We start from the raw sequence: 72089 nt of genomic DNA, 5'->3' as shown, positions 1-72089 counted from the left end.
GTCTAGACCCATGTTTTGAAGGGCATAGATCATGATAGAACTATTCATAACATGATTACATGTGTCTATGGTATACTAGTATGCATATTAATGCTGTAATTACAAAATAATCAGTTTTACAAATGATAAGGATACGTTAATACTGCAGATAACTTAACATGGTACATAAGGGGTCTAAACCCAGGTATTTTCAAGGTTAAATGTCAACAAGATGCTCCTGAGTCTTGCATAGGGGCGGGACATTGGCAGTAACATTGGTACCACTCAACTTTTCTTCCCACCATTGACTTTGTATTGCGAGAGATTTTCCCTTGCTTATTTAAAGGTTTCTCACCCAGCCCACGTAAAATCTACCAACTCCTGCTGTTAACTCCCAAACATATTTTTTTATGTTATCCAATCACAGTGCAGAAATGACAGACTAGAGATCCAAATTAGTGCTGCTATAGCTGCCATTTTACATTTCCATCCATGTAACATGCGCGCTCGTGCGCTCGTATCAATTGGTAATGTCGCGCGCTCGTATCAATTGGTAACGTTGATGTTATTGAATACCTCAGTTGAAAGTTCAGTCTTCCATTCCATCTGTGTGTTGTTCTTGGTATTCATCCTCCAATCTAGCCAGGTAAGATGCTAACTATAATGTTACTCACACTCTTGACTTCAGTTTCTGCATGAAATCATAAACAGGCAGAATAACAGCTGAGCCAGCTAGCACCATGTTAGCTAACGTTAAAGCTAGCCTCATCTATGTACAGTATGTTCCTAATGTCGGTGTAACTTAAACTTTTGTTAATGCCAAACATGAGACATATCTGTTGACTTCTGTATATGAATTGAACCAGAAAGAGGCACGACAGCTGAGCTAGCTACAGTAACTTAGCACAATGTTTCATTGGCCTAGATAGCTAACGTTAGTGTGGAAGAATTTAGATGTTTTAGCTATTAGCACTTTTGATGCCACTAAACATGGTTTAGTCAGCTAAAAAGTACCCTAGTGTAGAACATGACTCAGAACCTCTGTTACCTCACTGAAAACTCAGAGCCTCCTTTCACAGGCACTTTTAACATCATTCGTGATTTCTTATTTGTCATTTAACAGTGATGGTAGACATCGACAGCAAGCATGCCCAAAAGAAAACGGAGTGTAGAACCTGCAGCCCAAAGCTCTCCTCCTACATGCATCCTTCATGTACCATCCATGTCTGATCATGGGGATTTCACGCCCCTCCGTAAAATTAAAGGATCTGCTTCAGAAAAACTGCAACTGCTTCAAAAGATCCGGGATAGACGTCTCAACCAACCGCATGACTCCCCATGTCGTATGCAATCAGTATGTGATCAGATCCCGGCAACTCTTCCTGATGACCTAGAAAGAGTAGGATATCACAGCAAGTGTTATAAGCACTTTGTCCGCCACTTTCATCGTCTGGGAGATGATACAGAACCAGGGCCATCAACCTCATCATGGCATCACTCTCCTCGTAAACCAGGAGGTTCTGCTGAACCCATCTTCCCGCCAGAGTGTATATTTTGTGAGAAAGTTGAGACCAAAGATGCTCATCGCAATACTGAGAGGCCTACAACCTTCCCATCCTTTAAAAACAAAGAAAATGCATGGGAGAAAATCGAAACACGGGCTGAGAAAATGGGTCTCTATCGACTCCATCGAAAGGTGAAAAACAAAGACCTCTTTGCATGTGAGGCCAAACACCATCCGTCATGTTTTAAAGCTTTCCGCACAGCATTCTACAACTATGAGCGTGCGATTCACAGAGCCGAAGCACCAAAGGAGCAGGCTTGCATGTCAGCCGCCCATGAAAAGGCATTCAACTCAGTACTGGAACACATTCAAACCCAGGTCATCCAGCAGAATAAAGTTCTACAGCTTTCTTCCTTGCGCTTGCTCTATGTCGAGGAACTGAAACTGAATGGATATGAGAACTCAAATTATCGGTCAGAGAAACTACTGAAACGCCTACAGAATGACCCAATCAAGGAGCATATCCACTTCACGAAGGTTGATCATGACAAATGTGATGTCATTTCTTTCTGGCTTGTGCACAGCTCAAACATAACAGTTTCCAATGCTCTCGCACGAGCATTCACACTCGGAAGCACAAACAAGAACCAAAATGTTGCCCTCCAACTTCGCCAGGGTATTCTACAGGCTTTCAGAGAGTGTAAAGACCAACCATGGCCACCAACAGCTGAAGACATGGAGCTCAATCCTGAAGACATCCTACCTCCAGACCTTGTCCGCTTTCTCAGCGTGCTAATGACTGGCAAGGAGGGCATCGAGACAGAAAAGGTGAAGCGTCTGGTCTTCTCCATTGGACAAGATCTGTGCCGTGCAGTGTCAGATGGAAAATGGAAGTTACCAAAGCACATTCTCCTCTGTGTGACTGTAAGGCACCTGTTCCGAAGCAAACAGCTCACCACAATACTACACAGGCTTGGACACTCTGAGAGCTACGATTTCGCCTTGGAGTTGGAAACTGCTCTCGCCAAGGTCCTGGATGAAGTCTCAACTTATCGTACACCACAAATTGTGACAGGAGAGGGCAACCTTGTATTCCACTGTGAGTGGGACAACTTGAATAAAACCACTACCAGTGTGCACGGCAGCAACATTGTAAACAGTGCTGGAGGAATCATGGTGCAGGAGGTCAAGCCCGGGTTCGAGAGCAGCAAGGACCGAATGCTACCTACCATCAATAGGTCACAACAGAGTGGACAAGAGGCAGCTACCAGGCTGGAGAGAACAGAGATGGCTGTGCTGATCGTGGAGGGGAAGGCCCACCAACTTGCCTCAACGAATGGCAAGGTAAAATTGAAAGCCCTTCGTGAATGGCGATTCAATTTGTAATTTTTCCTGAAAAAAAGGTGATTACCTGTGATGTTTGTCTAGATCTGAAACTGGCAGTGACTGGTGATTGAAATGCGGTGCCTTTTTGTGTTTCAGGTCGAGGTACGTGAACTCCCCACGATCTACAGCAACCAGGAAGAGACTGATACCAGGGTGGTTCTGTACCTCCATCATGCTGCTACCATCGGATACAAGAACGCTGTAGTCAGAACACCGGACACAGACATCCTCCTGATCCTGCTCCACCATGCCCACAACATCAAGCTGACGGTGTACCTGGATACAGGGTCAGGGAAGCATCGCCAACTTGTCAACGTCTCTGAGCTGGCAGAATCCCTGGGAGAGGACTACTGTGCCACTCTCCTGGGGTACTATGTGTTCAGCGGAGAAGACTGCACCAGTGCCTTCAAAGGGAAGGGAAAAGTCGGGCCCTTGAAAAAGCTGGAGAAGAATCCCAGGTTTCACAGGGCATTCGGTGAACTGGGTGACAACTGGGATGCCAACCCTGAGGTGGAGAGGCAGTTAGAAAAATTCACCTGTGTGATGTACGGCCAGAGTCGCGAGTCATCAGTGGACATTGTCCGTGCCAAGCTGCTACGAAAAATGGTGGGAGAGGACAAGACCCTCACATCCAAGTCCAAGGTTGATCTGGCTCGCCTTCCTCCATGCCAGTCTGCCCTGAAGCCGCACATCCAGCGTGTGAACCACCGCGTAGCATTGTACAAAAGAGCCGATCAACCTATCATCGAAAAGCCAAAACCTTATGAGGAGCAAGGATGGATAAGGACTGATGAAGGACTGTTGAAACCAATGTGGTCCAGTGGTCCCATCCTACCAACCTCACTGGTGGATCTTCTGAACACAGGAGAGCACGAAGAGGAGGAGGAAGAGGAAGGAGAAGAAGAGTTTGACTCTGACGATTTCGATGAAAATGATGATGACTGACTCAGTGTAGAATCACTAATGCTAATGATGTTTATCTAAAACAAGCAAGAGAAGAGTGGTCACATTGAGTGCTAGGACTATTTTGACAGTTGTAATATTTAGAAAAATAAAACTTTGTGTTAACGTCTGTGTAGACGGACCTTAATATGAGTCTATTATTTCGTAAAACTGTGATTATTTTGTAAATAAAGCACTAATTAGCATACTAGTATACCATAGACACATGTAATCATGTTATGAATAGTTCTATCATGATCTATGCCCTTCAAAACATGGGTCTAGACACCTTCATTTTTCAATTATCTGCAATATTGGCTGAGATATGTCAAAAATCGTTTTTTTGATAATGGCAGCAGTAATTTGCATAAAATGGTATGTGGGACATTTTTTCAGCTTGGGGCCATAGCTAGTCATTTTCTACACATTTTTTCCAATCTAGAAACACTGATTAGAAGTATATCTCCGGGGGGTGCAGGGGGACCTAGTCTTCCTACTAGACTAGCAGGAGTGGGATAATGGAAGATTGCGTGTATCGGAGGAGCCGAGGAGGGTGAGAGAGAGCAGAGTGATCTCGACGGAAGGGGAGAGGGTATAAAACACGACGTTCAGCGTTTGCTCATTCCAAAGAAACTGTGTCTTACCGATTGTTCCCTTTCTGCTGTAAATGGAGCTCTTGGTCAGGTTAGTCCATTTCACGAGAGGGGGGTTCATGGGGTCATCATCCAGCACTAATTCCTTTGGTATGTTCTTCAAAATCCGTCTGAATCAAGAGGACAAAACAGTGCTCGTCACGAAATCACGTTTTACTATTTCACACAACATATCATAAGTTGCATTGCCCTCCATCTTTAGAAAACAATGCAAAATTTCATCAATAGGTTGCCATGGTGACGTGGATACCTTTTGTTCTCTTTGGCTGACAAAACCTACACGGACACACCAAGTGTGTAAGTATGAACATATCCTGTATTTTTAGAATCCAGATTTTGTATGTAATAATGATAATGTATTTGCTTCTAAATTTATTGTGCACTTCAACCCGATTGGCTGATTCATTTTAAGCGTTGATTAATGATTGTGGTGATCATCCAAAGCATAAAGATAAGACAATGCCGTATTAGTCAGTTCCCTGCGCAGCATGAGATGGGGTATTGTAATCACTTGTGTGTGTGTGTGTGTGTGTGTGTGTGTGTGTGTGTGTGTGTGTGTGTGTGTGTGTGTGTCCGAGCCAAAACTCTTTTACCATTTGAGTTTTGTCATCAAATTTTCACCAAACCATTATCTATCTATAATTCCAGTAATCTCTGTCTGTCTGTACGTTTGTCTGTGACCGCTGTTTCTCGACAACCACGGGTCCGATATACTTTTAACTTGCCAGGTATATTGCTGGGGACCCGAGGATGTGCCTTTTCAAGGTTTCATATTAATCGGACAATTACTTACCGAGCTATGTCCAAAAAACGATTCAACCAATCAGAGAGCAGCGAACGATCGCGTGTGCCGAACGTGGCGGGCACACTCTGCCTCGGATGGCACATTTGAGAGCGTATTCATTTATTTCACGTTTGCAAACTATGTTGGCGTTAAACTATGTTTTACAACTAATAAAAACGAATTTGCGATTCATTCGCTTTCCTGCGCGTTTGTGCACGCGATGGCGATTTCTTTACCAAACTCCGGAAGCCGTTCGCTTTGGACCAAACCATTGCATGTAAATAGAGGGGGGGGATTGTCACCACTCGCAAGCCGTTCGCTTTGGACCAAACCATTTCATGTAAATAGAGGGGGGGGATATAATTTTAGATATAGATATAGTACGGGCATGCCCTAGTTATGATAATACGGAGAAGGCAAGTTAACAATTTGGTCAAAAGGTCAAAGGTCAACGACACGTAAAATCATCAATTTTCATCCGACTGACCTGAAAGTTTAAGAATTTGCATATTGGGTCACAGAATTCGTTCACCAATCAAAATCTAGAAGCCGATTGTTTTTCGGACTAAAAGGTCAAAGGTCAAGGTTGCATAAAAACACCAATTTTCACCCTATCGACCTAAAATTTCAGGAATTTGCATATCGGGTCACTGGATTGGTTCACCAATCAAAAGGTGGGAGTCAGTTGTTTTTTTTATTTAATAAAAAGGTTAAAGGCCAAGGTCAATGCATATGATCATCAATTTTCATTTTGCATTTTTTTAAAAACTGTTTTCATTATGTTGAACATACAGAAGAAGAAGAAGAAGAAGCGGAAGGAGAAGATGCCGAATAAATACAAACGGAGGCGGACGGGCCTTGCATTTGCACATGCTTTCTAGTTCAATTTGTGAAAGTAGCATTCATTATATAATTAAAATTATTTATGCCTCGTCGTCCCCACACCATGGCAGGATAGCCTCGAGGTACGCACACTCACCTTTAAGCTGTCAAGCCTGGGTTTGAATCCTGACCCAGCTGTAAACTGTCATCCAAGTGTTTCACAGGCAGGATGAGTCATCATCAATTTGTGTGACATACGTCGGATGGATGCGAAATGGATGTCCCGTCTGCAGCATTCGTTGGTGGACGGTAAAGATCCCACGGTGCCCTTCGCGAAGAGTCGGCGACTTATCGCCGGAATCCTGAACAAATTCCAGCTCTAATCACCCTTCTTCGAACTTGAGGCCTAACTCGCCCTGATGTCAATGCCATTCGCATCGAGCCTCCTTCCACCATCTTGAGAACATCCGTCGCCATTTTGGATGTGCGTGGGATGTTTTTAATTTTACGATTAAACCACAAAAGCGAGTTAAACTCGACTTAAATTAAACTACGAACTGTTCCAATGACAAAAATAAAGTGACCCATTTCATGACACTCCCTTAATTTAAGTTGGCCTACCACTCACCCATGGTCATCCCCCAAAGTTTCCTTCTGTATCACAGTCCTGCTCTTGTCCTGCAGGCAGTCCGTGCTGTGATCGTACTGTGCTTTGAGCACGAAATCCAGATCGTCGAGCGGGGCCTTGGGACGAACAACAAGGACACATTCATCGATCATTGGTCAGTAACACGGCCGCGATGTTATTGTCAGGTCGATGAATTTGATCTTGGCTATTTGTTCCTTGCAAAATGGAAGATTTTATATTGTTGGTCTTGTTCGTTGTTCTGTCTGTTTGTCTGTCAATCGCCGACAGGTCACAATTTTAAACCGATCGTGACGAAACCTCACCAGATGGTGGAGTTGATCATGATGAAGAAGCCAATTGATTTCGGGGACAAAGGTCATCTTGAGGTCGAATTGCTAAAATTGTCATTTTTCATCCGATTGGCTTGAAAATTAAACATCAATTGCATAGGGCATCATTGAATCGGGGAAGCAACTATTTGAGGTCAAAGGTCAACTCAAGGTCAAACTTCTAAAATCATCAATTTTCATCTTAACCCCCCCCCCCCATCCCTTACCCCTCCCCCCAAATTATTTGAACAAAAGGCTGATGGGATAGCTTCGAGGCACTCACCTCTCAGCTGTTTAGCCTAGGTTTGAATCCCGACCCAGGTAGAAACTGTCAACCTGGTGGTTCACATGCAGGGTGATTCATCAATACGTGTGCCGTCCGTTGAATGTGTGTTCAGCGTTCTGAAGGTATAACCAGGACCGAGGAAGATATCAAGCCCCACCCTGTCCCAACAAGCACTATGTGCTTTACCTCTCCTCTGCACCCAATCAGTAATTACGTACCTGGGGATCGAAGTAGTCAAACACGGCCCGGGCGCTGCTCAGGGTGTGCGTGGCGTGCAGACGCTTCCATGGTGAGTCCTCTCGAAACACGACCGCACCTTTGGGGCGTGGATACTTCTGTGGGTCCAGTCACAGTACATCCATCACACACCAATATGGTCATGTTGGTTCATACATGATACATGCATGATCCGGAATCGACAAATTAAGTTTACACTGGAAAAAGTAGCTCAAGCGTAACACGTTCATACACCTGTATGAATGAAGACCCTTGTACAGGTATAATCAATACGAAGCATGAATGAAGACCCTTGTACAGGTATAATCAATACGAAGCATGAATGAAGACCCTTGTACAGGTATAATCAATACGAAGCATGAATGAAGACCCTTGTACAGGTATAATCAATACGAAGCATGAATGAAGACCCTTGTACAGCTATAATCAATACGAAGCATGAATGAAGACCCTTGTACACGTATAATCAATACGAAGCATGAATGAAGACACTTGTACAGCTATAATCAATACGAACCATGAATGAAGACCCTTGTACACGTATAATCAATACGAAGCATGAATGAAGACCCTTGTACAGCTATAATCAATACGAAGCATGAATGAAGACCCTTGTACACGTATAATCAATACGAAGCATGAATGAAGACCCTTGTACACGTATAATCAATACGAAGCATGAATGAAGACCCTTGTACACGTATAATCAATACGAAGCATGAATGAAGACCCTTGTACACGTATAATCAATACGAAGCATGAATGAAGACCCTTGTACACGTATAATCAATACGAAGCATGAATGAAGACCCTTGTACACGTATAATCAATACGAAGCATGAATGAAGACCCTGGTACAGGTATAATCAATACGAAGCATGAATGAAGACCCTTGTACAGGTATAATCAATACGAAGCATGAATGAAGACCCTCGCACACGTATAATCAACAGGAATCTGAATGACATTATTTGAAGACCCTCGTGCAGGTCGATACAGGTATAGTCAATAAGAATCTGAGTGACGTTATTTGAAGACCCTCATGCAGGTACAGATATAATCAATAGTAATCTGAGTGACGTTATTTGAAGACCCTCATGCAGGTACAGATATAATCAATAGGAATCTCAGTGACATTATTTGAAGACCCTCGTGCAGGTAGATGCAGATATAATCAATAGGAATCTGAGTGACGTTATTTAAAGACCCTCGTGCAGGTGAAGGTACAGGTATAGTCAATAGGAATCTCAGTGACGTTATTTGAAGTCCCTCATGCAGGTACAGGCATATTGAATAGGAATCTGAGTGACGTTATTTGAAGTCCCTCGTGGAGGTAGATACAGATATAATCAATAGGAATCTGAGTGACGTTATTTAAAGACCCTCGTGCAGGTGAAGGTACAGGTATAGTCAATAGGAATCTCAGTGACGTTATTTGAAGTCCCTCATGCAGGTACAGATATAATCAATAGGAATCGGAGTGACGTTATTTGAAGTCCCTCGTGGAGGTAGATACAGATATAATCAATAGGAATCTGAGTGACATTATTTGAAGACCCTCGTGCAGGTAGATACAGATATAATCAATAGGAATCTGAGTGACATTATTTGAAGACCCTCGTGCAGGTACAGAAATAATCAATAGGAATCTCAGTGACATTATTTGAAGACCCTCGTGCAGGTAGATACAGAAATAATCAATAGGAATCTCAGTGACATTATTTGAAGACCCTCGTGCAGGTACAGAAATAATCAATAGGAATCTCAGTGACATTATTTGAAGACCCTCGTGCAGGTAGATACAGATAAAATCAATAGGAATCTCAGTGACATTATTTGAAGACCCTCGTGCAGGTAGATACAGAAATAATCAATAGGAATCTCAGTGAAATTATTTGAAGACCCTCGTGTAGGTAGATACAGTTATAGTCAATAGGAATCTCAGTGACGTTAATTGAAGACCCTCATGCAAGTAGATATAGATATAATCAATAGGAATCTGAGTGACGTTATTTGAAGTCCTTCATGCAGGTACAGGTATATTGAATAGGAATCTCAGTGACGTTATTTGAAGACCCTCGTGCAGGTGCAGGTGCAGGTACAGGTGCAGGTACAGAAATAATCAATAGGAATCTGCGTGACGTTATTTGAAGTCCGTCATGCAGGTACAGGTATATTGAATAGGAATCTCAGTGACGTTATTTGAAGACCCTCGTGCAGGTGCAGGTACAGGTACAGGTATAATCAATAGGAATCTGAGTGACGTTTTTTAATGACCCACGTGTTGTCATTGAGGATTCCGACGTCCAGAAACCTTCAGACATCCTCCGTTGTACCCTTAATTAATTAATTAATTGTTTACATCGATCTAAGTGAGAACGTTCATGTTGGAGCTTGTACTGTTATACATCAATCCGATGAAGGACAAAGACGTTAATAGACATCAATGCACTTTTACATTCATTACAAGGACATTTGTGGACAATGAAGAAACACATCTCGTTTATGGATGGGATTTGAACCTCGGTCTCGCACACGGGATTCTCAGATGGAACAGCAACAGTAACAGATCAATGAAGATCTCCATTCGGCAGTGACGTCATTATCTCACAATTAACCAATCATTAACTCGTGTCAATAATTCATTGAACCCACTCGGTCCGTTTCGTGGGAGTGAGAGAACGAAGCTCACATTTTTAGGACGTTTCTCAATGACGTCACGATCGGTGCCAACTTTCGGCAGTTCGGGGCCGCTGGGATCGACCATTGTGCAGTGATTTCTCGATGTCCTGAGCGGTTCAAGGGGACGGCCAAGCTCGCGGGAACCCCGGCCTCGCGGGAACTTCAAGCTCGCTGGAACTCCGGCCTCGCGGGAACCCCGGCCTCGCGGGAACCCGGTCTCGTGGGAACCCCGGCCTCGCTGGAACTCCGGTCTCGCGGGAACCCCGGCCTCGCTGGAACTCCGGTCTCGCGGGAACCCCGGCCTCGCTGGAACTCCGGCCTCGCGGGAACCCCGGCCTCGCGGGAACTTCAAGCTCGCGGGAACCCCGGCCTCGCGGGAACTTCAAGTTCAAGCTCGCGGGAACTCCGGTCTCGCGGGAACCCCGGTCTCGCGGGAACCCCGGCCTCGCGGGAACCCCGGCCTCGCGGGAACCCCGGCCTCGCTGGAACTCTGGTCTCGCGGGAACCCCGGCCTCGCTGGAACTCCGGTCTCGCGGGAACCCCGGCCTCGCGGGAACCCCGGCCTCGCTGGAACTCCGGTCTCGCGGGAACCCCGGCCTTGCGGGAACCCGGTCTCGCGGGAACCCCGGCCTCGCTGGAACCCCGGCCTCGCTGGAACTCCGGCCTCGCGGGAACCCCGGCCTCGCGGGAACTTCAAGCTCGCGGGAACCCCGGCCTCACGGGGATCTCCGGCCTCTCAGGAACTCCGACCTCCTTTGTTGCGACGCCGTTGCTACGTGACGGACGTTGATCGTGTTTGTTTCACAACAGCGTCACTCGGCGGGGTACTTGTCTGGGTTCGAATCCAGGACGCCCGTCCTGTCTTTTTCTTAAATATTTTTCCACGTGGAAACGTTAAAGCCGGCTGTCCTCCTGTCCTAAAGTTTTTTTTTTAAGAATCACAAATGCAGTGTGTCATTAAAATAATGTCGTTAAGTTCAATGAACCAGTTTTAGTGTTCCAACCAACGCTTGTCTCATCAGGGTGAGAATTTCGGTATACAATCATGATACAGGTATACAATCATGATACAGGTATACAATCACCAAACGATATATTGATTGGAGATTGAACACAATAAGGAGAGGGTTACTGGCAGATGGAACCCTTTGAGCGAGGAAGCTGATATTTGGACACAATGACCAAGTGATTTGGCTGTAAAAGATATTTTTGATTTATTGATTAATCAATTAATTATTTAATTATTCGATTTATTACTTAATTTTCAAAAAGTTGCAGATTTGGATGAAAGGATGGTGGTTTCGGTGTGCTATTAGCCAATTGATTAATATATTAATTATTTTTTACGATTCCTATTTATTTATTTTCATTATTAATCATTTATTTATTTTCTTTCTCATCTGGGAAATATCTCAGGCACCTTGTGAGTTGGGAAACTGATATTCGGACATGACAGTGACCAAGTAATTTGGCTATAAGGGATATTTTGATTTATTAAGTAGTCAATTAATCGATCAATTATGTAATTAATCAATGAATTGCTTCATGTTTTTTATGTTACAGATTCTGATGAAACGGTGTTGGTTTAGATATTCTATGAGCCAATTGTTGAATAATTTCATTATTTTTTACAATTATTATTTATTTACCAGTATAAAGTCCATCAAAAATGACGGGTTGGAACACTTTTTGACGGTACAGCTGCATGAGCATGCCAAAGTCTGAAGTCTGGGCCTAATGTCAGCTGTGCTTATATCTTCATTATTTATGAGACATCATACAGACGTAAATTAACACTCGTTTTACTCTGCGCGAATTGCATATCATGTGCAGCAAATTTCACCTCCCTGTGCTTTGTATTTACTGTGATTAATAAAATACCGCTTCTGTATACCGACATTGAGACTCAGTTTGCAAGCCACCGTCTACAATTCCAATGTAAAAGGCATAATTCATTCCTTTCTGCATCTCCTTCCTTTCATTGCTTGACCTCCGCCGCACCGCTCCCCCTCAAACCACCTGCCCCCCCTTATCCTGCCACCCCCTGTCTCAATTCTCCCCAATCTCCCCTACTGACCTCTCTGAACTCCTCATCGGAATGAAAACTGCCACCTGCACTCTTGACCCCATCCCCTCCAGCTTTGTCAAGGCCTCCCTTCCTGCTCTCTCTCCACTTATCATTGCAACAATAAACTCCTCCCTGTCTACAGGCATCGTCCCACCATCCCTCAAAATTGCTGCTGTTACCCCCATTCTGAAAAAACCTGGTCTAAACCCTGACACCCTAAATAACTTCAGACCCATCTCCAACCTACCCTTTCTGTCAAAGGTTTTGGAACGTGCTGTAGCCACTCAACTCAAACATCACCTCTCTGCCAATAACCTGTATGAAACATTCCAATCCGGATTCCGCTCCAACCACAGTACTGAAACTGCTCTCCTCAAAATCACCAACGACCTTCTCCTCTCCTCTGACGCTGGCAACCTCAACATTCTCATCCTCCTCGACCTCAGCGCCGCCTTTGACACCATCGATCACACCATCCTCCTCACCCGACTTGAAACCACCTTTAACATTACCGGCACTGCCCTCTCTTGGATTAAATCATACCTCTCTGACAGACGTCAGTTCATCTCCATCAATAACTGCACATCCCCCACTGCTCCCCTCCCCCAAGGTGTCCCCCAAGGTTCAGTTCTTGGCCCCCTCCTCTTCATCCTGTACCTGTCCCCCCTTGGTCACTTAATCCGCCGTCATTGTCTCCAATTCCACTGCTTCGCTGATGACATCCAGCTTTTCACCTCCACCAAGTCCATCTCCACCGCCACCCACTCTATCCTGACAAACTGCATCACTGAAATAAAATCCTGGCTTCAAATCAACTTCCTCAAACTTAACTGTGATAAATCTGAAATAATCATCATTGGCCCAAAAACGCTCACCAAGTCCACCCATAACTTTGCCCTCAACATCGACGGTTTCCCAGTATCCACCTCCCCTCACATCCGGAATCTTGGCATCATCTTTGACCAAACCCTCTCCTTCGACAAATACACTAAACAGATCACAAAGACAGCCTTCTTTCACCTGAAAAACATCGCCCGTCTCCGTCCATCCCTCTCCTCCATGGCTGCAGAAACCCTCATCCACGCCTTCATCACTTCCCGTCTGGACTACTGCAATAGCCTCCTTTATGGTTCACCCTCAACAATCACCAATAAACTCCAATACATTCAGAACTCCGCTGCCCGTCTACTCACCCATTCCCGGACCCGTGACCACATCACCCCCGTCCTTTATAAGCTTCACTGGCTCCCCATCTCCCAGAGAATCCAGTACAAAATCCTCCTCTTGACCTACAAAGCCCTCCATAACCTGGCCCCATCCTACCTGGCTGACCTCCTCTCCAGACACACTCCCACCCGCAACCTCCGCTCTACTGGTACCAACCTCCTGACCCCCCCCCCATCCGGACCAAATTTAGATCCTGGGGGGACAGGGCCTTCTCCATCGCTGCTCCCACCCTCTGGAACTCGCTACCTCACACCATCAGAGACTCCTCCTCACTCACCACATTCAAAACATCACTCAAGACCCACCTGTTCAACACTGCATTCAACATTTAACCCACAGCATCTAACCCCTGACTATCTCCTCTCCTTCTCCCTCCTTTGTGCTTTGAATATTTCCCTATTGATTCTTCTTTTTTTGCAATTGTTTTTATGTTTTGCTATGCATTATGTTTTGCACTCTGTCAAAGCGTCTTTGGGCTTCCTGAAAAGCGCTATATAAAATAAATGCATTATTATTATTATTATTATTATAATTACTCTTCTTTTGGGTCTTTGGAGTCCTTAGGGTCTTTTTTGTCCTCTGTCATTTGGGTCCTTGAGGTCTTTTGGGTCTTCAGCATCTTCTGTGTCTTTTGGTTCCTCAGCATCTTTTGGGTCATTTGAGACTTTTGAGTTCTCTAGGTATTTGAGTCATTTGATTCCTTTGGGTCCTCTGGATCCTTGGGGTATTTAAGGGTCTTTGGGGGGTATTTTGGGTCTTTGGGGTCCTTTCGGTCTTCTCGGTATTTTCTATCTTTTCAGTCTTCAGGATTTTTTGGGTCTTCTGGGTCTTTAAGGTTCTTTGGGGGTATTTTGGGTCTTGGGATCTTTTCGGTCTTTTCATTCTTCTGGGTCTTTCGATCCTTTCAGTCACCGGGGTCTTTTGGGTCCTCTGGATATTTGGGGTATTTTAGGGTCTTTTGGGTATTTTGGTTCTCAGGGGTATTTTGGGTGTTTGGGGTGCATTGGGTCTTCGGGGGTCTTCTAGGTTCTTGAGATTATTTTGGGTCCTCAGAGTCTTTTAGGTCTTTTAACTGGTGGACACAGAGGCATGTTCAAAAATTGCCCATTAAACCCCCCACTCAAATCCCCCTAAAGCACTACTCAAAGCATTTAAAACCTACCCTTCTGAAGGGGACACACACTCAGACACAAACACACATTTTGTTTTATATTGTAGATATAATTGAAACCTGACTGAATACGTCTATTAAATACATACTATTTGAATGTGAGTGCAGTACATCCATTAATTACATGCTATTGAAACATGATTACCTGGGTCTTTGGGTCATCTGGGTCTTTAAGGGTCTTTTGGGTCTTCGGGGTCTTTTGTGTTTTGGCGTCTTCTGGTTCCTGGGGGTATTTTGGGTCATTTGAGTCTTTTGGCTCATTTGAGTATTTTGGATCCTTGGGGCATTTTGGGTAATTTGAGTCTTTGGGGTCCTTGGGTCTTTCCAGTCCTCTGGGATTTGGGGGGTATTTAGGGGTATTTGGGGCATTTTTGGGTTTTTGGGATAATTGTGGTATTTGGGGTCCACTAGGACCTTGGTGTCTTCAAGGGTCTTCAGGGTCTTTTGGATATTCGGGGTCTTATGGGTCTTCCAAGTCATTGGGGTCTTCTTTGTCCTTGGGGTCTTCTGGGTATTTTGGGTCCCCAAAGTCTTTTAGTTCCTTTAATGGCTTGGCGGTTAGGGGGCTAGCTTGGGATCCTAGGATCCTCAGTTCGAATCCCGGTCGATCGCTGAATTAACCCCGGGGTGGTTGACTCAGCCTGTCATCCTTCCGAGGTCGGCAAATTGAGTACCAGCTTGCTGGATGAATGATCACGGTGTGTACCCCGATTTAGAATAGGTACACCGTATCCCTGCGCATCGTAAGAGGCGACTAAGGGTTGGCATCAGGAAGGGCATCCGGCCATAAAAACATTGCCTCAAACAGGGCCCCATGAGGTCATGGGGCCTGCAAGGCCAACCCCCACTCTAGCGGGGAAAAATGGCCTTAAAACGATCATTCATTCATTCATTCAGCCGGTGGATGGTTTTTAAGTCGTGTTCAAAGGTTGCCCATTAACCCCTTCCCTCCCCCCACTCAAATCCCTCCAAAAGCGCTACTCAAAGCCTTTAAAACCTACCCTTATGTAGGGGAACACACACACACACACACACACACACACACACACACACACACACACACACACACACACAACACACAACACACATTGTGTTTTTCTTGTAGATTTTTCATTATTAATCACTTATTTATTTTCTTTCACATTTGGACAATATCTCAGGTACCTTTTGAGTTCGGAAGCTAATATTCGGACACCACAGTAACCAAGTGATTTGGCTCTAAATTGTATTTTTGATTTATTGATTAATCAATTAATCGATTTATCAAATATTGATCCATGACAGTATCAAAGAAGAAGACGAGCATGTGGAAGGCAACGAAGAAGAAAAATAAGAAGAAGAAGATTGCCTGGTTCTTCACCTAGTCCAGAAACTATGAGAACCATCTCCACAGGATCACCTAAAGGAAATAACCAAATTAACCAAAATCTAATCGGATTGTTCTTGTCACCTTCCCAACTCATCCACCAAGTTTTGTCACAATCCCTACATTACTTTTTGAGACATCATACTATATATCGTTTTTCGCCCCATCACTCTCGTGAAGAATCACTTTTAAAAACATTTTTTAAATCTCATATCCGGATTCGGATCTTCAGCAAAGTTCAATCGATTCTTCTTTGTCACACACCCAACTTGTCCTCCAAGTTTCGTCTAAATCCATCAATCACTTTTGAGATATAGTGCTTTGTATCAGTTTTAGCCTGATCACTCAATGGTGAAGAATCACTTCGAAATTAAAAAAATTCTCATATCCGAATCCATATTCAGATCTTCAGCAAATCCGAATCGATTAGTCCTTCTCACACTCTCGACCTCTCCACCAAGTTTCGTCCAAATCCGTCGATAACTTTTTGAGATATCCTGCTATATATCGTTTTAGCCCCGTCACTCAATGGTGAAGAATCACTTCAATAATTCTCTGATCCGGATCTTCACCAAAATCTAATCATTTCGTCCTGCTCGCACTTCCAATCTCTCCACAAAATTTCCTCGGAATCCATCCACAACTTTTTGAGATATCTTCATCACATTTCTTAATCAAATGAGCAGGACTTATTCTCATTATTTAAATGAAACCTTAAGTACTGTTTAGTAAACTGTATCTAGTAGATGGACCTCTTCGTAAAGTTTTGAGACCAAACTTGATAGCTTGTGATGATTTTTCAGTGTGCACAGCCAAGGTATCGGCACACGCGCCAGGTTCTCGAGGTGCGTACTTGGACTCATCATCACTATGGACCCTGAGGCTACTCGGCCACAGATAACTCCACGGTCTGACGGGTTATTAATCGCAGTCATACGAAAGGCCATAATCTTGATGATCAAGTCCACAAGGCCTTGACCTCCTTTTTCCACGGGAAGACTCAGCAGTCCAGGACGAACCCAGTGTTTGCCACTCCAAAGGAAGTCAATTATAATCCTCTGTAGGTTTTTCCCCAAACTTTCTGGGGGTTGCACCGTGTTGAAACGATGCCACAGAATGGATGCCAGCCACAAGATTGTTGAGCACTTTTCCTGTATGAAAGTTGAACACGCAAGCCTCTCCACTTCATCAGTCTTTGCTCAAAGGCATCCACCAACCACTCCCAGTTCTTCTTTTCCACATTTTCATTTCCAAGAAACACTCCCAGGTATTTAATACCTTCAAAACTCCATTTGAGCTGAAGTGGAAGGGAAGGCAAGGGTCCACTGGTCTGACCCGTCCACAAGGCCTGGCTTTTGCCCCAATTTACGACAGCTGTTGTCGCTTTGTTAAATAACTCCAAGTTCTCTTCAATCAAACCAACGTCTTTGGCATTTTTTTTTTAACCAAAACACAAACGTCGTCCGCATCGGCCGACACTTTCACTTCATGCTCTGCCAACACTTTTAAGCCCACAATAAATTTCCGAAACACGATCGATAGCGGTTCAATACTCAAGACATGTAAAATACCAGACAGAGAGCGGCCCTGACGAATCCCCCTCTGAAAGTATCAGTTCATTATTGACTTTAAATAATGGATAAAGTTGATTGCATAACATTTTAATGTGAGCAACAAAAACACTTCCGAGACCAAACTTTTCCAGAACTATAAATAAACGCTTAAGCCAGTGGTGGCCTCCCCAGAAAAAAAATCAATTAGATCCTTTTGAATGCTGGTGATCAGAGCTTGAGGATGCTGGATTGCGATGGCCTTATGCCATACGATTGATACCTCCAGGTTGTTTATCATGGTTACCAATGCCTTATGTGACAAGACATGGACCATTCCTTTCCATTTTAATCGTTTCTGCTTCATGTTATCTCAGAAACCATGCCAGTTCTTCTGCATACAGCTTGAAGTTCCCAAATGGATGCCCAAGTATTGTTACGTTTGTGGGGGTAGATGATGGAATCCCATAGTAAAGGTAGGATTGTATAATTACAGCGTGGACTGTGGATGCATAGGAGAAATCTCGATGTATTTAAGGAGGGAAACTGTAGCTTAAGATTGTTTATGTGCCCTCACACGAGGGGTGAAGCAGTGATAATTAGTTAGGGATTAAGGTTAGTTTTCCCCATTATGTGATTTCTTTATCTGACTTTCCTTTTACGTTTTACATTTGCAAGGCTGGCGATGAAAATCTACTTTTAATGACAACAACCTTCCAATGCATGCTGACAGAACCCGAACATTGCCGATCGGACTAAGCCCAGCCTCGAAAGCACCCTAGGAAACAGGCCACGCCCCAGAGGGGCATGACAAGCCGAGAGGTTGTGGGCAGGGTGAAGTGGGAGGGACGTTGGGTGATTGGGTCTCAAGAGGAGGAAGAAGAGTGCGTCGCTTTCTCTTGGCTGGTTCTTGGTCGGTGAAGAAGGGACGATTTTGTTCTGATCATGGATGATTGTGTGCTGACTGTGTTGGGCACGTTTTGGGAAGCAAGGAGCTCTTTGCTGCGTCGGCAGTGTTTTGCACAAGGTTTTGGACGACTGCTGGGGTCTTGGAAGCAGAAGGCCGCATTGCACTTGACGGGAGAGAATCGAAAGGAGGCTGTCTAATTTGCTGGCCTCACGCTCGTAGTGCCTTCGACATGCGGCATTAGATGCCAACATTTTGGAGCACTTCCCGCACGACTGGCTACCCCAGTTTCAACAGCCACCAAGCTCCTAAAAGTACTCGTTGTGACGCCAAGTTAAGTGTCGGCTGAAGGGGTTATATTTTGATTTTATCTTTAACTTGTGTGTTTTTGAGTGTGTGAGACCGCAAAATAGGATTTAGTTTCACCTCGGCCTTCATTTTATTTCTTGATTTATTTTCATTAAAACTTATTTTTTGAATTTCCTTGTCGTGTTTACTTGTTTGTGGTTTCAGAATAAACCCATGTGTTTCGTGAGATACATACCTCACATCTCTTTCCTCTCGCACACTTCAAATATAACCACTATATATTCGGCTGGTCGCCTCAGAGTAAAACTGTCTCGGCTATTCATCCAAGGCTGGTCTTCACAGCTATGGACAGGACAGTATTTAAACCCATACATTTTCCATAACATTCCTCTTGGAAGAGTTGGGGGAACTGCGTGTGAAGACCGTTATGAGGAAAGGGTATCTGGGCACAGAGAAAGAGCTAAGCTCTTGTTACAGTTTACTCTTGCTGATGAAGCAACTTCAAATTTGGGGAAACAACGGGATAGCTCAAAAAACATCTTCCTGTTTTTTAACCACAACACACAAGTCGTCGCATACGCTGACTTAACAATTTTGAAATTGTTTGACAAGGACAACCCAGATAAGGTGGTACGAAGGAGAGCCAGTAAGGGTTCGATGGACAGTATCTCACTGAAAGGGTAAAGGATGACACAGGCTGTTATTTACTTTTAGCAGCCATGATGCATTGCTATATAAAAGTTTTATGCAAGAAATGAATTTTCTCCAAATCCTGCTCGAGTAAGAACTGCAAACAAAAATGAGTGATCCACACTGTCAAAGGCTTTCTCCTAACCCAAAACCCAAAACCCAAACCATGAGTAGTAACCCAAAACCATGAGACGCAGTTTGACCAATAGTAATCAAATCTCCAACCAAAAACAACACTGTCAGAAATGGATCGTTCAGGTATACAATACGTTTAGTCATTTACAACTAAGAAAGAGATGACCTTCTTAAGACGCATTGCAAGCACTTTTGACACAATCTTGTAGTCAGTATTTAGCAATGACACAGGCCGCCAGTTTGTAATCTGCTGCAAATCCCCTTTCTTTGGAAGAAGACATACGACAGCTCTCCTGCAGATAAGGGGCAATTGCCCCTGATCTAGGCTCTCATGAAAAGTCTCAATTAGAGCAGGACCCAGAAAATTCAAAAAAACTTTGGAGAATTCAGCAGGATGTCTGTCAAGTCCAGAGGCCTTGCCGTCTTTGAGTTGTTTTAATGCTGCAGTGAGCTCCTCAAGAGAAATGTCACATTCCAGTTGACGTTGCTGCTCTTCAGAAAGAGATGGGAGAAGTTCAATCATCTCATTTGCTGTCGTTTTAGATACAGTTCTTGGCATAAACAAGTTTGAGTAAAACTCTTGCATTCAGTATTCAATGTCACTCTGGCAAGTCAGTACACAATCGGACGAGCGTATACTCTGAATCTGCCGATAAGTGTTGGCGGCCTTCTGAATTTTGAAGAAAGCTTTGTTTGGAGTCTCGAGTTTTATTCTGCTCATCCGCAGGTGAATCCTTGCTCCAGCCACATGCTCTTTGCCCAGTTCGGCCAGAAGAGTCTTTTTTCCATCATCTGCTGATATTGGTCACTTCATATTCCATTACAATCATATGGTGATCAGAAAAGCCAGAAGGACATACACATGTTCTCTCAACCAGATTCACCATTCCTTGGTTCACGTACAATCTGTCCAGTCGGCCCATAGTTAACTGTTTTTTTGCACAGCACACCCATGTATATTTATGGGTGTTTGGATTCTGCAGTCGCCATACATCTCCAAGTTTGTATTTCTTCACAAGTTGCGCCAAGGACCTTGCACTGGGTGGATGTGGCTCAGGAGTGTTCCTGTCCAGTCGAGGGTTCAGTGTGCAGTTATAGTCTCCCCCCATACAAATTAAACTCGTCAAATCAACAGTGCTTAAATAAGCCGCTAATTTTGGAAGAAATAGAGCCCTTTCAGCACTGTGACTGGGGCAATACAAATTAATAATGCTAACCTTTTGATTTCTGCTGATAAAATCCACAGCGATGAAGAAATCCTTACAAATCTCTCTGTAGTGATTCTCAGGTGGTTGAAGGCGAGGATGCAAGATTATTGCCACCCCCGCTTTAGCTTCTTCAACGACACTGGAGAAAAAGAGGCACCCTTCCAACATTCTGCGCCACTCGTCTTCACAAGATTGGTTGGTGTATGTGTTTTGTAACCTGAAAATATCAATCTTTTCTTTCTTAAATAGTTGTAACACCTCGAGGCACCACATACAGCTGCGGCCTCCATTTATGTTGAGGGATGTTGCCTTCATTTGCTTTTTATGCCTCTGCCCCCGAAGGTGGCAGGAAGGATTATGTTTTCGGGTTGTCCATCCGTCCTTCCGTCCGTCCATACGGGCTAGACCTCGTTTGTCCCAGCAACCATATGTCCGATTGAGACGAAACTTTCAGGATAGAAGTGACACCCATGCAGAATGTTTATATGATAATTGTGATGGCATAGGTCACGTGGTATGGTAGCCATCTTGGATTAAACGCAAATAATAAAAATATATTTCTCGGAAACTACTGAATGGAAAATTTTGAAACTTGGGACATTGTCAAGTACTCCCAATGGGCCATTTCGGGCCACACGTTGACTTCGACCAGACAGGAAGTCCGTAAGCCATGCGTGGAGATTTCCATGGATATCATAGGAGGAGAGTTTGGTGAGCAGAGCGGGGTGCCAGACCATATTGAAGGCACGTGATATACTCAAGGGAGACAGCTCTAATTTCCTGTTTGACATTGAGGACCTCCATCCATTGTTGAGACAGCAGTAGCAGCATGTCCAGAGTAGAATGACCTGGTCTGAATCCAAATTATTGATCGGAGATCAAGCCATTGGAGAAGACGAAAGATTTGATATCCGAAGCAATGATGGATTGCAATACTTTGCTGATGATTGGGAGAAGGCTGGTTGGTCTGTAGTTGCAAGGATCTGTTTTTGCACCTTTTTTGTGTAAAGCGGTAATGTTTGCTGATTTCCAAGATGCTGGCAGATGACCTTGAGCAAAAAAGAGGGTGAAGAGAACAGAGAGAGGGTGAGATAGAGCGGCAGAGCAGGATTTTAGGACCCGTGGGCTGATGCCGTCAGGTCCAGTTGCAGAATCAGAGTCGAGGGTTCACAGAAACTTCTCCACCTTGTCAGGAGGAAAGGACACAGAGTCCAGGAGCAGCTGGGTACGACTGGGTACGGTGGGTACAGAGAAAGATGGGTTTGGGACACAAGATTTTGAGGCAAACACAGAGTTGAGGTATTCAGCATTTTCACGAGTGGAGTCAGCTGTGTCACCGTTTGAGGTGAGGGAGGGGATGGAGGGGGAACAAACACCAGAAACAGATTTGACCAGATGCCACCAGGATTTGGAAGAGGGATACAGGTTTGAGATTTCACTTTTCAGAGTAGATTTTGAAAGGGCGTAGACATTTATTGAAGTAAAATTTATGTCTCCATCAACAAAATCCAGCGAAGCGAAGTGACCTGGGATTATTTCCTGAAATGAGAGTTGGAGCGGGAAAAAATTTGTATTAATTAGAAAGGCAACTCCTGCTGTACGAGAGATTTAATCGCTAAAGTAGCCAGCCTTTTTCATCATTCGATTCCAGACAGCATGAGACGATGGAGTCGAGTGGGTTTCTTGTAAGAAAGCCACATCTAGTTTCCGTTGCCTTACAAGGTTGACCACTTGGAGAACCTAGACTGGCTCGCACCACCATTTATATTGAGGCTACCAAGAATAGTCATGGAGATGTAAAAGAGGGAAGGAAAGGGAAATATGCGTATCATCCTTTTAGTTCGTTTTTTGCCTTAACAATATGTTTCTTAAACCTACTGCATTGGGGTTCCGTGACATTGTGGTCACTGGGTCGGCGAATAATACACCTTGCCCTTTCAATAAACCCATGTAGATCAGAAAAATGATCTTTTATTTCAATATATCTTTTTCTAAAAGTCTGGTTCAGAAACTTGAGTATTTGCGATGGTAAGACGTTGGAATCACGATGTGGGGAATTCCTCAATGTCGTGGGATTCCTCCTCAGACATGTCAGAAGCACTATCTGGGACCCCTGGCTCTTGAGACACCAGAATACTCTGTGGTGTGCAGGTGTCATCCTGCCCTGTTTCTGAAGGAACAGGTTAGGGAGAGGTTCCACCAGTCCAGTGTGAGGGAAGGAGAGAGAGTGTGAGGGAAGGAGAGAGTGTGAGAGCGAGGGAGAGAGAGTGTGTGGGAAGGAGAGAGAGTGTGATCGAAGGAGAGAGAGTGTGAGGGAAGGAAAGAGAGTGTGAGGGAAGGAAAGGGAGAGTGTGAGGGAAGGAGAGAGGGTGTGAGAGCAAGGGAGAGAGTGTGTGCGAGCGAGGGAGAGTTAGGGATAGAGAGTGAGAGCAAGGGAAGGAGAGAGTGTGAGAGCAAGGGTGAGAGTGTGAGAGTGAGAGCGAGGGAAGGAGAGAGTGTGAGAGCGAGGGAGAGAGTGTGAGAGCAAGGGAGAGAGTGTGAGAGTGAGAGCGAGGGAAGGAGAGAATGTGAGAGCAAGGGAGAGTGTGAGAGTGAGAGCGAGGGAAGGAGAGAGTGTGAGAGCAAGGGAGAGTGTGAGAGTGAGCGAGCGAAGGAGAGAGTGTGAGAGCGTGGGATAGAGTGTGAGCATAGGAGAGAGCGTGGGAGAGAGTGTGAGAGCAAGGGAGAGAGTGTGAGAGCAAGGGAGAGAGTGTGAGAGTGAGAGCAAGGGAGAGAGTGAGAGCGAGAGAGTGAGGGAAAGAGAGAGAGAGCGAGGGAAGGAGAGAGAGCGAGGGAAGGAGAGAGTGTGAGAGCGAGGGAGAGAGTGTGAGAGTGAGAGCGAGGGAAGGAGAGAATGTGAGAGCAAGGGAGAGTGTGAGAGTGAGAGCGAGGGAAGGAGAGAGTGTGAGAGCAAGGGAGAGAGTGTGAGAGAGAGGGATAGAGTGAGAGCGAGGGAAGGAGAGAGTGTGAGAGCAAGGGAGAGAGTGTGAGAGAGAGGGATAGAGTGAGAGCGAGGGAAGGAGAGAGTGTGAGAGCAAGGGAAGGAGAGAGTGGGAGAGCAAGGGAGAGAGTGTGAGAGTGAGAGCGAGGGAAGAAGAGAATGTGATAACGAGGGAGAGAGTGTGAGAATGAGGGATAGAGACTGAGAGCGAAGGAAGGAGAGAGTGTGAGAGCAAGGGAGAGAGTGTGAGAGCGAGGGAAGGAGAGAGTGTGAGAGCAAGGGAGAATGTGAGAGTGAGAGTGAGGGATAGAGAGTGAGAACGAAGGAAGGAGAGAGTGTGAGCGCAAGGGAGAGAGTGTGAGAGCGAGGGAAGGAGAGAGTGTGAGAGCAAGGGAGAGTGTGAGAGTGAGAGCGAGGGAGAGAGTGTGAGCATAGGAGAGAGTGTGAGAGTGAGAGCGAAGGAAGGAGAGAGTGTGAGCGCAAGGGAGAGAGTGTGAGAGCGAGGGAAGGAGAGAGTGTGAGAGCAAGGGAGAGTGTGAGAGTGAGAGCGAGGGAAGGAGAGAGTGTGAGAGAGAGGGATAGAGTGAGAGGGAGGGAAGGAGAGAGTGTGAGAGCAAGGGAAGGAGAGAGTGTGAGAGCAAGGGAGAGAGTGTGAGAGTGAGAGCAAGGGAAGAAGAGAATGTGATAACGACGGAGAGAGTGTGAGAATGAGGGATAGAGACTGAGAGCGAAGGAAGGAGAGAGTGTGAGAGCAAGGGAGAGAGTGTGACAGCGGGGGAAGGAGAGAGTGTGAGAGCAAGGGAGAATGTGAGAGTGAGAGTGAGGGATAGAGAGTGAGAGCGAAGGAAGGAGAGAGTGTGAGCGCAAGGGAGAGAGTGTGAGAGCGAGGGAAGGAGAGAGTGTGAGAGCAAGGGAGAGTGTGAGAGTGAGAGCGAGGGAAGGAGAGAGTGTGAGAGTGAGAGCATGGGAGAGAGTGTGAGAGCGAAGGAAGGAGAGAGTGTGAGCGCAAGGGAGAGAGTGTGAGAGCGAGGGAAGGAGAGAGTGTGAGAGCAAGGGAAGGAGAGAGTGTGAGAGCAAGGGAGAGTGTGAGAGTGAGAGCGAGGGAAGGAGAGAGTGTGAGAGTGAGAGCGTGGGAGAGAGTGTGAGAGCGAAGGAAAGAGAGAGTGTGAGTGCAAGGGAGAGAGTGTGAGAGCGAGGGAAGGAGAGAGTGTGAGAGCAAGGGAGAGAGTGTGAGAGAGAGGGATAGAGTGTGAGAGGGAAGGTGAGAGTGTGAGAGAGAGGGATAGAGTGAGAGCGATGGAAGGAGAGGTGTGAGAGCAAGGGAAAGTGTGAGAGAGAGGGATAGAGTGTGAGAGCGAGGGAAGAAGAGAATGTGAGAGCAAGGGAGAGATTGTGAGAGTAAGGGAGAGAGTGTGAGAGCGAGGGAGAGAGTGTGAGAGTGAGAGCGGGGGAAGGAGAGAATGTGATAACGAGGGAGAGGGTGTGAGAGCAAGGGAGAGAGTGTGAGAGTGAGAGTCAGGGAGAGAGTTTGAGAGCGACAAGAGGGAAAGGGCCGGTCCATGGGGACCCATCAGCACTTGATGAATCCGGGCAGCAGGAAGAAAGGGGCAGATTTGACCCACGACTTCAGTTGGGGGGTACAACCATCACGTGTCGGTAGAAGTTGTGGTATATGGTGGTGTCGTGTGTATAAATATATAAATAATTCATAGTTGTGTGTTGTTGGTGGAGACGGTAGTCTGACAGGATGAGGATGGAGTCTGACGTGATTCTTGGGGGTTTTTTTCACTCCAACAATTCAGAAAACCAGGTCCCATGACTTTTTCTCTCATCCCAAAATCATTAGACATACGTCATGCCCAGATATTGTTGTGAATATGTGAGGAATGTGAAGGAAATAAATGCATTTTCATCAAACACTAAATTAGAAAAACAATAAATGTATTTAATTTTATAAACTTTATTAACAAATCAACAATCAGATTGTAAATACATTGTTATAATCACAAAGTAAATAATCAGAAGAGAATGAATGAACAAAACGGAATGAACAAACAATGGAATGAAAATAAAGAACGGAATGAATGAACAAAACGGAATGAACGAAATCATTAAAACGAGCAAAACCGCACGGAGTCACCAACATGTCTATAAACCCCAATCGCGGGTTTAACGGGGTCCAGGAAGTTCCCCCTGAACACGTGCAGAACCCGCGAGTCCCCAAAACACGTAAACTCTCCCTCCGCACAATCCAACAAGAACCCAAACCGTTCAGGATCCCCCAGCACGGACAGGAGGGTTCTTTGATTGTTGTGCCATGTTGAGTATTTGTTTTCATATTTCACCAAACACCAAGACTCAGGATTCCCTCCTAACATGCACTCATTCCCACCCCCTTTCCTCCCCATGGAGTTTAAACAGATTCCGATTCCCCACGAACGACTCGACCTCACCTCGACCTCCCAGTAATGACGACCCGAGGAGAAACTCTCAGAGGAAAGAACTTGTGCAAGACGATCAAACCGATGAGGATGTTTCGGGTGATGATTGTCGGTCCTGGTTCGAGTCGCCGTCCTGAGATCCTGGGAGATCTTGACCCAAGGATGTGCAGTGTTTGGGTCCAGACTCGGGGTCCGTCCATCTGTGGACACGATGCGGGGTCACAGACTTTGTTAGACACACGGACAGAAACATAAACACATTAATCTCTTTTATAACATTTGAAATATGAAATACATTATTAATTTCACCTTCTTTACGAAACACAATTCACCTTTCTTTACCTGGTTAGGAATCCCCGACCATCCTCTTGTTCCCATATAACAAAACCCTCCCCCGACCATCCTGTTGTTCCCATATAACAAAACCCTCCCCCGAACATCCGGATATTTAATTTTCGCCTTCGTTCGATTTTCTTTTAAAATAAAAATAATGACGTTTCATGGAAATTGTAACATCTTGTGAATGGGTTATGGGGAAACATAAACCTGGTGTTACCTTAACGGTCAAGGTGGCGGGTTTAACATATTAAGGTCCTGAGATTGAGCACCTGTCGTACCGTTAAAATAACACCTGGGCCCTGTTGCTGGAAGGATATCACATATTTATCCACTGGAGAGCTTCGAGCAACCGGGTCCAGGTGGGCTGATTCAACCTGTCATCCTTCCGAGGTGGACCAGGTGAGTACCAGCTTACTGGGAGTAATAAACCATTCGAGCATCCTGCGTCGGATTGGCGACCTGGCCAGTACTGCACTCCTTAGCCAATGAAATGGCGGGAAAGGAATTTTATTGTTACCTCCAACCAACGAAGGTGGACCGAGGTTATGTTTTCTCCCCTGTCTGTTTGTGTGCAGGATATCTCAGAAAGGTATGGACGGATTCGGACGAAATTCGGTGTACCGGTGGGGGAGGTGACAAGAAATAATTGATTCGATTTTGGTGAAGATCCAGATCCGGATACGAGAATTATTTTCGGGATTCTTCTTCATTGATTGGTGGTGGTTCAGATGCAGCCTGTGGCTGTTTGGCTGCATCATTTTCTGGGGACAGGACGTGCACTGATGCAATGCCCCCATTACCAGTCGGCAGGTATTCATTTTTCCCACCTTAAAAGGATGACAGCCTGTGTCAGCCCACCTGGTGTTCAACATCATGGCAGGGGCTCAAACTCAGGACCCGAATATTTAAAGCCAGCCACCTGAACCGTGAAGCCAACACCAACCTCACCATTGAATGATCGGGCGAACAATGATATACAGCACTAGACTATAGGGCATGTCGTCAAAATCCCTTCAGAAAGTGCTTTTTGTGGTCTCCACATTGGAACTACATATATTATGTCTTAAAATATAGGTATTGCATGTCTTATCAATATCCCCTTTGTTCCCACGCTCAAAAGTGGAGCATTAATTAGTAATTCTCGCCTAAAAATAATGCGTCAAACAAGTAATGTTTTTAAGGGGGTACTATGGGTCAAAAAGACCTGACTACATTCAAGAGGTATTATCTTGCCAATGTTTTGACAAATGATGCCATGTTTGGTATCAACATAATCATATAAGTGTCTAGTTTTAAGAAATACATTAATTAGCGCAAGTCAAGGTCAATCTTGTTAGTGACCCGAGGTCAAATGTCAATGACCTTAAATTTGGGCTAAGGTAAAATTAAAAATTTGCTCATAATTTTGTACACATTTACAAATATCAGATCATGCTGTAACATCACCAAGTTGTTTATAGGTTAGCAAGCTGTTATCTAATGGAGAGTGTTTTGAAAAAATATTTTGCATGTTGCCATGGCAACGGTTTGCCAAATTTTGTGATTTTTTCTTGCTGATGAACTATTCGGACTGCCATAAATTCTGAACTAAAGATATTTTCCAAAAATGCTCTCATTCGATCACAGTACATAAAACAATCAACAATTGTGCCAATTTTCAAGGATGTAGCCCACTCACAACCTAAAAAAAATTACGATCAAATCATTAATGGTCAATTTCAATTATAAAATAGGTTAAATTGGGAAAAACATAAGTTTGTGCAGCACTATAAAGGATTTAAAAAGAAACTAATTTTCTAAAGCAAATGGCTCCTTGGAAGATTTTTCCTCTGTATTTTAAAAATGAAATAACTAGATTTTCAAACCCCAAAATGCTGTACTTTCCTTTAAAAACTAATCAAAAAGTGTATGTGGCAACCTACTGAAATATATTTCTTCTCTAAATATAACTTTCTCTTTGGTATTAGTATCTCTACTGTTGAGATTTTTTTTTAATTGTCAAGTTTTGCTGCGGTTATAATTACTGCACTAACATGGACTACCAGATAAATACAGTGCACATGTTAGGCAAAAACAAAAAAATTCAAAACATTTGCTTGCCCTCCCCCAACTGACTCTTATTTTTATGTAAAGGAATACCAACCTAAATTTCAACATTCAAAACTGCACACATTTTTTTTTTTCTGTTAGAAATTGCACATTCTAAATTACATCAAAACTGATGAATTTTAAACAATCATTCACAAGGGAGGAAAAAATGATTATGATTAATGATTAAGTTGGTAGAATATATTTGGAAAGGTCTTCTATCAAGTCATGTAGCAAACATTTTGCGGGGTCTTGCAGGGTGCAGGTTGGCTCCCTAGACTCCCGTGTTATAAATCCTCCAACAGGGATATCTATGGTAGGCATCTACCTTTTGTAGGGCAGGGTTATGTCAGAATATTGAAAAAGCCCGAAGATATATGGAATCGATCTACTACATGTAAAAACAAAAGTCCCACATTTTACGATTCATGTAGACTACACAAATCACAACATTTGGGACTGACCTGACCCAATTTCATAGGCCTCCCTACGTGATTGTACATGCAATTTTCTCATTCGTGATGTATTTGTGGGCTACTTTTAAACTTACCGGATGATTGGGTGATATTCTGATGCTTCTGTTTAGCAGTTTGGGCACGTTTTTGCTTGGTAGAATCAGTGAAATACCGGTAACACACTGCGTGGCAACCCCCAGTTTCAGGGACCGGCAATGCACTTCCACATGCGCTGCAGTGTAGACCATGATCGCGGACGAAAGACCTCGCTAAATCGGCCTGGTTTCCCACCAAATCGCTCCAAATATCTACAGCACTCAAGAATGTTCTCCACATTTTTTCGGTAAATGGCACAATATCACCACCGGCACCTGGAACATGTGCATAACACCTATTTTTTACACCAAATTTGACACCAACTGATGCCATTTTCACCGATACTTTTCACCAAACAGCATCTGTTTACACACGTGACCCGCTATTCGCCGTACCGCAGCACTCTCGTACGATGTTGCTGATTGGCTCCTTTTGCTATACTAGGGCGTGCCCGTACTATATATATATCTAAAAGTATATCCCCCCCCCTCTATTTACATGCAATGGTTTGGTCCAAAGCTAACGGCTTGCGAGTACGGTGACAATCCCCCCCCCCCTCTATTTACATGAAATGGTTTGGTCCAAAGCTAACGGCTAGCGGAGTTTGGTAAAGAAATCGCCATAGCGTGCACAAATGCGCAGGAAAGCGAAAGAATCGCAAATTAGTTTTAATTAGTTTTAAAACATAGTTTAACGGCAACATAGCGGCAACATAGTTTGCCAACGTGAAATAAATGAATACGCTCTCAAATGTGCCAAAAAAAAAACAAAACGCTACCCGTACGCTCTACCCCGCCCGTACGCCCGTAAACAAAAAAAACAACACTCTTCGCTTCCGCCCTTCGCTCTGACTGAATTGGGAGAAATAATGCGCATAAGAAATCGAGAAATTATTATTTTCTCCGGAAGAAATCGAATTACGTACCGTAATGGCGCACGCGCTGGGCTCGGCTCGCTGCTCGCTCTCACATCGGCCACGCCTACGCAATAACGCGTTCTGTGATTGGATGCCGGAAGTGCAGTCCTCACTGTCCGGAAGTTCGCAAATCGCAGTTACGATGAATCGCAAATTAGTTTTAATTAGTTTTATAATTAGTTTTAAAACATAGTTTAACGGCAACATAGTTTGCCGACGGGAAATAAATGAATACGCTCTCAAATGTGCCATCCGAGGCAGAGTGTGTTCGCCACGTTCGGCACACGTGATAGCTCGCTGCTCTCTGATTGGTTGAATCGTTTTTTGGACATAGCTCGGTAACTACTAAGGCACATCCTCGGGTCCCCAGCAATATACCTGGCAAGTTTCAAGTATATCGGACCGGTAGTTGTCGAGAAACAGTGGTCACAGACATACAAACAAACAAACAAACGTACAAACAAACATACACACAGAGATTACTGGAATTATAGATAGATGAGGCCCATGTTGATATTTTCCGGACCAATCGCATAAATGAAAAATCACAGCAACGTTGATAAATGAAACGTACAATTTGATTGGATAAATATCGAGATCGTGATAATTATTTTACCGACGAAATATTAGTTATTCCAACCTAAAATTCGACAAAATGCTCCAACCGATGATTCGGGAATATGAACGATAATTCATAAAAAATATTTAACTTAATTATAAAATAAGTTTTATTTAGTCGGGAGATGGAGACCACAAGACAAGCTCTTAGGACCACATGCCCTATCGTCTACACGATGTCTCAAAAAGTTATGGACAGATTCGGACGAAACTTGGTGGATAAGTTGGGTGTGTGACAAGGAAGAGGTGATTCGATTTTGGTGAACGTTCGAATCTGGATCTGATCAGTGGGACAAAAATGGAATGAATCAGCCTGGTATACCCTCTACCAGGTGTATGCATTCTGCCAGGGGTATGCAATCTACCAGGGGTATGCAATCTACCAGGGGTATGCACTCTACCAGATGTATGCACTCTACCAGAGGTATGCAATGTAGCAGGGGTATCCCCTCTACCAGGGGTATGCACTCTCCCAGGGGTATGCACCCTACCAGGTGTATGCACTCTACCAGGGGTATGCACTCTACCAGAGGTATGCAATCTACCAGGGGTTTGCCCTCTACCAGGGGTTTGCAATCTACCAGGGGTATGCAATCTACCAGGGGTATGCACACTACCAGGGGTATTCACTCTACCAGGAGTATGCACCCTACCGGAAGTATGCCCTCTACTGGAGGTATGCACTCTCCCTGAGGTATGCCATCTACTGGAGGTATTCACTCTACCAGGGGTATTCACTCTGATGGAGGTATGCACTCTACTAGGGGTATGCCTTCCACCGGAGGTATGCACTCTACCAGAGGGTATGCTGGAGGTATGGCCTTAACCAGGATTATACATTCTGCCTAAGGAAGACACTCTCCCAGGGTTATGCACTCTACCAAAGGTATGCACTCTGCCGGTGGTATGCACTCCACCAGAGGTATGCCCACTACCGAGTGCCCTTGTATTTATTGCTGTTAATAGTGGCACTGCGTCTGCGGCACAGCCACACTTCCAGAAAATGAAGCAACCAGCAGCCAAAGGCTGGATACGAAACAACAACAGAAGTAACATCTTGTGAATGAGTTGAAGTTATCCACTCATTTCATCTGGAGCTCACCGTGAAGTTACTGAAATCTCTTGTTTGATGTCACCATAAGGGGATTCTTCTTCACATGAAGTTATTGCAGTCGCGGGATTTGGGAAGTGGGGGGGGGGGGGGCGGGGTGGATGGGATCAATTTTACACCTGAACCAATCACACTGAAGCGTGAGTGTGATTAACGAATCAGGACGTGACAGGACGCACAAGGAACAGTCGACAGAGGGGGGAAAACACCAATGGTCTAGTTGAAGGCCAATATAGAGGGAGACTTGGATAATCAATGGTTATGGGGAGGAATGTGAGGCAGGAGCGGATGCACAGGATGAACAAGGTGATCCAAGGTGTGGACAAGATGGATACAGAAGGAAACTCTAAAGAGGGGAAGATGGAAATTTGGAAGGAGGAGGAACTGGGGTGGATAACGAGGACAGGAAAGATCATGGTTTTGGATTGGGAACGATCGATTTGGGATTGAGATGGTGGTGAACAGGTGTCTTAAATACCTGGAGGGAAGAATGACATTGAAGAGAGTGTGGAAGTTGGTTTCACAGGTGGGAAAACGAGGAATGAATGATTCGAAACATGAAATGAAGAAATGCTTAGAAAACACGAAAGATGAAAAACTCTTTCTTTTTGGAAAGAATGAAATGATCTTGTCCCGTATTTATGGTGATAATGTCCCGTTTATCACTATTATGCGAGTACTATATGCAATTCGAGAAGTGTTTGCTATTTACACAATCAAAGATTCACAAGTACAGTGCTGTACTGTATATTTGTTTACCGATTATGTTGTGGCAGGCACAAGGGGCAATAATTCCGCGCACCAGTGGGTGGCGCGAGCGTCCAGGTGGGGACCGAAAGCACGTGCCCCGCCTTTCGACCGATCGGCCATGCCCGGGGACGAGGCGTGGCCTCGGCACATATATGCGGGCTCTAAGCTCGAGCCCGCCTAGTGCTGCAGTACGACCTTTGGAAAAAGACTCTTTGTTATAACAAACGCGTTGTGGCCTACCTCTCTGGCAATCGAGTCATGTGCGCGCAGCACTCACACTGGTGACCCGGATTGGTTCAGCCGTTGCTGACCACCGAACGCGCCATGGCTACCAACGCTGTCGCAGTCAAACTCCCGGAGTTTTAGGAAGCGCACGCCGACGTTTGGTTTTTGCAAGCCGAAGCTCAATTCCACCTCCGAGGCATAACGGCGGACGAGACCCGGTACTACCACGTGGTCGCCGCCCTCGGGCCTGGCACTGCCGCCCGAGTCGTGTCCATCCTTCGGCGCCCGCCAGGCGACAACAAGTACGAGGCGATCAAACGTCTCCTCATCGCCACGTTCGGCCTCACGGAGATCGAACGGGCCGACCGCCTCCTGGACCTTCCCACCCTCGGCGACACATGACCATCCGTCTGGATGGATTCCATGCTGTCCCTGCTCGGAGACCAGCCCCCGGATTTCTTATTCCGGGCGCTTTTCCTACGCCAGCTACCTGCACAGGTATGCCTCGCGCTGGCCGGTTCCAAAATAAAGGAACCACGCGCCCTGGCCGTAGAGGCCGACAAGTATTTCGCGGCCTGCGACACGCGGTCGGTGTATGGTGCTGCCGTAGTGGATCCCGGCGCGGAGGCTCTAGCGCTCCCGACTTCCCTCATGGCCGCTGCTACGCCCCATCCACTACCGCCGCTGCCACCACCACCACCGCCGGCACGGCCGCTGCGGCCGTTACCACCGCAAACCTGGTGCTACTACAATGCCAGGTTTGGCCGCCAGGCTAAAACGTGTCGCCCGCCATGCTCTTTTGACGGGTCGGGAAACGACCGGCGCTCACTTGCGGCCATGAGCGTCGGCCATTCCGGCAGCCTCCTTTTCATCACGGACACCTTGTCATGGCGCCGTTTTCTTTGCGACACAGGAGCGCAGGTGAGCGTCCTCCCCGCCTCCACGTCCGACAAGCAAACCGCGGGCCGGGGCCGCCAACGGTACACCCATCGCACATTCGGGAAGCGTTGCCTCTCACTGCCGTTCGGAGGGCAGCGCTTTCAATGGTCGTTCGTGACCGCCAGCATGCCAATGGCTCTGCTGGGCGCGGACTTCCTATGTGCGAATGGGCTGTTGGTCGACGTGAAGCGCAGATGGCTCATCCAGGCCGAAACCTTTTGCTCGCTCGCTTGTTCGCTGAGCGGCTCACCGAGCGGCTTGCCAAGCGGCTTGCTGGAAGGTTCCGTCCCGGCGAGTTTCGTTTGCACGCTTCCGGCAGCGGACGACTTTACCCGCCTCCTCACCAGTTTCCCGGCCCTCACGCGGCCCACCTTCTCAGCGGTGGCCGTTAAACACGGGGTGGAGCACCATATACCCACGGTCGGGCCGCCGGTCTATGCCCGGGCACGCAGACTCGAGCCCACGAAGCTCGCCGTGGCGAAAGTGGAGTTCGCCATGCTGGAGCGGCTGGAGATCGTACGGCGCTCCAACAGCGCTTGGGCTTCTCCTCTCCACATTGTGCCGAAGCCCGGCGGGGGATGGCGGCCATGTGGGGACTACCGCCGGCTCAATGATGCCACCACCCCCGACCGCTACCCGGTCCCGCATATCCAGGACTTTTCCGCCCGGTTGGCAAACACGACCGTGTTTTCCAAGGTGGACCTCATCCTGGGCTACCACCAGGTCCCCGTCCAATCCGACGACGTCCCGAAGACGGCTGTCATTACCCCTTTCAGCCTCTTCGAGTTCCTGAGAATGCCTTTCTGGTTGAAGAATGCGGACCAGGCGTTCCAATGGCTTATGGACAGCGTCTTGCGCGACTTACCTTTCCTGTTTGTCTACCTGGACGACATCCCCGTCGAGAGCGCGTCCCGGGAGGAGCACCTGCTCCACCTCTGCACGCTCTTCGAACGCCTGGGCCAGCATGGCCTAATCATCAACCATGCCAAGTGCCATTTCGGCGTCGCCACCATCGACGTCTTGGGGCACCGCATCACCAGGCACGGGGCCGTCCCTTTACCAGCCAAGGTGGAGGCGGTCAGGGATTTCCCGCAGCCCCACACGATCAAGGGGCTCCAGGAGTTCCTGGGCATGGTAAATTTTTACCACCGCTTCGTGCCCCCACGTCGCCCAGCTCCTCCGCCCCTTGCACGAGGCCCTCCGGGGCAAGCCGGGCAAAGGTGACATCGCCTGGTCGGAGCCGATGGCCGTGGCATTTGCGGGCACAAAGTTGGCCCTGCCGACGCCACCATGCTGGCGCACCCGGCGCCCGATGCACCGATCGCCTTCACCACCGAAGCGTCGGACTACGTGGTGGGCGCGGTGCACGAGCAGTGGTTGCGTGGTGCTTGGCAACCGCTGGCGTTTTTTAGCCGGCAGCTTCGCTCGCACGAACGCCACTATAGCACCTTCGACCGCGAGCTGCTCGGGCTCCACCTGGCGGTCCGACACTTCCGCCATCTGCTGGAGCGCCGCCCGTTCACGGCTTTCGTCGACCACAAGCCCCTTGTGTTCGCGATGGCCAAGGTCGCCGAGCCATGGTCGGCACGGCAGCAGCATCACCTCTCTACCGTGTCCGAGTACATGACGGACATCGTCACGTGGCGGGTAAAGACAACCCGGTGGCGGATTGCCTTTCCCGGTCCGTCGTGCACGTGGTCCACCTCGGGGTCGACTATGCCCGGATGGCGGAGGACCAGACCGCCGACCCCGGCATCCAGGCCTTGCGGACCGCGGTCACGGGCCTCTGCGTCACCCAGGTGCCGTTCGACGCCGCAGGCGCGGCCCTCCTATGCGATGTCTCCCTCGGCCGGCCTCGCCCCATCATGCCGGCTGGCTGGCGGCACCCAGTTTTTGACGACATCCACGGCCTGTCCCACCCGGGCACGAAGGCATCCCAGAAGCTGGTTGCGGTGAATTTCGTCTGGCATGGCCTCCGGAAGGACGTCCGCGACTGGGCCAGGACGTGCCTCGCGTGCCAGCGCGCAAAGGTCCACTGCCACACCCAGGCCCCGTTGGCCACGTTTGCGGTGCCCGAGCATCGGTTCGACCACGTACACGTCGACTTGGTGGGACCTCTGCCCCCCTCGCGGGGGTTCACCCACCTCTTCACCATGGTGGACCGCACCACACGGTGGCCGGAGGCCGTCCCATTGGCGGTGATGTCTGCGGCTGATGTGGTGCAAGCCTTCATCGCCACTTGGGTTGCCCGGTTCGGTGCCCCCTCGGACATCTCGTCCGACCGCGGCCCCCAGTTTACCTCGGAGCTCTGGGCCACAGTGACGCAAGGCCTTGGGGTGAAACTACACCGCACCACGGCCTACCACCCCCAGGCCAATGGCCTGTGCGAGTGCTTTCATCGCTCAATGAAGGCCACGCTCCGGGCCAGCCTCCACGACGGCGGCTGGGCCGACAGACTCCCCTGGGTCCTGCTGGGCCTCAGGACGGTGCCCAAGGACGACCTGCGCGCGTCCTCGGCGGAGCTGGTCTTCGGGCAACCACTGCGGGTACTGGGCGAATTTATCCCCGACTCCACGGCTCGTTGGTCCGCGACGCAACAGCGCTCCGTCCTTCAGGAGACTGCCCGGAGGTTCGCCCTGGTGCCGACGGCACACCACGGTTGCCCGCCTTCCCACGTCGCCCCGGAGCTTCGCACGGCAAAGTAGGTCTTCATCCGGCACGACGCCCAGCGGGCACCGCTACGGCGCCCGTACGACGGGCCCTTCCGCGTGCTGGAGACCGGGGACAAATTTTTCACCATCGACATCGGCGGTGCCCCGGATCGCATCTCAGTGGACCGCCTCAAGCCGCCCCACCTTGATCTGGACCACCCCCCGCAAGCAGCTCTGCCTCCGCGTCGAGGGCGCCCCCCGGCAGTCGGACCCCCGGCACCCCCCCAGCCCCGCCGTCCCGCTATCCCCGAGCCCTGCACCCATCGCCAGGGGGCGTTTCGGCCGGGTCATCCGGCTTCCCCGCAAACTCACCCTTCAGGTGTGCAGGAATTCTGGGGGGGCGCGTGTGGCGGGCACAAGGGGCAATAATTCCACGCACCAGTCGGTGGCGCGAGCGTCCAGGCGGGGACCGAAAGCACATGCCCCGCCTTTCGACCGATCGGCCATGCCCGGGGACTAGGCGTGGCCTCGGCACATATATGCGGGCTCTAAGTTCGAGCCCGCCCAGTGCTGCAGTATGAGCTTTGGAATAAAGACTCTTTGTTATAACAAACGCGTTGTGGCCTACCTCTCTGGCAATCGATTCATGTGTGCGCAGCACCCACAATGTTTTTGTTTGTTTGTCTGTCTATTATCCGTCATTTCACACCGATCTTAATGAAGGTTAACCAACTGCTAAGGCTCGTCAAAGGTTATAAGTTTATTGTTTTTGAGGTCAAAAGGTCAAGGTCACAGCAACGCCATGTTTCCTGACATAATTTTTTTCGACAACTTGGCACAGAGTCGTTGTTGAGACTTTTTGGTCTGCATCACCACATTCTACTCCATCAGCACTTTGAAATCAGTGGATTTGCTAGATCACCTTTCGTCAGCCATGTTTTCAAGCGGTCAAGGTCAAACTTATCTAAAATTACATCCGATTGACGTGAAATTTGAATAAGGTTTGCACATTGGGTCACTCAATTAGTTTTTCCAAAATCAAAACGGCGAAAACATCAAAACAGAAAAACCTGGAATGGCACTCGCTGGAGCTGGAGAACACACATCAGCAAGTTTACGTTTTGTATCCCACTGATAGGCTCGATCTGCATTCGGACCTGAACCAAAATAACATCGGGTTGTTCTTGTCACCTACACAATCCGTCCACCGAGTTTTGTCTGAATCCGTCCATAACCTTTTGAGGTATCCAGGGCCGTCTTCAGAGCAATGTCGCCCTGGGCAAAGCAACCCGCTGGGCCCCTTCCCGCCCACTTTGAGAATCATTTCGGCAAATATTGGTTGTTAATGCATTATAATTGACAACGAATTTAAACTGTACATACCTGATTACATGAGGATGGAAGATGCTCACTATTCACAATTCACAAGAGTGACAAGACAAATAGTTGGCGCTGTGAAATGCTGACGGCGCTTGCTGGAATAAATTTGAGAGAAGTGCGTGACGTCATTCAAGATTCAACAAATGGCAATCGGGATGCGCAGTGAAACTTGTTTTGTATTTTACACAGTGAATAAATGAGTGGAAATCTTAATGAAATAAGGTTAATGCATATTATACCATTTGCATAAAAAATGAAATGTAATCTGCTGCAGTCTTATTTCGTAACTTAATCCCAGGCCTTTCCAGGGAGAGGTCGAGTAATTATCCACTCTGCCCAGAGATCTCTCATGAACAATATGGCAGCATGGTGCCCCTAGAATCGTGGGGCCCCTGGGCAACTGCCCAGTGTGCCCATGCGTTAAGACGGCCTTGGAGATATCCTGCTTACAGATAGACAAACGATCAGACAGACAGCCCAACGGGTGAAAGCTTAACCTCCGTTCACCTTTGGAGGTGGAGATAACAATCAATTTAGCTGTTTTTAAATGTTAACGGTTTCCATGACATCAATTTCACCCCATTACAATCAAATGGGATTTTTGTGATTTTATTATTCCCATATCTCAAAATAGTACAGACATCTCTATCTACCATATAAACCACATTGTCAGTTTGTGTGTTTTTCCAGATGTCTGTCCCCCTTCACAAGGGTAGGTTTTAAAGGCCAATCTTTTAAAACGAATGTAATCACTATGGTCTATTTTTGAGGACAAAACAAACATGAAAACCATTTTCCATGAAATAGTAATTATGTCTCTTCTATTGGGGGTGTAGGTGGTGGCTTGCAAAACAAGCCTCAAGGGTGGTGTACAGCAGCGTTTAAAAAAAAAATCTATATAATAATACCGTAAGGATTCGACTTTGTTATCCCTTTTACGCCGCACCCAGTGACCCGATGCCCACGGCACGAATGGATTTACGATCTACGAACCGCGCTCTTTGTTTATCACGTACAGCCAGACTCGAAAAATCTGAATTAGTCGACTTTGGGGCCCAAAAGCATCCGATTAACGGCCGATACGACGCCATCTTTCGACGCCATCGTATTGGCGTCTGCTGGCCGAAGGCGATGCGAGCCGTCCGCTGATTGGACAGTCGAGTGGTGTCATTAAATAATGGGCCGTGCTTACTGCTTACTGATATTGATCTGAAACTTGCAAATGGGCATGTATTGCAAAGCAATTTTCCTTCTTATATTGTCCAAGTCTAAAATACACACCCACACACACACATAAATCAGCTGATGGTCAAATCTGCATTCCCTACAACCAGTGATTACAGGTTTAAAAAATGATTTTTTGACGTATTGACTCAACGATGTAAATAGGAAAGCATTAATTTAATTATTTCCTTCTTATTCTGTAAAAGTGGCCTCGACGGTATAGTGTGCGATTGCCCAAAGCAGGTTCTTATTTTGACAATCGTTAGTCGTACAATAAATACTTACGGAATATTAAATGGAAAAAAATGTTTCTTTCTTGAATATTTTAAAGCATTTTGTTTTTCATTCCACATGGTGTGTTTCTTCCCTCCCTCTGTGGACCGTGGACTGGAAGTGGACAACCAAGTGCCGGCTTCCGGTGGTAGTATAATCCTCTGTAGCAGTGTAGGGTTTTATGAGCCAATGATTATGGTGCGGCGCATGTCGAGTCACAGCAGGATTTTATGAAACGCCATTTGAAGTTGTGAAAAAAGTCAGAGTACCTGCTAACATGTCAAGCTACAGCAGGGCGGCGCAGGTCAGTTATAGTTAACTAGCAGAAGTACCCGGCATTGCCGGGCGGTGGAGGGGAGGGAAGGGGGAAGGAGAGGGGAGGGGAACAGGGGGGAGGGGAGGAGAGGGGGGGAGGGAAGGGGGAAGGAGAGGGGGGGAGGGAAGGGGGAAGGAGAGGGGAGGGGAACAGGGGGGAGGGGAGGGGAACAGGGGGGAGGGGAGGGGAACAGGGGGGAGGGGAGGGGAACAGGGGGGAGGGGAGGAGAGGGGGGGAGGGAAGAGAGAGGGGGGGAGGGAAGAGAGAGGGGGGGAGGGAAGAGGGAGGGAGGGGGGGCAAGGGGAGGGGGGAGGGAAGAGGGAGGGAGGGGGGCGAGGGGGAGGGGGCAAGGGGAGGGAGGAGGGTGGGGAAGGGGAGGGGGAGGGGGGGTGTGGAAGGGGTAGGACAGAAAGGAAGGGGTAGGGGGGAAAGGGAGGAGCATGGGGGAAAGGGATGGGGAAGGGGTAGGGCAGAAAGGGAGGGGGATGGGGAAGGGGTAGGGCAGAAAGGAAGGGGTAGGGGTGAAGGGAGGGGCATGGGGGCAAGGGAGGGGGAGGGGAGGGGGAGAGGAGGGGAGGGGGGAAGGGGAGAGGGTAGGGTGGAGGGAGAAGGGAGGGGGAAGGGTAGGGGGAGGGGGGAAAGGGAGGGGGAGCAGGGGGGAGGAGGGAAGGGGGAGGGGGGAGGGTGGATGGGGGAGGGGAACGGGGGGGAGGGGAGGAGAGGGGGGAGGGGAGGGGAACGGGGGGGAGGGGAGGAGAGGGGGGAGGGGAAGGGGAAGGGAACGGGGGGGGAGGAGAGGGGGGGGAGGGGAGGAGAGGGGGGGAGGGGAGGAGAGGGGGGAGGGGGAGGACAGAAAGGAAGGGGTAGGGGGGAAAGGGAGGGGAGGGGGAGGGGAGGGGGAAGGGGTAGGGCAGAAAGGAAGGGGTAGGGGGAAAGGGAGGGGCATGGGGGAAAGGGAGGGGGAGGGGAGGGGAAGGGGGAAGGGGAGAGGGTAGGGGGGAGGGGGAAGGGTAGGGCGAGGGGGAGGGGGGAGAGGGAGGGGAGGGGGAGGGGGGAAAGGGAGGGGGAGGGATATAGATGGTTACTGGCAATTGATCACATCCAGAAATGATGTAATCCACACAATTTATGTACTTTACATAACGTTAATAGGAATACATGGCCGTGTCGATGGGAATTCAGTTTGTTTGAAATAAATCACAAATATCAGATGAAAGTGACCAAAAACCTATGTGGTGTGAATGGCAATGTTCCTCGCTGAAATGTGGAAAAACTGAATTACGTGCGAACGCATAACTGTGAGATTATGGCGGCAAAGTTGGAACATCACGTGATCCTAGCAGAAGTACCCGGCATTGCCGGGTGGGGGAGGGGAGACCCGTACATTCCCAACCCGGACATTCGCCCTCTCGACTCAAGCTCGTATTCGATTCGTATTCGAAATCGAAAGGGGAAAGGGGACATCCTTCGTATTCGAAAACACGAAATATGAATTAAAATTTAATTCATATCGCACAAAATCGACACAAAACACGATCGCATAAAGGTGAAAAACCGTAATCGCTTTTCGCCCTGAATTACGTGCAAACGTGTGACGTGTGACGGGATGGAATATCACGTGATCGCTCTGAGCGAATCAGCGAGCTCTGGCACCGGCTGAGATTAGCGGGTACTTCGCTGAAATGTGCTGAGATAAATATGAATAAAAAATATGGATCTCGTCAAATATTGTCTCAGCCATGTTCGTCCCAGGCTCAATGGCCATGTCTATGCCAAATATCAAGCACGTGAGCCTCTCCGTTTCGGAGTCTATCGGTAACATTACACATACACACACACACACACACACACACACACACACACACACAAACTGTGTTTTATATATATAGATGAACGGATCAATGAGAATGTCCTTTACTGTACATACTGTACTTTACCACATCGGTTAAAAACGCTGCCGCAGGAGATCTCCGATGGTCTTTACTTTTGCTTCTGTTTTGGATTCGGTTCCCGCCTCCTGATACCTCGCAGGTGTGGACGTTAAGCCAGCTGTCTCATCTGATTGGACAGTCAAAGGCGACAGCAAGCCGTCCACTGAGTGGACAATCCAGAGCATGCATTTGTGCCGGTGTCGGCGATCGTTGTTCATATACGCACTCTTCATTCTCATCTTTCTTCCTAACTCTTACTCGGACAAGCAAATCCCCTATGCCATCCATAATGGTACACTCTATCCATACACCACATCCTCCCTTCCGTGGATGTTCCACGGGTTTCGGCTAGTAATAAATGCAAGGGGCAGAGAGGTGAAATTTGCTGCACCTGACGTGCAATGTGTGCAGAGTAAAACGAGTTTTCATTTACATCCGTAAGATGTCTAATAAATAAAAAACATACGAGTACACCTGACACTAGGCCGAGGCTTCAGACTTTGGCACGCTCACGAGGCTGCACCATTGAATAAATTGTTCCTACCCATCATTTTTGACGAGCTTTTTACGAATGTATATATCAGAGAGTACGCTGGTACTTTCTATGTCGGGATGGCGTGGAAGAAAATGTCGGTCCCATCTGCGACGTGCAAAACTAAAGTTGGAGTATCTTCTTTAAAAAGTCGCTTCGGGTACATATGAGCGCCTACCTGGTCTGTTCAGCTGATTGTCGAGGTAGGGATCACTTTTCAGTTCTGCAAACCATGGCCAAGGCAAAAAAAACCAGATCGGTCAAATCCATCTTGAATTCCTGGATTTCATCTTGTCGTTATCATCTGGTGTTGGCCTCACGGTTTGGGTGGCGGGCTTGGGATCCAAAGGTCCTGCGTTTGAATCCCGTTGAATTAACGCTTGGTGGAGTTGATTCAGCCTGATCATCCTTCTGAGGTTGGCAAAAATGAGTACCAGATAACTGGTTGTGGAGGCATTGCATCAGCGGCAGCCACACCCACAGAAAAATGATGCAACCAGCAGCCGGGTGGCTGCACACGAACCACTCACATCTTGTTGTTCATAATAGACCTAATCTTCTTCAGACGGCATATTTCTGAGCTGCCAATATCAATGGCAATGATTCGTTCGGCCACCATCCGACTGAGTTTTACTTCCTGTGACATCCCTTAGTATTATAATTCTAATAGTTTGAAAGGATTCCACAAAAACTACGTAAAACTACATTTCTTTACAAAATAATAGCCGGCGAAGCCGGTGTTGTCAATAAACGCGTACGTATTATGTCGAAAACCAGATTATGCCTTGGCTTGAGAATTCCGAAGCGCAATGGAGGCCGCCATCTTGCGGATGCGGAAGTATGCATAACAAATTGAAAACGTTCAATAGGAGTTTCTTTCACCCGTCTTTGTTTGATTCACCATCTTATGCACCTCTAATTTATTATTAAAATACTTTAAGACCAACCTCGGCTCGCACGGGCCTGGTCACCATCTTACACGAAAAGCGTCACCAAACGCCGGAACCAATGAGATTCGAGCATTTGAAAAAATATTTCTAAAACCAAATCATGCAATGGAGGCCGCCATCGACCGGATGCGGAAGTTTGCATATAACAATTGCGAAAAAGTTCAATAGGAGTTTGTTTCACCCGTCTTTCTTTGATTCACAATCTAATGCACCTCTAATTTGTAATTAAAATACGTTAAGGCCAACCTCGTTATCTTCAACGAAAATCGTCACCAAACACCGGAACCAATGAGATTCGAGCATTTGAAAAAAAATTTTTTTAAGCTTATTACGCGTTTAGAACGCTTATTACGCGTGAAAACGGCCTCAAATATTCTAAAGTTGACGAAGAATTATTTTTTAGAAATCTCGCGGCCGTCGGGGATAGTTTTTCATGGCCAGAAATACGGCAAAAGCGGCTTACATAAAGAAAGAAAGCTCGGTTTGATTAACGACAGTCACACATTGCCGTTGAAACGGCGCTATCGTCTGACCTGTCGGCACTGATCTTACTGCAAGCTAACTTCTTCTGGTGGAGGAAGCCGCAGTGCCCGGAACGAACCAGCCCTGACAGCGACTGAAGTTAGAAGACGACACACATACTGTGAAAACATATGTTAAGCCCAGTTAAAATTTCTTAAAATAGGCCCTAAGCTAGCACATCGTATAGTTACTTCCTTAAGCTTCTTGTGACATTTATTGTATGTAGGTATTGGGGAGGACTGTCTGCTCTTCTCTTTTACCAAGTCTTACCAGGTACAGTACCTACTACACCTACCTACTCCCAACTACCTAACCTACTGATGCCATAGTGATGGGTAAAATAGTGGCAAGAGGCCTTGGCTTCGCCGGCTCATTGCGGCTTTGCAGTCGGGTACTAGTAGGACCAGGGTAGGCGTGGCTATGACGGTCATTCAGCTTGATGGAGGCGGGGCCACTAGACACATTTGCCTCAGTGTCGGCATTGTGCGTGATAATGTGGAATCAAATGATATCAGCAGAAATATCATGCCTCGGAAATGCCTTGTTTTTCAGTGTTACATTTATGAAAATAAAATAATAGCTACACACCGGCACCGCACACGGGACACGTGATCACGAACCTTCCAGTCACGGGGCAAGTCAAAGGCGAACCACATGATCAATAACCATCTCGAGTCACGGTTTCTCGGCGGCAGATTCGCTACGTCGGCGCATCACTGATGCTGTCTTATTGAACAGCCTGAACAAGGGATCAACTCGAACTCTGAATTGAATAAATATTTGAATTGACATTTAGTGTTCCTTTCATCTTTGTTTTGGCATACTGCATTGACTGGACTGGTCAATGGTCAACTAATTGATATTTAAATAAAAAGATCGTAGTGTGGTGCTGTGCACACATGATTCGTTTGCCAAGAAGGTAGGCCACCACGCGTTGTACAAACTGAAATGCTTTATTAACAGCTCGCACGTAAGCACTGGGCAGGCTCGACTATCGAGCCTGCATATATGTCCAGAGGCCACGCCTTGCCCCCGGGTGTGGCCGGTCGGCCGAAAGGTGGGGCATGTCCTCAGTTCCACCCTGCGCCTCATGACGCCTTCGCTCCGAGCGTGGCCCGAGCTGCGCTTCCACGCCCGGACGCTCGCGCCACCCACTGGTGCGCGGAATTATTGCCCATTGACAATGTGTCCACCACATGCGCCCCCCCCAGAATTCCCGCGCACCTGAAGGGTGAGCTTGCGGGGAAGCCGGATGACCCGGCCGAAACGTCCTCTGGCGATGCGTGCAGGGCTGGGGGGGTGCCGGGGGTCTGACCGCCGGGGGGCGGCATCGACGCGGAGGCAGAGCTGCTTGCGGGGGGTGATCCAGATTGAGGTGGGCCGGCTTGAGGCGGTCCACAGAGATACGATCCGGAGTACCACCGATGTCCACGCTGAAATGTTTGTCCCCGGTCTCCAGCAAACGGAAAGGCCCGTCGTACGGGGGCCGCAGCGGTGCCCGGTGGGCGTCGTGCCGGACGAAAACGTACTCCGCCGTGCGAAGCTCCGGGGCGACGTGAGAGGACGGGCAACTGTGGTGTGCCGTCGGCACCGGGGCGAACCTCCTGGCGGCCTCCTGCAGGGTAGAGCGCTGTTACACTGCGGACCAAGGACCCGTGGAGTCGGGGATAAATTCGCCCAGTACCCGCAGCGGTTGTCCGAAGACCAGCTCCGCCGAGGACACATGCAGGTCGTCCTTGGGCGCCGTCCTGAGGCCCAGCAGGACCCAGGGGAGCCTGTCGGCCCAGCTGCCGTCGCGGAGGCTGGCCCGAAGCGCAGCCTTCATTGAGCGATGAAAGCGCTCGCACAGGCCGTTGGCCTGGGGGTGGTAGGCCGTGGTGTGGTGCAGCTTGACGCCGAGCCCTTGCGCCACCGCTCCCCAGAGCTCCGAGGTGAACTGGGGGCCGCGGTCGGACGAGATGTCCGAGGGGGCACCAAACCGGGCAACCCACGTGGCGATGAAGGCTTGCGTGACGTCAGCCGCAGCCGTCGCCGCCAATGGCACGGCCTCCGGCCACCGGGTGGTGCGGTCCACCATGGTGAGGAGGTGGGTGAAACCCCGCGAGGGGGGCAGAGGTCCCACCAAGTCGACGTGCACGTGGTCGAACCGACGCTCGTGCAGCGCAAACGGGGCCAGCGGGGCCTGGGTGTGGTGGTGGACCTTTGCGTGCTGGCACGCGAGGCATGTCCTGGCCCAGTCGCAGACGTTCTTCCTGAGGCCATGCTAGACGAACTTCGCTGCGACGAGCTTCTGGGAGGCCTTCGTGCCCGGGTGGGACACTCCGTGGATGGCGTCAAAAACCGGGCGCTGCAAACCAGCGGGCACGATGGGGCGAGGCCGGCCGAGGGAGACGTCGCACAAGAGGGCAGTGCCCGTGACGTCAAACGGCACCTCGGTGACTCGGAGGCCCGTGACGGCGGTCTGCAAGGCCTGGACGTTGGGGTCGGCGGTCTGGTCCTCCGCCATCCAGGCATAGTCGATCCCGAGGTGGACCGCGTGTGCGACGGACCGGGAAAGACAATCCGCCACCGGGTTGTCCTTACCTGCGACGTGATGGATGTCCGTCGTGTACTCGTACACGGCAGAGAGGTGACGTTGCTGCCGGGCCGACCATGGCTCGGCGACCTTGGCCATCACGAACACAAGGGGCTTGTGATCGACGAAAGCCATGAACGGGCGGCCCTCGAGCAGATGGCGGAAGTGTCGGACCGCCAGGTGCAGCCCGAGCAGCTCGTGGTCGAAGGTGCTGTAGCGGCGTTCGTGCGGGTCAAGCACCACTCACCCACTGCTCGTGCACCGCGCCCACCGCATAATCCGACGCGTCGGTGGTGACGGCGATTGGTGCCTCGGGCGCCGGGTGCGCCAGCATGGTGGCATTGGCCAAGGCCAGCTTTGCGCCCGCAAACGTCGCAGCCACCGGCTCCGTCCAGGCGATGTCACCTTTGCCCGGCTTCCCCCGGAGGGCCTCGTGCAGGGGGCAGAGGAAGTGGGCGACGCGGGGCATGAAGCGGTGATAAAAAATTCACCATGCCCAGGAATTCCTGGAGCCCCTTGATCGTGCGGGGGCACGGGAAACTCCTGACCGCCTCCACCTTGGCCGGCAAAAGGATGGCCACCCCGTGCCTGGTGATGCGGTGCCCCAAGAAGTCGATGGCGGTGACGCCGAAACGGCACTTCGCGGGGTTGATTATCAGGCCATGCTGGCCCAGGCATTCGAAGAGCGTGCGGAGGTGGAGCAGGTGCTCCTCCCGGGACGTGCTCGCGACTAAGATGTCGTCCAGGTAGTAAGTCGCGCAAGACGCTGTCCATGAGCCGCTGGAATGCCTGGGCCGCATTTTTCAACCCAAAAGGCATCCGCAGGAACTCAAAGAGGCTGAAAGGGGTGATGACGGCCATCTTTGGTACATCGTCCGGTTGTACGGGGACCTGGTGGTAGCCCCGGATGAGGTCCACCTTGGAGAAAACGGTCGTGTTTGCCAACCGGGCGGAAAAGTCCTGAATATGCGGGACCGGGTAGCGGTCGGGGGTGGTGGCATCGTTGAGCCGACGGTAGTCACCGCACGGCCGCCATCCACCACCGGGCTTGGGCACAATGTGCAGAGGAGAGGCCCATGCGCTGTTGGAGCACCGTACGATGCCCAGCCGCCCCAGCATGGTGAACTTCGCTTTCGCCACGGTGAGCTTCGTGGGTACGAGGCGGCGCGCCCGGGCGTAGACCGGTGGTCCGACGGTGGGGATATGGTGCTCCACCCCATGTTTGACGGTGACCGCTGAAAAGGTGGGCCGCGTGAGTGCCGGGAAACTGTCGAGGAGGCGGGTAAACTCATCCACTGCCGTAAGCGTACAGACTAACCTCGCTGGGACGGAACCTTACAGCAAGCCGCTTGGCAAGCTGCTCGGTGAGCCGCGCAGTGAACAAGCGAGCGAGCTGAAGGTTTCAGCCTGGACGAGACGTCGACGCTTAACGTCCACCAACAGCCCATGCGCACAAAGGAAGTCCACACCGAGCAGGGCCATTGGCACGCTAGCGGTGACGAAAGACCATTGGAAGCGCTGCCCTCCGAACCACAGCGAGAGGCAACGCTTCCCGAATGTGCGGATGGGTGTTCCGTTGGTGGCGAGCAAGGCGGGGCCCCGGCCCGCGGCTTGCTTGTTGGACGCGGAGGCAGGGAGGATGCTTACCTGCGCTCCCATGTCGCACAGTAAATGACGACCAGACGAGGTGTCTGTGATGAACAGGAGGCTGCCGGAATGGCCGACGCTCGTGGCCGCAAGTGAGCGCCGGCCCGGTCGTTTCCTGACCCGTCGAAAGAACACGGCGGGCGGCACGTTCTAGCCTCACGGCCGAACCTGGCATGATAGTAGCACCAGGTTTGCGGTGGTGGCGGCCGCGTCGGCCATGCCGGCGGCGGTGGTGGTGGCGGCGTCGGTAGTGGGCGGGGCGTAGCAGCGGCCCCGAGGGAAGCAGGGGGCGCTGTAGCCTCCGCACTGGGATCCACTATGGCACCACCGTAAACCGACCGCGTGTCGCAGGCCGCAAAAAAATTGTCGGCCTCTCCGGCCAGGGCGCGGGGTTCTGTTAATTTTGAACCGGCCAGCGCGAGGCGCACCTGCACAGGTAGCTGGTGGAGGAAAAGTGCTCGGAACAGGAAATCCAGGCACTGGTCTCCAAGAAGGGACAGCATAAAATCCATCTGAACGGACGGTCATGTGTCGCCGAGGGCAGGAAGGTCCAGGAGGCGGTCGGCGTGTTCGACCTCAGTGAGCCCGAACGTGGCGAGTAGGAGACGTTTGAGTGCCGCGTACTTGTGGTCGCCCGGCGGGCGCCGAAGGATGGACACGACGCGGGCGGCAGTGCCGGGCCCGAGGGTGGCGACCACGTGGTAGTACATGGTCTTGTCCGCCGTGATGCCCCGGAGTTGGAATTCAGCTTCGGCTTGCACAAACCAGACGTCGGCTTGCACTTCCCAGAACTCCGGGAGTTTGACGGCGACAGCGTTGGTAGCCGTGGTGCGTTCAGGGGTCAGCTATGGCTGAACCAGTCGGGGTCACCAGTGTGGTGCTGTGCACACACGATTCGTTTGCCAAGAAGGTAGGCCACCACGCGTTGTACAAACTGAAATGCTTTATTAACAGCTCGCACGTAAGCACTGGGCAGGCTCGACTATCGAGCCCGCATATATATCCCGAAGCCACGCCTGGCCCCCGGGCGTGGCCGGTCGGCCGAAAGGCGGGGCATGTCTTCATTTCCACCCTGCACCTCGTGACGCCTTCGCTCCGGGCGTAGCCCGAGCTGCGCTTCCACGCCCGGACGCTCGCGCCACCCACTGGTGCGCGGAATTATTGCCCATTGACAATGTGTCCGCCACACTAGTTTTCCTACTCGGTCAAACCTGAACCTTGCTGTGCACATGCTCAGATAAAAGAGCGTGTCACGTGTACAGTGTGTTTGACTAACGTCTTTCTGATGATTTATAGTGACTATTTTTGTCTGGCGACAATCTACTCAAGTATTACTGAGGTCTTCTGATTTCTCAGAACCAGGATTTGGATACTACAGATAAATACTTATATCTTGTCTTGATAAAGTTCTTCAATGAAGTTAATTTTACAAAACGATTATCAGAGTGTGTGCTGGCACTTTCGCCTCTCCGTACTCACATCGGGACGACGTGGAAAAAAAATTGCTTGCCCCACCCACTGATACAAAACGAAAGTTAGTAGTTTGTTGAGGATAGTTGCAGTTCGAGTGTTTAATAAGTTTTGTTGACACTTCAAGTAAGCAAAACAGTAAAAACCACGAGAGTGTCTTTCATGTCCAGCCATCCATAAATTCCTCTCGAAAGGCTCCGCCCCTCCCCTCTGTTCTCACCCTATTGGTTAGAGGGAAACCACAACATTTATTTGGGGCATTTCTAAGTGCAGTTCGTTGTGTGGCCTGAGGCTGGATTAAGATATTACTCTTTGAGAAACGAGCAATAAGACAGAGCTGCAAGATACAGTCAGGCTTATGTAAAACAATATAGGAACACGTGTACAGTGTTTGACATTGCTGATTAAGATACACTGCCAGTCTAAAGTTTTAGAACAGCTCAATTTTTCCAGTTTTTATTGAAATTTACGCAGTTTTATGTCTCAATGTACTCTGAAATGAAGCACAGAACAAATAAACAATTGGAGATAAAAAAAGAAATCATAGAATCACTTTGTTTCACAAAATTTAATTTAAATTTTTGACTCAGCAAAGTATCCACCTTTTGCAGATATAACCGCCGAACACACTCGTGGCATTCTTTCTCCAATGGAAATCAAATATTGTTTGGGAAGTTTTTCCCAACACTGTTGCAGAAGTTCCCACAAATGTGTTGCACTTGTAGGTTGCTTTGCTTTCACCCTTCTGTCCAATTCATCCCAAACCAGCTTGATGGGGTTTAAGTCTGAAGACTGTGCTGGCCATTCCATGATTTGTGGCCTACCCTCTTGTTCTTTTCCTCGAAAGTAGTTTTGACATAGCCTGGAGGTGTGTTTCGGGTCATTATCTTGCTGTAGGATGAACCCCTGACCAAACTCGGCGTATACCAGAGGGTATTGCATGGCGCTGCTGTGGTGGCCCTTTTAGTTCAGGGTGCCAGTCACTCTGTGCAAGTCGCTGACTCTGGATCGAGCAAAAGAAGCCCAGACCATCATGCTTCTCCTCCATGTTTGACAGTTGGTGTCACACACTGAGGAACCATCCTTTCGCCCACTCGACGGCGTACAAAAACCCTGTGTGATGAACCAAAGATTTAAAATTTTTATTTATCGGGCCATAAGACCTTCCTCCAGTCTTCAGTAGTCCACTGGCGGTGCCTCATGGCCCAGGCAAGCCTCTTTTTCTTATTCTGCCATCTTAGCAATGGCTTTCTTACTGCCACTTGACCTGTCAAACCTGCAGCTCGAAGTCTTCTCTTCACAGTTGAAACTGAGACTTGTTTACTTCGACCAGTGTTAAGCTGTGATTGAAGCTGTTGTCCTGTGCTCCACCTATCACACAAGCTGTTGACTCTCAGAAACTTGTCTTCTGATTCTGTTGTGGCTTTGGGTCTGCCAGACCTCTTCCTGCCAGAGTTTCCTCCAGTTTCCAATATACTAATCCCTGCAGTGCAATATTGTCCAAATAATGCTTCGGAGGGTGTAATAACAGTCTGTTTCAACACTGCTTTTATACAGACAGGGGGTTTGTAATCAAGTAATCAGCAGAGGTTGGGACACCTGTAGGAATTGTTTGCATGAACTTTCAAGGCTTAATTTACTTACATTGCTGCAGAGCAGCTGTAAGTTGTTAACCCATTATTTGTTCCTTGAAGAAGGCCTTTTTTTTTTTACAATATAACTGTGCAAATTACATTATTTTCCCGTTGTTGCTTACATAAACTTTTTTTAACCTCGAGCAGTTTGCTGCTTACCTTTGTACCATTTCAGGTTATTCACTGGATATTAAACTGCGTACATTTCAATAAAAACTGGAAAAATTGAGGTGTTCTAAAACTTTTGACCGGTAGTGTATCCTGACACTTTTGCTCCAAGATTGGGCACCAAACCATTGTGTTATTCCACATTGTAAAAAAAATAACAGAAACAAGCGAATTTAAAAAGCCCACAGAATCTTGTTTTTCACAGTCTGAGAGTCCTTTAGGTGCTTTTTTGCAAACTCCAAGCAGGCATTCATGTGTCTTTCACTGAGGAGAGGCGTCCGTCTGGCCACTCTTCAATAAATCCCAGATCGGTGGAGTGTTGCAGTGATGGTTGTCCTCTGGAAGTTTCTCCCATCTCCACACAGGATCTCTGGAGCTCAGCCAGAGTGACCATCGGCTTCTTGGTCACCTCTTACCAAGGCTCGTCTCCCCCGATTGCTCAGTTTGGCCAGGTGGCCAGCTCTAGGAAGAGTCCTGGTTGTTCCAAACTTCTTTCATTTAAGAATTATGGAGGCCACTGTGCTTTTGGGAACCTTCAATGCAGCAGAAATTTATTTGTGGGCTTTCCCAGATCTGTGCCTCAACACAATCCTGTCTCTGAGTTCTGCAGGCAGTTCCTCCGACCTCATGGCTTGGTTTTTGCTCTGATATGCATTGTCAGCTGTGAGACCTTATATAGACAGGTGTGTGCCTTTCCAAATCATGTCCAATCAATTGAATTTACCACAGGTGGACTCCAATCAAGGTGTAGAAACATCTCAAAGATGATCAAGACAAATGGGAGGCACCTGAGCTAAATTTCAAGTGTCATAGCAAAGGGTCTGAATACTTATGTAAATGTGATATTTCAGTTTTTTCTTTTTAATAAATTTGCAAAACTTTCTAAAATCCTGTTTTCTCTTTGTCTTTATGGGGTATTTGAGTGTAGATTGATGAGGGAAAAAATGAATTTAAACAATTTCAGGATAAGGCTGCAACATAGCAAAATGTGAAAAAAGTGAAGGGGTCTGAATACTTTCTGAATGCACTGTAGTAAGCTCCGATGTAATTTCAGGGACTTCTTGCAACTTCAGTTGGCTTTCCTACTTTCCTTTTTTGTCAACTTCGAGTGACCAATCACAAATGTAGAGAATTATTTGATGTTGTTATTAGAGATGTCCTTGCAGTTTGTAAAAAGTTGATGATCATGTACTGAGAACTGATCAGGTACTGAAATCATGTACTGTTGATGATCATGTACTGTATTCAGGCTGCTAATTTGTAGAGTCTCCGTATGTGGCTCGACCACAAGAGTAATCAAGTAATGTTGTAACCAGTGGAGTGTTTGTCGAAGCTTGAAGCAATAATTGATTAAGTGTAAATGAGGCAGTGATGTAAGGATTGCCTGTTTACTGCAAATGGCCAAAGAGATGTTGATCTTCACAAGCACATGATCAGATGAAAATGCATTCTTTGTTTGAAATTAGTTTTGGTGATGCATTATCTGTTTGAAATTTATTTATATTTTGTCGTTGATGATTTTGTGGAAAAATTTTCAAAAGTGAACTTTCAAAAAACAAGAAAGCTTTAACTATGTTGAACATATAAACCAAGTAAGAGAGAAAAGAAACAAGTGTATCAGAATGAATAAAAAAGGGAAGCAAAATCAAAGGAAAGGGAACGAATTAAAGTCAAGAAAGTGGGAATTTGGAAAGATCATGGAAAAAGAGAAAAACCAAAGAAGGACAATGAATTTCCTCGTTAAATATCATTCTTTTCAATCCCTTCACCCTCCATGTCCCATTGCCCTTCATTTCACTTACAAAGACTTCTCAAGCTGCTCTGGTCCAGCTCAGCCATTTGGAGCTCCACTGGCTCTGTTGAAAGAAGGAAAGATAAAGCAACATCACAATCAATGTGGATACCCTGCTGTTTATTTTTACAGTAAATATTTTTTGCTTTAAGGAACAATTTATGAACATGAACAGATTTGAACAATGTGTGAATGCTAACGAGGCCTTTCCCGCATGTGCTGTGTGTGAATTTTCAGAGACTTGCTTCTGCCCATCAGGGCACTTTTAACCTGCCGCTGCTAGGGAGAAGTGTGTAACTCAAATACTCTTTTTAAACATGATTTTCAGCATTTAAACGAGTGGCAAATCATAGATGATTAACCATAATTGTTTTGCTCCTGGATGAAAATCAGACTCCTGGAAAAATAGGAAATACGAGAAATATCTGTGGATGAGACCGAGAGGTGTTTAGTTCCGTTCATTTCCTGTTAATACAAGCGAGCTGTGGATACACACAAAAACACACACACACACACACATACACACACGCCTTACCTTCAAGCAATAAATGCAAAAATCAAGTATAATTTATCTTGCCCCGTCCCCCTGGAAACAGGAAAAAGGAAACAAAGAAAATAAATTGATACCAGCCCTCACAGCTCCAAAATCTCTTTTGGTCTTTTCCTCTATGAAGCAGGTTCTAATCAAGGATTTGCCTGTCTTGGCTCCATTCAATGTTCCCTCTGTCCTTACAAGTCTCCCAGTCCCTGCCACTGAAAAGCATCCCCACAGCATGATGCTGCCACCACCGTATTTCACAGTGGGGATGGTGTCAGATGGGTGATGAGCTGTGCTCTGTTTCCGCCAGAAATAGCGCTTTGCATTCAGGCCGAAGAGTTCAATTGTCATCTCATCAGAGCACAGAATATTTTGCCTCACTCGCAGAGTCTTTCACGTATCTTTTTGCAAATTCCAGGCATGCTGTCACGTGCATTTTTCTCAGGAGTGGCTTTGTCTGGCTTCACAAATCCAGCCATAAAGCCTAGATTTGTGAAGTGCTGCAGACTCTTATCCTTCCAGCAGGTTCTCCCATCTCAGCCAAGGAACTCTCGTTCTGTCACAGTGGTCATTGGGTTATTGTTCACCTTCCTTGACCAAGGTGCTTCTTGCCCGGTTGCTCAGTTTGGTCGGACAGGACTTTCAACATTCTAGAAATTGCTTGATACCCCTCCTCAGATCTACGCCTCCTCACAATTCTATCTCAGTTATACGGACAGAACCTTGGACTTTATGGTAGTTTCTTCCCTGACATGCACTGTCAACTGTGGGACCTTGTATGGAAAGGTGTGTTTCTTTATCATATAATTTCCAATCAATTGAGCTCCTTTAGCTCTGTTTGAAACGTGCCATGTTTGTTTTTTAATTTAACATTTTTTTGTCAATGCACTAATTGTATTTTATAAACTTTTATCTTGTAAGCAATCTTTGATTGAAAATTATGAATATGTATGCATGTGCAATTCAGCCATTCGCTGCCAGACATGCTTTCGACAAACCATTTTGATTGATTGATTGAATTGGCCATAGTGGACTCCAATTAAGTTGAACATCCATCTTGAGGATGATCAAAGGAAATTGGATGCACCTCAGCTCAATTTGGAGTGTCATAGGAAAAGTATTGAATACCTGTTGGCTCAAGACATTTCAGCTTTTCATTTTTAATTATTTTGCAAAAGGAAATTCTAAAAAAATTAATTCCACATTATGAGGTATTATGTGTAGATCAGTGACCAAAAAAATCTACATTTTATCCATTTTAAATTCAGGCCGTAACACAACAAAATGTGAAAAATCTCGCGAGATCTCGATCTTGGAGATCTCGCGAGATCTTGGAGACGGCGGCAGGGATTTTCGAAGCTCCACACGGTCTCCACGTTTTTCGAAGTTAAGTCTGTTCACAATTGTATTTTGTCGAAACTGTATTTATCTTTCGGTGTGTGAAGTTATTGTGTGCAACTTTGGTTGTTTCTCGGTGTTTATCTTTCATAAATTGATCGTCTGTTTGCCGTGTCGCGAGCAAGGCCTTGTACAGTGTGCACTGTACAACCTTGAGGCTTTGTTTTTCTCTCAGTGGTCCGTCGTTTGTGATCCAATAACTTTCGTTCTCTGTATTCCCAGTCTTTTCACCCATAGCCTACTTCCTTGTGTAAATCTCAACTCAAAAAAAAAAAACAAAAAAAAAAAACATTTCCTTCTCTGTTCTCATTCGTTTATTCATTCTTATTCGTTCGTTCGTTCGTTCTTCGACCACGTGTTTCTCCCCCATTTCCCCAGATAGTTTTCACTCATTAACCTTCAATGTTTACACTTTCCCCTCAAGTTATGTATTCCGTCATATTTTATAACACCTTTTTCTTCTTCTTCTTTAAAAGGCTGCTTTCGACTTGCTCACCAAATCAATTCATCCCAAAAAAAATATCCATCTCCTATAGTGCCTTTTTTCTACATTCCCTAAACTCTCCTGCACTCCATCCTCCATCCAGCGTCCTTAAACGTATTTTTAACTCGAAGGTCACAAGAAACTCATTTTGCAATAAATGTTCGTTTCCCATAAATCGTACACTTTCAAAAATCCAATCTCACCCCTCCCCTCCAAATCTTCCCCATAACTCCTCCCCTCCAAATCTTCCCCATCACCCCTCCCCTCCAAATCTTCCCCATCACCCATCCCTTTCAAATCTCCCCCCTTGCCCCCTCCCTCCTAAACTACCCCCTCACCCCTCCCGGCCAAGACGCCCCCTCGCCCCTCCCCTCCTAGACTCCTGCCTCACCCCTCCCCTCCAAATCTCCCCCATATCCCATCCCTTTCAAATCCCGCCCCTTGTCCCTTCCCTCCCAAACTCCCCCCTCACCCCTCCCCTTCAAATCTCCCCACCCTCATTGCTTCTCAATTTCCCCCCTCTCACTCCCCCTCCTCAAAGCGTCCTCCCCGCTTCTTCCCCCTTCAAACTCTCACCTCCATCTCCCCCAACCTTCTGCCTCGCTCTTCCCCCTCCTCAAATAACACCTCATTGTGGCTCACCCAATCACCATCAAACCTTTTGTCCGCCCCATCCTTCCCTTTCTCCGAGCTATTCTGAAATCTCTGACACACCTTCAACAGCTCTCCCTACCTCTTCCACCTCTTCCACATCTTACCCTACCCCTCCTCCCCCCTGTTCTGTATCTGATGCTCCCCCTTCCTCTTCATTAACGGTATGGACGTCAAACATCCGGGGCCTTCGTTCAAACTTAACTGATCTCTCCATACAGGTTGCTTCTGTCAAACCAGACGTGATCTGCTTAACAGAAACTTTCCTCCTTTATGATGTCTCTGATTCCATAGTATCTCTCCCGGGCTACTCCCTCCTCCGGTATGATAGACCTGAGCCTCGTCCTGGAGGCGGGGTTGCTATCTTTATCAAAAACTCTCTTCCTCACTCGCCCTGCACTGCACTCTCTCCACCTCACCCCCAGGAATACCTCTGGCTACGGCTTCCCCTTCGCTCCCACCTCTTGTTCATATGTGTGTTGTACCGTACACCAAACAGTGATGACTCCATCTACATCTCGCTGTCTGATGATATGGACCAACTTCTATCTACTCATCCCAACTCTCTCTTCCTCATATGTGGTGATTTCAACTGTCATCATGCCAGTTGGCTGGGTGTGGGTACCTCTCTCACCAGCCATGGCTCCTCAGCAAAGGACTTCTGCGACTCACTGGGACTGACACAATCTGTCAATTTCCCGACCCGGATCTCAGTCAACGGAACATCTTCTCTTCTGGACTTGGTTATGACTAACTTCCCTGAAAATGTCTGCTGCTCTTCTTCTGCTCCGATCGGATCATCTGATCATGTCCTTGTTAAAGTGGACATCTCTCTGACCATCCTCAGGGAGCCTGCTCAGCGTCGACGAGTCTGGCATTTCACTCAGGCCAACTGGCACGGTCTTCAAGCAGCCATCAATCATCTGGACTGGTCTCCCATCTCTACCACCTCTGACATCAACTCATCCTGGGAATTCTTCCAAAGTAAATTGCTCTCTCTCATGCACAGATTTATCCCATCTTGTCTTCAGTTGTCATACCCTTCCTCCCGTCCATGGTACACGGAATCTTGTGGTGAGGCTGTTGCCCAGAAACAACTTGCCTTCGTCTCCTGGAAAGCAAATCCAACGGAAGGAAATCTCATTTCCTTTCACAAAGCCCGAAACAAGTGTGTGTCCACCCTCAGGAGAGCCAGGAAACAATATCTCTCCGTTCTCAAGACCGAACTCTCTTATCTGTCTCCCTCTTCCAAATCCTGGTGGCGTCTGGTCAAATCCGTTTCTGGTGTTTGTTCCCCCTCCATCCCCTCCCTTACCTCAAACGGCTACACAGCTGACTCCGCACGTGAAAAAGCTGAATGCCTCAACTCTGTGTTTGCCTCTAAATCTTGTGTCCCAAACCCATCCCTCTCTGTACCCACCATACCCAGTCGTACCCTGCTGCTCCTGGACTCCGTGTCCTTTCCTCCTGACAAGGTGGAAAAGTTTCTGTCAACCCTGGACTCTGATTCTGCAACTGGACCCGACGGCATCAGCCCACGGGTCCTAAAATCCTGCTCTGCTGCTCTATCTCACCCTCTCTCTGTTCTCTTCACCCTCTCTTTTGCTCAAGGTCAACTGCCATCTGCTTGGAAATCAGCCAACATCACCGCTTTGCACAAAAAAGGTACAAAAACAGATCCTAGCAACTACAGACCAATCAGCCTTCTCCCAATTATCAGCAAAGTCATGGAATCCATCATTGCTTCTGATATGAAATCTTTCCTCTTCTCCAATGGCTTGATGTCTGATCATCAATTTGGTTTCAGACCAGGTCACTCTACTCTGGACATGCTGCTTCTGCTTTCTCAACAATGGATGGAGGTCCTCAATGCCAAACAGGAAATTAGAGCTGTCTCCCTCGACATATCACGTGCCTTCGACACGGTCTGGCACCCCACTCTGCTCACCAAACTCTCCTCCTTTGGTATCCATGGAAATCTCCACGCATGGCTGGCGGACTTCCTCTCTAGTCGTCGTCAACGTGTGGCCCTGAATGGGTTTCTCTCATCTCCTCTTCCTGTTCAGGCTGGAGTTCCCCAAGGCAGTGTTCTGGGCCCCGTGCTTTTTCTGGTCTTCATCAATGATCTCTCTGACTCTCTCGAAAATCCTCTCTATCTCTTTGCTGATGACTCCACTCTCTGCCGCTCCATTCCTCTTCCCTCAGATCAGCAGTCTGCTGCCTCCTCACTCTCTGAAGACCTGGACAAAATCACAGACTGGTCAAACAAGTGGAACATGTCTTTCAATCCTGACAAATCTCACACTCTTACTATGTCTCTCCGAAAAGTTCGACTGGACAACCCTCCCATCTACTTTCTCAACAATCCTCTCCAAGAAGTTCTGTCGCTCAAGATTTTGGGTCTCACTATCTGCCATGATCTTTCTTGGGAAAACCACATTTCCAAGCTGGCCTCCAAAGCCAGTCGCCGACTGGGCATCCTCCGTCGTGCGAAGTCCTTCCTCGGCACACCTGAGCTCCTCACCACATACAAGGCTTTCATCCGCAGCTCAATGGAATACTGTTCTCCCCTATGGGCCGGTGCTCCTGCCTCACACCTAGCTCGGCTTCACGCTGTTGAAACCAAAGCTTTCAGAATTATTGGAATCTCCCGCGATGAAGCTATCTCTGAGGGCCTTTCACTCACTCACCGCAGGCAGGTAGGTGGTCTTTCTGTCTTCTACCGACTCCTCTCCGGCCTTGCACCCCCAGCTCTCTCTGTGCTCTGTCCCCCAAATATTCCTACAGGTCGCACAAGATCTGCCAGCAACCCTCTGATGGTTAAACTGCCGAAATCTCGGCTCTCCGCTCACCTTCACTCTTTCATTCCTCTTTTCTCCCGCCTCTGGAACAAACTCCCTCACTCCCTTCAATCCCACTCCTCCCTCCAGGTCTTTAAAACAGCTGTTCACCACCATCTCTTATCTTCCCCCATCCAAAACCTTGATCTTTTCTACCCCCGCTAATTCACCCCAGATCCACCTTGTTTGAAATTCCAACTTCTTTCCTGGAAGTCCTGGCAGTGTCCATATGTTTTATACCTCTCCCACTGCCCCCTTCCCACGCCCCCCCCCAAAGCCCTCGCCCTCTCTCAGATCTCTCGATGTCTCCATGTCTCTCGGTCCCTGCTCTCAAATGTTGTGTTTGTGTCCTTCCCCCTCTCTCCCCATCTTGTCTACCGCTCCCTATGTTATATGTTTTATGTGTCGGTTTGTCTTTCTGTGTAATTAATGTTCGCTCTTTCACGAGCCTCGATCTTGTATACAACAACAAACAAACAACAAAAAAAAAAAAAAAAAAAAAAAAGTCAAGGGATGTGAATACTTTCTGAAGGTACTGTACGGTAGTAGTGTAATAATGTTGCTTCTGGGACACCTCCGTTTAACATGGGAAATCCCTATCTAATGTCATTTACCCCCTTGTCTTTTTCAAAAATCATAAACACCTCTATTTCTCCCACCCTCATCTTTATAAACCTTTTGTCTGTAGTACCTATCCTTAATGTTGTTCATTAGACCACTCAAACACTACAAATATTTGTTTTCTCTTATAGACCTATCATCCTTCTTCTACATATCATCTGGCAGATTAATCTTTGACCCATTCACTTCCATATTAATTATTTCCCTCCCTCATTGCCCCTAAACACCTATATTTCTCTCACCCTGTTCTTTACGAACCTTCTAACCTTTTGACATGTTATCCTTATTCATTAGACCACTTAAACAATGGTCCTTCTGTGTGAACCTGTGATCCTTCTGACCTTATGGACCTTTTAACCTTTTACTCTTAATATCATCTGGTGAATATAACCCACTCAAATATCGACCCGACAAATATTTGTTTATGCGTGGGAAATAATTTAATTCTCCTACAACTCTCCTCACCGTCTAATACATTAACAAAAAATATGTTTAAGTTTGGTTTTTTATTAAGATATTTTAACTGAGCTAAGATAAAATGGTAAACCTCCCTCAATGTTCTTGTTTGAGCGCCTCCAGTGCCACACACTTTTTGGTAGGCTCTGCCCACTTTTTGTTAAGCTCCGTCCACTTTTTGGTAAGCCACGCCCACTTTTTGTTAAGCCACGCCCACCTTTCTAATAAGCCCCGCCCACTTTTTGTTAGGCCACGCCCACTTTTGCTAAGCCCCGCCCACTTTTGCTAAGCCCCACCCACTTTATAAACTCTTCAGCATTGTATCATTTCCAGGTAATACATTACATCATTTTCAGGGAATTTCCATCACATCATTTCCAGTTAAGACATGCCCAGGGAATTTCCACAGGAAATGACACACCCAGTCCTTATAAAAGGCACCGACCACACAGGCTTTTTCAAACACGCTTTCTGCTTCACTTGAGAATGGACTACTATGCCGAAATGGAATGGGATAACTTTGCTATTCCTTGGAGTCCTACTTCCTGTGTAGAACTCAACCTTCAGATTGATGAACTGGACTCAAACCTCTTATCAATGGAGGTAAGTTTGTTAATTTTTTAATTTTTTAATTTAATTATTTATTTTAATTTTTTTTTTAGATGAGACTCGTGTAAGAGTTAACAAAGTATATTTTAATATTCATAGAGCTTGATTTATACAAATAAAAAATATTGTATTAAATTAATACATTGTTATTTTCTTTCACAGAAAATTGTATCTGAGATACGAAATGAAAATTCTGCTTTTAACACAACTTGGGATGAAGTTATTTTTTTGTTTGAAGACATTTTGAACAACCAAGACCCCCAGAACGAGTTCTACCTTGATGACCCAGCCAAAGAGTTATACCTTGGAGATCCACAAAATCCTGAAAAAGAGTTTTACCATGATGATACTTGTTGTGAGTTATCAAAACAAAACCCACTGAACAAGTTCTACCTTGATGAGCCAGAATACAAGTCATACATTGGAGACCCACAAATTTCTGAAAATTGGGAAAGGGGAGTTCTCCCTGATGGTCCGCAGTTATACTATGTGAGACACATCATAGAAACCCTAAACAATTGGGCAAGGAGAGTTCTCCCTGATGGTCCGCAGTTATACTATGTGAGACACATCATAGAAACCCTAAAAAATTGTGAAATGGGAATTCTCCCTGATGGTCCGCAGTTATACTATGTGAGACACATCATAGAAACCCTAAAAAATTGGACAAGGAGAGTTCTCCCTGATGGTCCGCAGTTATACTATGTGAGACACATCATAGAAACCCTAAAAAATTGGGAAAGGGAAGTTTTCCCTGATGGTCCGCAGTTATACTATGTGAGACTTATCACGGAAACCCCCAATATTTCTGAAAATTGTGGTTCTACCTTGGGGACTTGGAAAGATGGTTATATTTTTGGAGACTCGGAATGGGGGTTTTGTTTTGATGACTCGGAATGTGATACCTATCTTGGAGGCTCAACAGGAATGTGGTTATACCTTGGGAACTTGGAAAGTTGGTTTTATTTTGGAGACTCTACCTGTGGGGTTCCTCTTGGAGACTCTTTGGATTCTAAAGCAATGAACAATGTTCTTTATTTAATGACGCTTGATTTAAGCAATATCAAGAAAGTTCGAGGAAGAAAATGCTGGAAAATTCTTTCTTTCCATTTCTACTTCTTCAAACTTGAAAGCCTTGAAAGACAGAATTGGAGGAAGAGGAAAAAAAGAAAAAAGAAATACGTATTTAAAAAAAGAAGAAAAGAAAGATTATATTAGGGTTTGGGTGGGATTTTGAATGTGAGGGTTAGGGATGGGGTTGGGTTAGGGTTGGGATTTTGAATGTGAGGGTTAGGGTTGGGGTTGGGTTAGGGATGGGGTTGGGTTAGGGATGGGGTTGGGTTAGGGATGGGTTGGGTTAGGGTTGGGATTTTGAATGTGAGGGTTAGGGTTGGGGTTGGGTTAGGGATGGGATTGGGTTAGGGTTGGGATTTTGAATGTGAGGGTTAGGGATGGGTTGGGTTAGGGATGGGGTTGGGTTAGGGATGGGGTTGGGTTAGGGTTGGGATTTTGAATGTGAGGGTTAGGGTTGGGGTTGGGTTAGGGATGGGGTTGGGTTAGGGATGGGGTTGGGTTAGGGATGGGGTTGGGTTAGGGATGGGGTTGGGTTAGGGATGGGTTGGGTTAGGGATGGGGTTGGGTTAGGGATGGGTTTGGGTTAGGGATGGGGTTGGGTTAGGGTTGGGGTTGGGTTAGGGTTTGTATATTATTATGACTCACTCACACATACACACACACACAAAAGTTAAGCCCCAACTAAAAAGTTGTGGGATTCTGTGTTTGGGGTTCACAGATTTAAAAACGTATCCCCATTATACACACACAAAAGTTAAGCCCCAACTAAAAAGTTGTGGGATTCTGTGTTTGGGGTTCACAGATTTAAAAACGTATCCCCATTATACACACACAAAAGTTAAGCCCCAACTAAAAAGTTGTGGGATTCTGTGTTTGGGGTTCACAGATTTAAAAACGTATCCCCATTATACACACACAAAAGTTAAGCCCCAACTAAAAAGTTGTGGGATTCTGTGTTTGGGGTTCACAGATTTAAAAACGTATCCCCATTATACACACACAAAAGTTAAGCCCCAACTAAAAAGTTGTGGGATTCTGTGTTTGGGGTTCACAGATTTAAAAACGTATCCCCATTATACACACACAAAAGTTAAGCCCCAACTAAAAAGTTGTGGGATTCTGTGTTTGGGGTTCACAGATATAAAAACGTATCCCCATTACATTTTATTTATTTATTAATTATTTTCAAGGGTATTATCTGCTTACTTGTGTTTTTTGTAATTCTTGTGAGTAAAATGAACCCAAGATTTCTTCTCCATTTAAATCATATAATTTGTAGGTCCAAGGGACTGTATCCATTACATCAATGATTTTAAATAATTCACGAGTCCATTTTTGTGTATAACCTTTCTCAAAATGGCTTTTCCATTTGTATATCCTTACCATATCACCAACTTTGAACTTGGGCTTTCTCAAATTAATCTCCTTTTCATATTCTAATTTTGTAAATGTTTCTGATGGTTTTGATTTTGTTGATGAATGAACTGTATTGTTGTAATCATCTACAATATCCTGAATTAAATACACCCATTTTTGAGAACCGAGTTCTGTGAATTTTTTATATAATTTCTCTTTCAAAGTACGATTAAAACGCTCAATAACAACTGCCTTTCCTTCATTAAAGGTGCTGTATAATTTAATACCCTTCCCCTTAAGAAATTTCATGAATATTTTGTTATAGAACTCTGTTCCCTCATCAGTCCATAACTTCTTTGGTTTCCTTTTATCCCGATCAAATATTAGCTTAAAGGCTAACATTAAAGTATCACCCCTTTTATTTTTTAAAGGGACAACCCAGGCAAATCTACTCCTCAAATCAATAACGGTTAAAGCATACCTGTATCCCCTGTCATTATTCAATTCAATTAAATCAGCGGACCATATGTGGTCGGTGTATTTAGAATAAACCTTCCTTCTTTTAAACTTTGTGATTATAGGTTTGTGTAATTCTTCAGGCAAAAGCTCCTCAGTCTTGATGACATCATTAGAGCCTAATAGTTTTTTGAGGAATAACCAAGACCAAGTTTCAATTTAGCATTTATCAAATTTCTCACAATAAACCTATCAACTTTCTCTCTCAACGTTGGATTTTGTATCAAAGACAAATTATACAACATTTCGCTGTCGGCTTTATGTTTTTCAGTCAACGTAGTGGTTTTCCCATAAGCAATATCATGCTTCATACACACTTCGTCAACCCTATTTGTAGGTTTAGACCAAGGTTTAGGATTGTCAGCCTCATCTAATCTTTTATCCAAGTTTGTTCCTGGACCACAGAAAGAATACCCTGGAAGGTGTAATTCCCCTGGAATTCCAGTTGTTGTAAATTTACTTCCTGACAGAAACTTTTGTATGTCTCCTCCTCTTTTAGGTGAGATGAATTGGCACTTTTTAGAGCCACACACTTGACATATTCCTTTTTGATAAACTCTATTATTTTTAGCTTTAACATAAGAGATATTTTTAGATTTAGTTTTCTTTTTACATTTGAGACAATAACTCATATTTATTTATCAGAAAAATTCCGACAGAGTATCAAAACCTTTTTGGTTTTCAACATATACATTTCAATCTTTATTTTTAAAACATAAAGAATCCTAAGGAATGCCTTCACTCTCTCCTCCATTTATTTACAAATAAAAACTAACTAAATTCAATGACACCAACATCATCAATCACATGATCTTTTCCTTCTTCTTCTTCTTCACCACTTTCTCGTTTAAATCTCCTCCCTGAAATTGAAGACATTGACGTTGTTATTTTTGAAACCATTATCTTCATAAGAGTTGTTAATTCTTTAATTTCCTCTTCGGTGCGTTGAGATTGATTTATTTGCTGTAATACACTCAATCTTTTATGAATCTCACTGATTTCCATCTTTTTATATTTTTCCTCCCTCTCTCTTTGCTCCCTTTCCTCCCTCTCCTCCTTCTCCTTTTTCTCCCTCTCCTCCTCCTTTTTCTCCCTTTCCTCCTTCTCCTTTTTCTCTCTTTCCTCCTTCTCTCTTTTCTCTCTTTCCTCCTTCTCTTCTTCAACTCCTTCCTCATCCCTTGCTACCCTTGAGTTTGAACCCCAAAGAATATTATACATATACTCATCTGGATTTTGTGATATTCTTGTATCTATAATTATTTTTCTCATAATAGGATACCAATAAGATTTGTTGACAATTTCTAAAAGAGTTTTATATTTCATAACTTTGAGAAGTTCATTTTTATTTAATATTTTAAACAAGTCTCTATTTGTGGGTTTAACAATATCAGTATAAGGCCAGTTTTTAATGACAAAATTCCCATGTATATGCTCCAAATCATAAGGTATGTAATACCGAGCACCCTTTTCTTGTAGGTATCCTTGAATACAAAAATTATAATTCTCTTGTAGTCTTCTTCCTGCCATTTATGTATCAGAAATATATGTGAGATTAATATTATGACAGGTAATACCACCCCATCTTTCCACTACCAAATCGGTTTGTATTCCTCGGCTTTCTATCCTTATCTCATTACCTTCCTTCTTTGTCATGCAAACCATCGCTATACTATCATATATTTTTCTTTTCTTAAAATCACGTATTTGTTGTTTACTAATTGTACTTCCACATAAATCCTTATCTTCACCAAGTGGATAATATTCTTCTTTACGAGACTGATTTAAATCATGTAGGTCTTCTATGTTTATTGAAAAAGACCAATTATACCCTAAATCAGGCATATCATACCCCCATTTATTAATTCGCATATTAACTAAATGTCCTTCTTTATAAAATTCAATTGTAAGCAGGTAGTTAAATTCAATGAGGAAAGGTGTATGGTCAGTATAACCAGGTGTTGTGGTTGTAAATTTTACTTGTTTAACAAAACGTGCTGTTTTCTTTAAAAATATATATTGTGATAAATCACTTAATCTAATTAAGTCATTTGCATCTGTAGGGTTTGGATAATTGATTAATTTATAAGTATTCTTCATATTAATATTTTTACTTACACTATATTTTTGTCGTTCAGCCTGTGCCTTTGTATAATAATTTGATAAATCAATATCCTGAGAGGATTTTCCAAAGATAGAACCATCTTTTTTTTTTTTTTTTTTTTTTTTTTTTGTATACAAGATCGAGGCTCGTGAAAGAGCGAACATTAATCACACAGAAAGACAAACAGACACATAAAACAAATAACATCGGGAGCGGTAGACAAGATGGGGAGAGAGGGGGAAGGACACAAACACAACATTTGAGAGCAGGGACCGAGAGACATGGAGACATGGAGAGATCTGTGGGAGGGAGAGGGCTTTGGGGGGGAGGCATGTGAAGGGGGGGAGGCATGTGAAGGGGGGGAGGCATGTGAAGGGGGGGGGGTGGGAGAGGTATAAACATATGGACACTGCCAGGATTTCCAGGAAATAAGTTGGAATTTCAAACAAGGTGGATCTGGGGTGAATTAGTGGGGGTAGAAAAGATCAAGGTTATGGATGGGGGAAGATAAGAGATGGTGGTGAACAGCTGTTTTAAAGACCTGGAGGGAGGAGAGGGATTGAAGGGAGTGTGGGAGTTTGTTCCACAGGCGGGAGAAAAGAGGAATGAAAGAGTGAAGGTGAGCAGAGAGCCGAGATTTCGGCAGTTTAACCATCAGAGGGTTGCTGGCAGATCTTGTGCGACCTGTAGGACTATTTGGGGGACAGAGCACAGAGAGAGCTGGGGGAGCAAGGCCGGAGAGGAGTCGGTAGAAGACAGAAAGACCACCTACCTGCCTGCGGTGAGTGAGTGAAAGGCCCTCAGAGATAGCTTCATCGCGGGAGATTCCAATGATTTTGAAAGCTTTGGATTCAACAGCGTGAAGCCGAGCCAGGTGTGAGGCAGGAGCACCAGCCCATAGGGGAGAACAGTATTCCATTGAGCTGCGGATGAAAGCCTTGTATGTGGTGAGGAGCTCAGGTGTGCCGAGGAAGGACTTCGCACGACGGAGGATGCCCAGTCGGCGACTGGCTTTGGAGGCCAGCTTGGAAATGTGGTTTTCCCAAGAAAGATCATGGCAGATAGTGAGACCCAAAAGCTTGAGTGACAGAACTTCTTGGAGAGGATTGTTGAGAAAGTAGATGGGAGGGTTGTCCAGTCGATCTTTTCGGAGAGACATAGTAAGAGAGTGAGATTTGGCAGGATTGAAAGACATGTTCCACTTGTTTGACCAGTCTGTGATTTTGTCCAGGTCTTCAGAGAGTGAGGAGGCTGCAGACTGCCGATCTGAGGGAAGAGGAATGGAGCGGCAGAGAGTGGAGTCATCAGCAAAGAGATAGAGAGGATTTTCAAGAGAGTCAGAGAGATCATTGATGAAGACGAGAAAAAGCACAGGGCCCAGAACACTGCCTTGGGGAACTCCAGCCTGAACAGCAAGGGGAGATGAGAGAAACCCATTCAGGGCCACACGTTGACTACGACCAGAGAGGAAGTCCGCAAGCCATGCATGGAGATTTCCATGGATACCATAGGAGGAGAGTTTGGTGAGCAGAGCTGGGTGCCAGACCGTATCAAAGGCCCTTGATATGTCAAGGGAGACAGCTCTGATTTCCTGTTTGGCATTGAGGACCTCCATCCATTGTTGAGACAGCAGAAGCAGCATGTCCAGAGTAGAGTGACCTGGTCTGAAACCAAATTGATGATCAGAGATCAAGCCATTGGAGAAGAGGAAAGATTTCATATCCGAAGCAATGATGGATTCCATGACTTTGCTGATAATTGGGAGCAGGCTGATTGGTCTGTAGTTGCAAGGATCTGTTTTTGCACCTTTTTTGTGTAAAGCGGTAATGTTAGCTGATTTCCAGGATGCTGGCAGATGACCTTGAGCAAAAGATAGGGTGAAAAGAACAGAGAGAGGGTGAGATAGAGCGGCAGAGCAGGATTTTAGGACCCGTGGGCTGATGCCGTCTGGTCCAGTTGCAGAATCAGAGTCGAGGTTTGACAAAAACTCCTCCACCTTGTCAGGAGAGAAGGACACAGAGTCCAGGAGCAGTTGGGTTCGACTGGGAAAGGTGGGAACAGAGAGAGATGGGTTTGGGACTAAGGATTTCGAGGCGAACACAGAGTTGAGGCATTCGGCTTTGTCACGTGCGATGTCAACTGTGTGGCCATTTGAGGTAAGGGAGGGGATGGAGGGGGAACAAACACCAGAAACGGATTTGACCAGACGCCACCAGGATTTGGAGGAAGGAGACAGGTTTGAGAGTTCATTCTTGAGTGAGGAGAGATAGTGCTTCCTGGCACTCCTGAGGGTAGACACACACTTGTTCCGAGCTTGGTGGAAGGAACTGAGATTTCCTTCAGTTGGATTAGCCTTCCAAGAGGCAAAGGCAAGTTGTTTCAGGGCAACTGCCTCACCACAAGATTCAGTGTACCATGGACGGGAGGAAGGGTAAGACAATTGAAGGCGAGATGGGATAAATCTGTGCATGAGAGAGATCAGTTTGCTTTGGAAGAATTCCCAGGAAGAATTGATGTCAGAGGCAGTGGAGATGGGAGACCAATCCAGACGATTGATGGCTGCTTGAAGACCGTCCCAGTCGGCCTGAGTGAAATGCCAGACTCGTCGACGCTGAGGAGGCTCTCTGAGAATGGCCAGAGAGATGTCCACTTTGACAAGCACATGATCAGAAGAACCGATTGGAGCAGAAGAAGAGCAGCAGACATTAGCAGGGAAGTTTGTCATAACCAAGTCTAGAAGAGAAGATACTCCATTGGCTGAGATCCGGGTCGGGAAATTGACAGATTGTGTCAATCCCAGTGAGTCACAGAAGTCCTTTGCTGAGGTGCCATGACTAGTGAGAGAGGAACCCACACCCAACCAGGTGGCATGATGACAGTTGAAGTCACCACATATGAGGAAGAGAGAGTTGGGATGAGTGGATAGAAGTTGGTCCATGTTGTCAGACATTGAAATGTAGATGGAGTCATCACTGTTTGGGGGACGGTACAGAACACATATGAACAAAAGGTGGGAGCGGAGAGGAAGCCGTAACCAGAGGTACTCCTGCGGGTGAGGAGGAAAGAGAGCAGTGCAAGGAGAGTGAGGAAGAGAGTTTTTGACAAAGATAGCCACCCCACCACCAGGCCGAGGCTCAGGTCTATCATACCGGAGGAGGGAGTAACCAGGAAGAGATATTAAGGAATCAGAGACATCTTGAAGGAGGAAAGTCTCTGTTAAGCAGATCAAGTCTGGATTGTCAGAAGCAACCTGTATGGAGAGATCAGTCAGGTTTGAGCGAAGGCCCCGGATGTTTGAGGTCCATACCGTTAATGAAGAGAGAGGGGGAGCATTGGGTACAGGACAGGGGAGGGGAGGAGTAGGGTAAGATGAAGGATGAGAGGGGGAGGTAGGGAGAGCAGTTGATAGTGTTTCAGATGTTGCAGAAGAGTTCCAAGAAAGGGAAGGATGAGGAGGATGAAAGGTTTGCTGGTGAAGGGATGCGGCACAATGAGGGGTTGTTTGAGGGGGGGCAGAGGAAAGTAGAAGGTTTGGGGGGGTGGAGGTATGAGATAGAAGGGAGACGAAGTGGGGAGGAGGCAGCTTGGAGGAGGAGGGGGGAGGAGAGAGAATTGGAGAGGAATGGTATGGGGGGAGAATTGAATGGGAGGGATTGGGGGGGAGTTTTGAAGGGGAGGAGTGAGGGGGGAGTTTAGGAGGGGAGGGGCAAGGGGGGAGTTTTGGAGGGAAGGGGAAAGGGGGGAGATCAGGAGTGGAGGGGCAAGGGGGGGGATTAGGAGGGGAGGGGCAAAGGGGAAGTTTAGGAGGGGAAGGGCAAGGGGGGAGTTCAGGAGTGGAGGGGCAAGGGGGGAGTTTAAGAGTGGTGGGGCAAGGGGGAAGTTTCGGAGTGTAGGTGCAAGGGGGGGGATTTGGATGGGAGGGGCAAGAGGGGAGTTTAGAAAGTGGATGATTAATGAAAGACGAACATTGATAACAAATTGGGTTTGTTGTGATTTTCAAGTTAGCAATCCGGTTCAGGATGATGGAGGAGGGATGGAATGAATGTGAATTTAGACCATGTAGTGAGGGAGACGTATAAGATATTGAATTTCTTTTTTTTGAAGTGGAATGAGTTGGAGAGGAAATTGAGAAAAGCCTTTTAAATAGGAAGAAAAACAGCGTGTTGTAATATACCACTGAATAATTTTCCAACTATAATATACCACTATATAATATACAATATAATATACCATATAATATACCACTGAATAAAATTCCAAATAATAATTTTCCAACATAAGTCATTTATATTAGATTAAAAATGATATCATAAAAATTTTCATTATTGTTGAGTTGAAATAATACATATAAACATAATTGACCACAACATTTTGAATTAATTTCTTGAACTTGAAATGTTTGATAAACACCATTCTGTAAGAATTGTATTACTTCAACAGGTGGTGGCATACCATAACTATCAAAATAATATTTATCCTGACTATTATGAATACAAACCCAATGAGAACCATTCTGTGTGTCTAAATTCATAATAATATTCTTTGTATTCTTATTTATATGTATTAATTCATCTCTCATACAAATAACCACATTATCAATTTTTAGTGATTTACAATACTTAGCTAGTTCTATATTTGACGTTGTATTCTTTCCAAATTGTTTAAACCATTTATCCATTTATTTATGAGAAAGATACAATCCATTACCCCGTTTAGTTAGTTTAACACCCGCTTGAGCGATAGAGGAAAGCATATCTCCAACCAACAATCTAGCTTTATCAGGTAGACTTTCAAGTTTTTGAGCAAAATCTACAATTACACCACTTCCACTAATTTGTTTCTCCAACTCCTTGTTATGTCTTTCCAATTCTTTTTGAGCTTTTAGTTGTGCCTTCCTTTCGTTAGCAGTTTTTACCGCTGCTGAAATACCACCAGTCAATGCTCCCGCCGCACTTAAACCAGCAAATAAAGGAATTAGAAACGGGAGAAATCCTCCTCTTGACTCGTCTATTGAATATTTCTTTAACATAGGTTTCGTCATTTTAATTTTAAGTGATCCAACATCATTTAGTGTTTTTACTTGTGTGTGTGTGAGTAAAACATCAATTCTTACAGCTCCTTTTCTTTGAATTGTATTAACATTAATAATACAAGGCTTTTGATTTTGAATACAAGATGTTAATTTATTAAGATTGATTTGATTAACATATACCCCAACCATTTATTTATGAGAAAAAACCTATGTGATATTAATCATAACACCATTATCTGTATTAATCTGTAATTCTGTTTCCTCCAAAAGCAAACAATATGCATTAACCTCTTCACTCTCCCCTCTTTCAATGTATAGAGAAGTATCCACTCGATTAGACTTTATAGTTTCCTTTTGAGAACTCAGGTCAATTGCGTAGATTGTATAAAGTTTTTGAAACGCAACCATATCCAAAATAGGATCATTATTACCATTACTTTCACACACCTTTTGGTAGGACTTGTAGGCTTCCGCATAATCATTTTTTTCCCAATCAATTTCCAATCTATCTCGCGGATAAAATGTGCCATCAAGAGAAACCCGAAGTTGTTTCACCTTAGCATTATCACTCAGCGCATTATTCTTATTAGTACCGTCCTCTCCATCTGGTTTTTTAAAAATGAGCCAGAGGTATCGTGGCTTTCCTTGAAGAACACCCAAATTCCAAGTGTAGGTAGTGTGTTCCAGTTTAACATGTTGACAACTTCTTTTAAGGTATGATACATTTAGCGGTTTCTTTGAGTTAAGTCTTCTATTTAACATCTCTTCCGTTTTAAGATTAGGAGTATATTCACTGATATACCAACACAAATCATTAATAACAAATTTATTGTTGTCTCCAAAAGCATTTTCATCCCCAAAAAGCAACCTATTTACATTATCATTCCTTTGTAGTTGAAATCTAATTTTAAGACCATACAAAACTTTATCATAATCGCAAAATCCAAATATACCTTTAAGAGGTACTGCTACGGTAAAACTATTCACTGCTTTTGTTTCATCATTATACATTGACTTCCTTTGACTATAACCAGGGTCTGCGTTTGTACCCGTTGACATATCAGGAATAAAACCTTCAACAGCTCCCTTACCCATTCTATCACTAAACGAATATAGTGTAAATTTCATCATTTCAGATGTAGCAGAGACATAATCAACTGCTTCAACCTCTTGTGTTCCAATATACAGGCGGACACTGTCAAACATTTTCCAGAAGAAATCATTTACGAGTGTAGCATTAGTATTATTCGCAGCCTTAGTGAATTTAAATTTACACAGCAAGAAACTATCAGCTATATTCAAGTAAGTTTGTTGATTATTTATTTCAAAACTTTTTGTTCCGTTTGAATTCCAGTCTGTTCCTGTTATAGCATTTACCTTAAAATAGTCTTCCTTTTTAGTGGAGTTTGAAATGATAATCGTATCATCCAAATCATAGATACTATCAATCGCTTCCATACTTGTATTTATATAGCATTAAAATTGTTGAAACCCTGACCCAAGTATTTTAATGATTTTTTGTCGTTC

General features: G+C 46.4%; 2 protein-coding genes and 1 long non-coding RNA gene across 3 annotated transcripts in view; 1 reads left to right on the top strand and 2 right to left on the bottom strand.

The window, feature by feature from the left end:
- The window catches only part of LOC144889531 (protein CFAP276-like), a 17109-nt gene extending 6518 nt beyond the window's left edge, over positions 1–10591 (bottom strand). Inside the window, exons 1-4 of the mRNA XM_078770147.1 lie at positions 10243–10591; positions 7532–7648; positions 6699–6814; positions 4456–4574 (exon numbers count right to left, since the gene is read on the bottom strand). Of these exons, the coding sequence (XP_078626273.1) occupies positions 4456–4574; positions 6699–6814; positions 7532–7648; positions 10243–10317 (427 nt within the window). The 5' untranslated portion in view covers positions 10318–10591. The remainder of the gene's footprint in view (positions 1–4455; positions 4575–6698; positions 6815–7531; positions 7649–10242) is intronic.
- LOC144889840 (uncharacterized) lies at positions 2741–3941 on the top strand. Its single transcript, XM_078771049.1, has 2 exons — positions 2741–2827; positions 2966–3941. The coding sequence occupies exons 1-2, from the start codon at positions 2771–2773 to the stop codon at positions 3812–3814; spliced, it is 906 nt and encodes a 301-aa protein (XP_078627175.1). The 5' UTR covers positions 2741–2770; the 3' UTR covers positions 3815–3941.
- Positions 10592–25787: 15196 nt separating the features above from the next.
- LOC144889839 (uncharacterized) lies at positions 25788–53001 on the bottom strand. Its single transcript, XR_013622105.1, has 2 exons — positions 52897–53001; positions 25788–26484 (listed from the first exon to the last, which is right to left on the bottom strand). It is a non-coding gene; the product is annotated as an uncharacterized LOC144889839 (long non-coding RNA).
- Between the last annotated feature and the right edge of the window lie 19088 nt (positions 53002–72089).

This window comes from Myxine glutinosa, chromosome 1 (genome assembly GCF_964187855.1).
Source record: "Myxine glutinosa chromosome 1, kmMyxGlut1.1, whole genome shotgun sequence".
Taxonomy (NCBI): domain Eukaryota; kingdom Metazoa; phylum Chordata; class Myxini; order Myxiniformes; family Myxinidae; genus Myxine; species Myxine glutinosa.
This window is presented reverse-complemented; position numbering and strand designations above follow the sequence as displayed.

What these genes read in the sequence shown, in the direction of transcription:
- LOC144889840 (XM_078771049.1), top strand. Translation starts at nt 2,771, where the DNA reads ATGGCTGTGCTGATCGTGGAGGGGAAGGCCCACCAACTTGCCTCAACG. An exon ending in TTGCCTCAACGAATGGCAAG is followed by an intron (nt 2,828 to 2,965) that starts GTAAAATTGAAA and finishes TTTGTGTTTCAG; the next exon opens with GTCGAGGTACGTGAACTCCC.